Below are 69,827 nucleotides of genomic sequence, written 5' to 3'. Positions count from 1 at the left end.
ACAAGATCTGGAGCTGATCCTCTTGGGGGATATTGGAGAAGTGCAGTTTAGAGTGACTAAAACTTTATCTGTGAAGGTTGCTTTGGCGGTACCCAGGAAGCATTATGTGATTTCTTGGAAGTCTGACACACACGATGGAATATGGAAATGCAGAATGGCATTCCCCTGGAGAAAGTCACATATAATTTACAGAGGAAACATGACACATTCGTTAGAGAGTGGGAACTATAATTGCAGTACATTGATACTCAGATAGATTGATTTCCCCCCTTTCAATAGGGAAAAGGCAAAAATCATCCCAGTAAAGCCAAAGGTGTGAATACAGAAATGGGATTTGGTGCAGACGAGATGCCTTTTCTTTTCTTTTGGCTCCATTTTTTCTCTTTTGAGCTCCTTTTTTAAAGTTTTTTTTTGAATAGTGTAGCCCTTGTTATTTCTTTTCACTGCAGGTTCTGAGAGGGGTCATGTGCCCCACGATGATTAGGATTGAGGTGAGTTATTTGAATGTATTTGTTGAGGTGGATCGGGGGTTGGGTGGGGATCAATACTGACTCAGTGTATGTACATGAATGCTGGAGGAATGGCTTTGTTCACTGGATTTTGTAAGTCTGTGAAAAACAAAATAAAATATAAAAAAAGAAAAGGTGCTCGTGTTCACATGCTTTTTCTGTCATTGTCATTCTAGCTGGAAGAAGTCATGTGTTTGGAAGGCAATGTCTAAAGAGTCATGGTGAGTTTCTGCAGAGCAACGTGCTGATGGTTCAAAGTGCTGCATCCATGCCTAGAAGAGGGAATGTTGTGGAGGTATAAGGTGCGGAAAATGTTTTGATTGCTTTAGGCTCTGCCCTTGAAATTTCTTGTGATTATTACAGATGCTGAACAATAGGCTTTTCTGGATGACCTCAGTTTTAGTTGCAAAATGGGAAGATCAGATTGTCACTTGAGACTTGCCTTGCAAAACTGACACATCAAGTGAATCCAGATTTCAGATTTATTCAGTGCATGCATTACATCACATGCAACTCGATACTGATAGTCCTGGATAGAGCGGGGGAGGCTGGGACCAGAGGAAAAGCCTCAGAATATAAAAACATCCCTTTTGATGAAGAGGAATTTTTTTACCTAGAGGGTGGTGAATTTGAGGAATTCATTGCTGGAGAGAGCTCTGGAGGCCAAATCATTGGGGATATTTAAGTCAGAGATCAAAAAGATAATCATGGGTTATGGGGTGTAGGCAAGAGAATGGGTTGAAAAAGATAGTAAATTAGACATGATGGAATGGTGGGGTGAACGCAATGGACTGAATGGCCTAATTTCCCTCCAATGTCTTAAGGTCTTATCGTCACAAGGCTCCAATAGGTAGTAAATACTGCCAGGTCCACCACAGGCTCTGACCTCGCATCCATTGAATGTATCTATGGGAGGCACTCCCTCAAAAATATAGCCAACATCATAAAGGAACCCCATCAACCTGGTCACAATATCTTCTGACTGTTGCCTTTGGCAGAAGATACAGAGGAGAGAAGACCAGCCCTCTAGGTTCAAGAACAGTTCTCAGACTCTTGAACCTCTCCTTGTTACACTAATCAGGGACTGTTCTGACTGCAAAAGGACTTCTTCACTATTGCCAGTAACTGTTTCTGGACTAGGATAATTGTGAATATTTATCACCTATATTTTATTGGGCTTTATTGTCTCTTTTCAATTCAATTGCTGTTGTTTTTGTATTTTTTTCAGAAAGTACCTGTTCAGATGCAACAAATAAGAACTTCAGAGCATGCACGTATTGCATAATGTACATGGCAATAAAATTCAGGCACTCCAGCTTCCAGGGACTTGCAGAATAACTCTTGCTCCATTGTTCATGAAGCATCAGCCTAATGTCTTATAAAATTTTCAGTTGTACTTCACAACTTCAGAGGTCCAACACTACTCTTTTGAGTAGTAATCCTTAATTATTGTCAAACCATTTGTGATTGATAAGATAAGGATAAGACACAATGCTGGAAAAGCTAAGGAGGTCAAACAGTGTCCTTCAATATAAAAATACATAACCGATGTTTCGGGCTTAAGCCCTTCATCAAGGTATAGAAAAATGTTGGAAGGCGTCTGAACAAAAAGATAAAGGAGGTAGAGGTGGGGGGAGAAGCATGGTCCTAAAGGCAGGAGGTAATAGGTGGAGAAGGGAGGGAGGGTATAGCACCAAGTGGGGAGGAGGAATGAGTGGGTGAATAGAGAGGGTGGAGAGCTGAGGGAAAGAAGGCAGGGGCAAGATGAAGGAGAAAGGAGAGCAGGTCAGCAGAAACCAGAGAAGTCAATTAATGTCATCTGGCTGGAGAGAGCCCAGAACGAAAATCAGGTGTTGTTCCTCCAATTTAAGGGTGGGCTTGGTGGGATAGAACATGAGAGCATAGACGGATATGGGAGTGGGGCACAGAACTGAAATGGTTGGCCACTGAGAGGTCCCTGTCACTGGTCCAGACAGAGCAAAGGTGGTCAGCGAAGCGATCTCCCAGTCTGCACCCTGTCTCTCCAATGTAGAGAAGGTCACAAAAGGAGCACCAGATGCAGTAAATCAATCCTGCGGATGGAAAATGAAATGTTGCTTCACTTGAAGGGCCTGATTTGGGGCCCCAGACTGTAGTGAGGAAGGAGGTGTGGGCACAAGTGTGGCATCTCCTGTGGCCACAGTGGGAGGTGGGGGGAATTGGTATGGGGAGGGTTGAGTGCACGAGAGAATCATGGAGGGAGCACCTCTACGGAAGGCAGAGTGGGGGTATTTGGTCAAGTGCCCTCTACCGAAATCCCATGCACTTTCCTTAATGAGCGTGAGTAGACATCATCTAATGAATGGGCATTAGGAGGATGTTTCTCCAATCTCTCAATAGAAAAGATACAGCGCACTGAACTCATTCTGCGCAAGGGTGAAGGTTCAATCCTGAAATATTGGTTATATTGGTTATGTATCGATGCTATATAATGTGCACTGTTCAACCTGTTGAGTTTTTTACGTCAACTACGGCGTCTGCAGACTTTTGTGTTTTACTTCCATTCTCTACAAGATCTGCACAACCCCAACCTCGACAGACTTTCGCATTTAACTAACCTGAGACAAAATCTGAATAAATATTCCCTGATCCCACAAGCAAATCAAATAAACCTCTGGAACATTTATTTAAATTCATAGATAAATATCTTCAATGTATCTCCAGGCTGTTGACCTTTAAAGGCAAACCAGTAATCAAAAATAATAAGAGATCTCTTCCTTCTACATTTCATCTTAATTTCTTTGCTCATATTTGACAATTTTTTTAACCTTTGTGCCAATTAATTGATTACAAACTTAAAACTAACACAGTTGAAGAATTAATCAGCTTGCCACTCAGTCAGCAAGTTCTGCCAAAACAATTCGACATTTAGACTGTTCACAGAAGACTAATGGTCCTGTCCTGATAACAAAGCAAAAAAAATGAAACGTAGCTTAATCTTCAATTTAATAGCTTATCAATTCACATGTATCAGCTGAAAAATGCCATATTATTAAGCTGCATTTAGTTCAGGGTGATTTTAATATCTTACTCTTGTAAAAGTGCAGTTTTCTTCCTCCCTGAATGTTTCCGATGCTTAAGGATGCAAAAACAAACCTGGAACAAGACTATCAAATCTCACTACATAGAGAATAAGCGACTGAATGAACATGTTATTAACAAAAATGGTGTTAAAATTTGTGTTAGGCTTTTAAGGAAATTCAGCAAAATCAGGAATCTAAGAAGAAAATCTGAAAGGCAAATTTTGATCTATGCCATGAAGAATAAACATCCTTTAAGTCTGCCTCATCTGTCGCTATAGTATTCAAGGTCCATTTATAGCCACATAAAAATGTATTAAATATGATGCACCAACTTTTGTCTGCCATATCTGTGATTAAGAAATTCCTTGGTTCATGACCATGAAACTTTTGTCTGTCTTTCCAGTGGAATACTGGATTGTTGAAGATAGAGAATTTGGAATGAGATGTTAATATCAGGTATGATCTCTTCTGAAACATGAATATAAAAGATACCATGACACTATTTGAAAAGAAAAACAGTGCAGGAGATAACCCTTGTGTCCAGTCCAATGCATGTTCATCAACTCACATTAATTAAACCAACTCATTCTTTGTATGTAATTTTTTGTATGTGTTGCGCTCCTCTCTGTCCTTGGACTCCTGCATTACTCCTAATACAGTTGAAAGTAAATTTAGTGAAAAACACCATTTTCCAACTGGAAGTAGGGCCAATAATGAATTCCACAGTTTCTGGCCAACAACTCTTATGGGATGAGCATTTCAGCACAGGGATGCAGATAGAAGAGCCACAGTCAGAGACCTAGACACATTGCTGACCTTGGCCACAAGGAGAACATGCGAACTCCACACAGATGTCTCTGGCTTCCAGTGGACTGTTGCAGAATTCTAAATGTTGTTAAAGTAGGATGCTCACTACTCTGTAAAATTAATGTAAAATGCATGGAGTTTTTCTGTTCTTGGTGCGACATCGGTTTTGCACGAGTCCTGTGGTTTCCTCTCACATCCTAATAATGTCCAGGTTCATAGGTTAATTGCGTTATGGGTCCTGGGCAATTTTATTTCTGGACCAGGGACAGGACTGAAACTACGGTAGGAGAGAGAGGATCATCTGCTGCTGTGAAGGGCTGAAGCAGTGCTGTGAAAACTGACAGTTGCTGGGAAGCGCTGACGCAGCGCTGGGAGAAATGACAGCTGAGAGAAGTCCGATGGCCGTGAGCTGGAAGCTGGTGGGTTCGCAGAGAGCACGCCAGCTGTTATCAACCTCTCTCCACCAATCGGGAGAGCTGAAGGCACATGCTGAGGTGGGTGAAGAGCCCAGTGCACTGAGTTTTGAACAGGTTAGCCAGTTGGTTAGAGGGTAGTCAGCCAGATGATCGATCTGTGCCTGTATGCTCATCCGGCAGCTTCAGCAAACAAGAGGTTGAGTTGCTTAGTTCAAGGGTGCTAGCACTGTCGTCCGTAACTGTCAGTGTGCTCACCCAATAGTTTCAGTGGGAGAAAGAAGACTGAGCTGCTGTCCTGACAGCTGGGTATCAGAGCAGCACAAACTGTTGTCCTGACAGCAATTGTGCCACTCTAATATCCAGTGTGTGTGTGTCCAACCTGGGCTTCCCCAGTCCCCTTCCAAGAGGAGGATTTCATGTGATGAGTCATTTGACAACCCAAGACAAGGTGTTTAGGGGGTAAGATTTGTGTGTCAGAAGGTCACTTGTTAACCCTAAGGTGGGCTTCGGAGGTGTGAACCTTGTGTAATGATTAGGAGGTGGAAATTTCCGGGTGAAGGAATTAAAGGTAGCTGTTGCCATATTCGAAATTCAGGAACGTTGTAAGTCAACAGTGATCATGAGTCTCCAGTGATCATGGCCGTTTGTCTCCACGTCCAACTAAAAGACCAGTGTGCAACTAAACTAAGGTTCTCAAGCCTGGAGATCAGACTCTGCGAGCTGTTCTTTTTTGACTGATGGACTTGACGTGACTGGTTTAAGGTTTTATTTTGAAACTTTTCTTTTGGGATATTTTGGGCTTGGACTCTAATAGTCTGGGTTCTTTTTTCCACATACATGTTATAAATATCTGTTGTTAATATCTTCTTTGGCTTGGCTTCGCGGACGAAGATTTATGGAGGGGGTAAATGTCCACGTCAGCTGCAGGCTCGTTTGTGGCTGACAAGTCCGATGCGGGACAGGCAGACACGGTTGCTGCGGTTGCAGGGGAAAATTGGTGGGTTGGGGTTGGGTGTTGGGTTTTTCCTCCTTTGCCTTTTGTCAGTGAGGTGGGCTCTGCGGTCTTCTTCAAAGGAGGTTGCTGCCCGCCAAACTGTGAGGCGCCAAGATGCACGGTTTGAGGCGATTTCAGCCCACTGGCGGTGGTCAATGTGGCAGGCACCAAGAGATTTCTTTAGGCAGTCCTTGTACCTTTTCTTTGGTGCACCTCTGTCACGGTGGCCTGTGGAGAGCTCGCCATATAACACGATCTTGGGAAGGCGATGGTCCTCCATTCTGGAGACGTGACCCACCCAGCGCAGCTGGATCTTCAACAGCGTGGACTCGATGCTGTCGACCTCTGCCATCTCGAGTACTTCGACGTTAGGGATGAAAGCGCACCAATGAATGTTGAGGATGGAGCGGAGACAACGCTGGTGGAAGCGTTCTAGGAGCCGTAGGTGATGCCGGTAGAGGACCCATGATTCGGAGCCGAACAGGAGTGTGGGTATGACAATGGCTCTGTATACGCTTATCTTTGTGGGGTTTTTCAGTTGGTTGTTTTTCCAGACTCTTTTGTGTAGTCTTCCAAAGGCGCTATTTGCCTTGGCGAGTCTGTTGTCTATCTCGTTGTCGATCCTTGCATCTGATGAAATGGTGCAGCCGAGATAGGTAAACTGGTTGAACGTTTTGAGTTTTGTGTGCCCAATGGAGATGTGGGGGGACTGGTAGTCATGGTGGGGAGCTGGCTGATGGAGGACCTCAGTTTTCTTCAGGCTGACTTCCAGGCCAAACATTTTGGCAGTTTCCGCAAAACAGGACGTCAAGCGCTGAAGAGCTGGCTCTGAATGGGCAACTAAAGCGGCATCGTCTGCAAAGAGTAGTTCACGGACAAGTTTCTCTTGTGTCTTGGTGTGAGCTTGCAGGTGCCTCAGATTGAAGAGACTGCCATCCGTGCGGTACCGGATGTAAACAGCGTCTTCATTGTTGAGGTTTTTCATGGCTTGGTTCAGCATCATGCTGAAGAAGATTGAAAAGAGGGTTGGTGCGAGAGCACAGCCTTGCTTCATGCCATTGTTAATGGAGAAGGGTTCAGAGAGCTCATTGCTGTATCTGACCCGACCTTGTTGGTTTTCGTGCAGTTGGATAATCATGTTGAGGAACTTTGGGGGGCATCCGATGCGCTCTAGTATTTGCCAAAGCCCTTTCCTGCTCACGGTGTCGAAGGCTTTGGTGAGGTCAACAAAGGTGATGTAGAGTCCTTTGTTTTGTTCTCTGCACTTTTCTTGGAGCTGTCTGAGGGCAAAGACCATGTCAGTAGTTCCTCTGTTTGCGCGAAAGCCATAAAGGTTTATGTTTTGGTGTTTTGAGTTAATTCTATTATTGACAATTTGAAATAAATTTTGAGTTAATTTTAACCCATCGGTTTATGCGTCTCTCAATTGATGCTGGTGAGGTGTAACAATTGACTCCTATAAATTGTCTCTTGCATGTGAGTGAGTGGTAGAAACTGGTGGGGGTGGGATGGGGTGGGGAGGTGATGAGGGGAGTTGAGCATGTAGGAGAATATAAAAAGGGATTAATGCAGGTTTAGAGGATTAGTGCAAAAGGGTGTCTGATGGTCCACACAGACAATGGGCTGAAGGGTCCATTTCCAGCATTTTATTGTTTTTTAAAAATTTCAAGTAATTTAAACCCCCAATCTTCCCAGGCAAACCCACTCAGTACTATATTTTGTTATCCACCAATCACTTTACCATTCTATTTTATTTTGAGCTTTGCTATTTATTATATCCTTTCAAGCCTTCTCTTTTGTTTTCTTCTCCTCTGCATCTGAAAACCTGCTTCATCTTTGATGTTTCTTACTCTAACCCTAAATGTTAACTAATCCTCTCCCTACAAATGCTGCCCAATGTGCCGAGTCCCTTTAATGTGTGCAGTATGGCTGTCTATTACAGGAAGGATGTGGAGGCTTTCGAAAGGATGCACAAGAGTTTTGACATGATGTTTCCTGGATTAGAGGGTATGAAAATAAGGAGATTGGACAAACTTTAAGTTTATTACATTTAAATTTATGAGATTTAGATATACAGGTCCTTCCATCCCATGACCCTGTGGTGCCCAATTACACCTAATTGTTCTCCAATCCCCATTGGTTTTGAAGGGTGGGAGGAAACCGGAGCACCTGGAGGAAACCCAAGTAGATCAGGGAGAATGTAGAAATTCATTACAGACAGCATCAGGTTCAAACCTGGGTTGCTGTCTTCAGCTTTCTAAATAAAAAAGTATTTGGACAGAGTATTTCAGCCCATGAGCCTGTGTTGCTCAATTACACCCAATTGACCTACAACCCGGTATGTTTTGAAGGGTGGAAAGAAACCGGAGCTCCCGGAGGAAACCCACGCAGATATGAGGACCTCCTTACAGACAGCGCCAGATTCAAACCCCATTCGCTGGCACCATTACAGCGTTGTACTAATAGCTACGGTAACCGGGCCGCCATGGAGTGCTGGAGAGAACTACTGACCCTGAATGTAGAGCCTATTTCTACAGAGAAGGACGTTCAGGTAAGTACCTATGCCACTTTATTTCATTTTTAAATGATTTCTTAGTATTAATTTGTCATTCAATCAATTTTTTTCATTTCTGAAATGTTTGGAACATTATTCTTAATAAGTCAAAATACAATTGTTTTTAAATATTTCTGGTCATTAGACACAATTAAAAACTGTCCAGCTTTTCACAGACTTTGGCAGCAAATGAGTGGGTATTAGGGGCAGGTTATTTAACCATCTACATCAGGTAAAAATCACCTGGGGACAGAAGTTACTGTCTGGCAGTAGGCTGGTCCAGGATTCTCCCCCTCCCTCTGCCTCAAAACCACATTTCATCCAATCTTTGCCTTTACCAAAAACTTTCAATACTTCTCACTCTTGTATTGTGTCTTTAACATCTGTGCACTTCAGGCATTACCTTAAACAGGCAATCAGTCCTACTGTGATATCTTTACTTGAAATCCATCAGATGAATACTTCTAAAATGTCCTTTCTAGGAGTAGATAAAGAGCAACATGCAGTTGAAGACCACGACCCAAAGAAGTTAAGTCCACATGCACATCCTCACACTTCCACTTGAGAGTTCAATCCTTTCATTTCAGTTGCTGAAAATATAATTTATCTTGTAGTATTCAGACAGGGGCCAACCTGTATAACTGCACTGCATCACTCACACTGAGCCGTAGCTCAGAGACAGGCACCACACTTAGAGAGTAGCCCAGAAGAAAATGTGGTGAAGTCTGAAATGACCAACAGGTTACCCACCAGAGCCTGTGGCGTTAAATCTTGGTTCAAGTTGATTTCAGTCATTTAGCGCCATGAGTAGCTGAGCAAATTTATCATGAGTTGAGGCAGGTGCTGGAGCAGATCTATTTCATTAAACAAGCCCACAGTATGGAGTTTAATGTGATTATAAAGGAGAGCATCTAATTGTTTCAACCTGCACCCGATACACCTGGTGGATTCAACAAAGCAAGCAGTGTAAAGCCAACAGAGATTGGAATGTCCTTGGAATGTGCATGTAAAGGAACATAGGAACATAGGAAGTAGGAACAGGAGTAGGCCAAAAACGGCCCATCGAGCCTGCTCCACCATTCAATAAGATCATAGCTGATCTAATTTATGACCTAATTCCACCTACCTGCCTTCTCGCCATATCCCCTAATTCCTCTATCATGTAAAAATTTATCTAACCGAATTTTAAATATGTTTAATGAGGCAGCCTCAAGCACTTCCCTGGTTAGAGAATTCCAAACATTCACCAAGGAAGTGCATGGTGATGACATTTCTGGAGCCATTTTAGCTTTATGACATTGAATTAAATCCCGCTTGTTCTCATGTTACTTTTCATCAGGTATGAGTGCCAATTGCTCAGATACTAAAAGAATGAGCTAGATTTTTGGTTGTTGCTTTATTATCGGGCCAGCATCATCAGTATTCTGTGAATAATCTGAACGTTCAAATGTTTCATTTGCTGACTCCAAGCTGATTAATGATCTAAATTCACATTGGCATCAGATTCATAATTAATTGTTGGTTTGTAAAAAGATCATCCAAAACTGGCAAAGATATTAAAAATGCTATTTTTTTTTCTTGGTGATTACAATTAGCAGAGATAAAGAAATAGAAGCTCATTACATTTTCCTCTATGCATGTTCTGATCGAAGCAAGGACGCAGAATGCTGACTGCTGGGCCATATGAGAATGCACAAACAGTGGAGGAAATGAAAAACACCAGGAGCAGCAGATGATGCAGGTGGGAGCGTTCTCCACTCCCCAGGCAGGGGAGACAAACTTAAACATTAGCTGCTGAACCATGTGCATGTTAACACCAATAGCTCCTCACCATCTGTTCACTAAGTCGACCCGATGGACTCCACAGACGAAAGTGACGTCAATCCAAACATGACTAATCAATCTGTGGCTGACATACATTTAAGAAAGAAAACGTGGAACCTTCATGCCTTTAGAATCCATTGAATTCTCCTTAAAGCTTCAAGATTCACCTGAAAGACGAAATAGCAGTGCATTCGGAGAGCAGTAACAGGATCGGTCCGAGTCAGCATGGATTTACGAAGGGGAAATCATGCTTGACTGACTTTTTTGAATGTTTTTAGGATGTAACTATGAAAATTGGCAAGAGAGAGCCAATGTACCTGGACTTTCAGAAAGCCTTTGATAAGGTCCCACGTAGGAGATCAGTGGGCAAAATTAGAGCGTGGTATGGGAGAAGGGTTCTGACAGGGATAGAAAATTGGTTGACAGACAGGAAACAAAGAGTAGAGATTAAATGATCCCTTTCAGAATGGCAGGCAACGATTGGGGGGTACCGCAAGGCTCAGTACTGGGACTGCATCTATTTTCAAAATATATTAATGATTTAAATGAAGGGATTAAAAGTAACATTAGCAAATTTGCAGATGACATAAAGCTGGGTGGCAGTGTGAAAAGTGAGGAGGATGTTATGAGAATGCCGGGTGACTTGGACAAATTGGGTGAGTGGGCAGATGTATAGCAGATGCAGTTTAATGTGGATAAATGTGAGGTTATCCACTTTGGTGGCAAGAACAGGAAGGCAGATTACTATTTGAATGGTGTCAAGTTAGAAAAAGGGGAAGTATAATGAGATCCAGTGTCTTTGTTCATCAGTCACTGAAAGTAAACATGCAGGCACAACAGGCAGTGAAGAAAGCTAAGGGAATGTTGGCCTTCATAACAGGGGGAGTTGAGTTTTGAAGCAAAGAGGTCCTTCCGCACTTGTACAGGACCCTAGTGAGACCACACCCAGAGTATTGTGCGCAGTTTTGGTCTCCAAGTTTGAGGAAGGACATTCTTGCTATTGAGGGAGTGCAGCGTAGGTTCACGAGGTTAAATCCCGGGATGGTGTGATTATCATATATTGAAAGATTGGAGTGACTGGGCTTGTCTACGCTAGAATTTAGAGGGGATCTGATTGAAATGTGTAAGATTATTAAGGGATTGGACACGCTAGAGGCAAGAAACATATTCCCGGTGTTGGGGGAGTTCAGAACCAGGGGTCACTGTTTAAGAATAAGGGGTAGGCCATTTAGAACAGAGTTGAGGAAGAACTTTTTCCACCTAAAGAGTTGTGGATCTGTGGAATGCTCTGCCTCAGAAGGCAGTGGAGGTCAATTCTCTGGATGCTTTCACGAAAGGGATAGATAAAGATAGCGGAGTCAAGGTATGTGGGAGAAGGCAGGAATGGGGTACTGACTGTGGATGATCAGCCATGATCATAGTAAATGGCGGTGCTGGCCTGAAGGCCCAAATTGTCTACTCCTGCACCTATTGTCTCTTGTCTGAAGAGCAAATTGATCAGCAGTTATATCAAACAATTCCACAAAACCATGGAGAATAATTCACAAAGAAGAATTATGGTTATCATCCTTGGTTCCCATCCAAGTGCTGGATCTTAACAGTTGTCGAAAGTCTCTGAGTTTGCATTGATACATTTCTATCATACACCAAAATTATAGCTTGCAAAGGATGAAATACAATCTTCAAAAATCAAGCATACTCTCAGTGTTTTGTTAGCAATAAGAAAGCAAAAAGCAATTAGGCATAAGCCCATAATGCAAATGAACATATTGTGCAGCACCTGATGTTATAATGATCGCACATTTGTCGAATTACAGCCCAGTTTGTCCTTGAAGGGGAAGATGCCTATCTGAGATCATCTCGCTTGCTTGCATTTGATCCATATTCCTCTAAACCAGTCATTCTCAACTATTTTTTAGGCTCATAGCTCCCCCAGGACCCTTAAATTTAAATTTAGACATACAACACAGTAATAGGTCCTTCCGACCCACATGCCCGTGCTGCCCAATAACACTCAATTGACCTAAAACACCTGGTTCGTTTTGAGTGGTGAGAGGAAACCAGAGCACCCAGACAAAACCTACGCAGACATAGGGAGAATGACCAAATTCCTTACAAACAGTAGCGGATTCGAACCCAGGTCACTGGCGCTGTAACAGCGTTGCACTAACAATGCTGCCCGAGGTTTATGGGCCCCCTTCCCTGGGAAGCAGTCAAGTTTTGGTTTCTTTCATAATTCTCTCCTACTGACCACACAAAAAACCAAAAAAATTTGTTACACAAGGTGAAAAGAAAACCAAGCTTTTACTTAAATATACTGTGGCCCAAAGGTGCTCTAAACCAGGGCTTCCAAACCATTTTAGCTCATGGAACCCATTTGGGGAGCACTTGGAAATCATGGAACCCCAATCATCAGTTACAGATTAAAAGACCTGGTGTATAGACAAACATAGTAAGAAAGTAAATCAACTCACCATTCTCCACGCTGAAATAATTTGTTGCTTTGAATTTACATTTAATGAGTTGAATGAAATTGTTACTTATCCATCCACTCTCTGATGTCACAATGGGAGGAGTTCTCTGCTTGGTCGTTGGTCTGGGCAGCGACTGATAAGGCCATTCCACTGCTGACATCACCTCCTCCACCGTGCCAGAATCGCGGGCTGTTGACTGACAGGTGAGGTGGGTGAGAATCTGAACTCCCACCGATGTCATAATTGGGGGGGGGGGGGGTGTGGGGAGAACTTTCATCCAGATGAGATGAGAGGAGTGGGCCACTGATTGACAGGCGAGGATGGGCACAACCCCCTCGTGAACCTCGTGGACTTTGCCCTCTGATTGGCTGAATGGGGAGGCTGCAGGAATGTCACAATTCCACCCCTCCCCCCACCGTCCCAATCCCATCTCACCTGGGTAATTGGCCCGGGCAGCGATGGACAGGATGCTAGTGACATCACCCACCACCATCGGTTGGTGATTTGACAGGTGAGGTGAGCGGGTATACCCCTCCCCCACCCCCATCAAGCCTATCCGCCTGCCAATGTCACAATTGGGGCTGCAGCCCAGTTATTGGCTGCATGGACGGGGAGAAGAAACGTCACAATCTCCCCTCCTCCCTCCCCATCATTCCACTTGCTAATTGGTCCTGAACCCTGCCGCCAGTTCCTTTGACAGATAGGCCATGCCCAGATGCTGATTAGAGTGGGGTCCAGGTATTGTGCAAATGAGGGCTGAGGTGAACATCAGCGGAGGGTCATGCGCATCTCCTTCCTTCCCCCTTCACTGTGGCTCCATTTTGTCTTCCCCACCCTGGAAACAAATTGAATTAAAACAGAGGTAAAAAGTAATTTAAAGAAAAACAGGTAGGTCATTATTACTCTGTTATTTCTTCTGCAGATCCCCTATGCTTTTCCATGGAACCCTAGGGTTCTGTGGAGCCCAGTGTGGGAAATCCTGCTCTAATTACCTCCTCCTGGCAGAAGAAATTCCCAAGAATTTCTGTTCTAAGCAAACGCTCTTCAATCCTGAAGTTGTGCCCTCTTGTCTTAGATTTTCCCAACATGGGAAATAACCTTTCCACATTTAGTCTGTCCATGCCTTTTAATATTCAAAATGTTTAAATGAGATCCCCTGCCCCCACCATTCTCCTAAATCCCAATGTTTACAGGCCAAGAGCAGTCAAACGCTCCTCATATGATAACTATTTCATTCCTGGAATAATTCTTATGAACTTCCTTTCAACCCTTCCAACTTCAGCACATCCTTTCTTAAATGAGGAGCCCAAAACTGCTCACAATACTTCGTGAGACCTCACTAGTGCCTTATAAAGCCTCAATATCACATCCCTACTCCTCTTGAAATAAATACCAGCATTGCTTTGCCTTCTTCACCACCACCTCAACATGGAAATTAACCTTCAGGTTATCCTGCATGAGGACTCCATAGTTCCATTTGCATCTGGGAATTTTTGATTTTCTCCCCATTTATTGGTTTAAAGGAGAGAGATAAACTAAAATGAATGATACAATTTATTACCCAATGATTAAGGGTCTATTCTTAATAGTAATTTTTTTAAAATTTAGGCAGACAGCATGGTAATAAGCCCTTTTGGGCCATGCCTGTGCCGCCCAATTAGACCCAATTAACCTACAACCCCCAGAAGGCTTTGAAAGGTGGGAGGAAACCGGAGCCCCCAGGGATCACCCACACAAACAGCATGGGATTCAAACCCCTGTCCTGATCAGATTCAGATTTTAGATTTATTGTCAGAGTACATGACATCACATACAACCCTGAAATTCTTTTTTTCCTGTGGGTGAGGCAGAATTACCATTTATGTACATGTACACAGCATATGCATGTAAACTAATAAAGAACTGTAAGCAGATAATGAACATAAACAAACTGACTGTCCAAGACAGAGAGAATGAAAAAAAACAATAAAGTGTACAGGAGTCCTTAAATTGCCTCCTGACTGAGTTTGTTGTTGAGGAGTCTGATGGTGGAGGGGTAGCAGCTGTTCTTGATCCTGGTGGTGCGAGTCTTGTGGCACCTATACCTCCTCCTGATGGGAGCAGTAAGAACAGAACATGTGCCGGGTGGTGTGGATCTTTGATGATTGCTGCTGCTTTCCGATGGCAGCGTTCCCTGTAGATGTTCTCAATATTAGGGAATGTTTTGCCCGTGATATCCTGAGCTGTGTCTACTACCTTTTGGAGGGCTTTATGTTCAGGGGTACTGGTGTCCCCCATACCAGACTGAGATGCAGCCAGTCAGCACTCTCCACCACGCATCTGTAGAAATTTGCCAGGGTTTCTGGTGTCATACCAAACCTCTACAAACTCCTGAGGAAGAAGAGGTGCTGACATGTTATATACACAATGCCATCAGTGTGTTGATTCCAGAAAAGATCCTCCAAGATAGTGACTCCCAAGAACTTAAATTTGCTCACCCTCTCCACCTCTGATTCCCCAGTGATTACTGGATTGGATACCTTTGGTTTTCCCTTCCTGAAGTCAACAATCAGCTCCTTAGTTTTGGTGAGATTGAGTGCAAGGTTGTTGATGGGCAATTTCAGCCAAGTTTTCAATCTCCCTCCTGCATGTTGTTTATTATACAATCTTCTACCATGGTATCAGCAAATTTGTAGATGGTGCTATTGTCGTACCAAGCAACACAATTGTAGGTGTAATGTGAGTAGAGTAGAGGGCTAAGATCGCATCCCTGAGGAGATTGCAGAGATGTTCTTAACAATCCTCACTGATTAACAAAGTGGTTTGCAGCTACCAAACTTTAAGAGTTATTATAGAGCAGCACAATTAAGATATCTATCACATTTTTATCAAACAAGGGAAAAAACATATTGGGCCAGGATAGAGCTAGATAAAATATGGGAGAAGGTACCAGAACATATACTTTATAAGTGGGATGAAAAACTGGTGCAATATAGAAGTTCACCATCTGCTCAATATTTGGAAGAAGTTCACATAGAAAGGAAAAAAATACCAACTACTAAAATCAACTAATCCCTTTCACAATAGATAACCTTTCCTTTAGAGAATGGGAGAGAAAAGGGATTAAAAGAATAGAAAATTGTTTTTTGGGAAATAATTTATTATCATTTGAACAAATGATATACAAATATGGAATAACCCACAGTACAATGTTTGCATACCAACAACTGAAAACCTACTTGAAGGACAAACTGGGAAGCAAACTGAGATTACCAGAAGGAAGCAGCTTTGAATATGTGATTACAGACACAATGATAATTAAAAGATTTATAACAAACATGTACATCAAGCTGCAAGAGAAAGAAAAAGCTATAAACCCAAACAAAAGTGAGAACAAGAACTAAACATAAAGATAAAAAATGAAATATGGGAAAAGCTATGGTCCGGAACTATGAGAAATATAATAAATACGAGGTTACGCATGATACAATATAATTGGTTACACAGGCTATATATCACACCCCAAAAGTTAAATAAACGGGATCCAACATTATCAGATAGATGTTTTAGCTGTAAGAAGGAAACGGGGACAACAGTACATGCAATTTGGGCATGTGAGAAAGTGGAAAAATTTTGGGAAGATCTAAATCAGGTATTAAATAAAATCACAAAAAGCAACATACCAAAAAATCCAGAGATCTTTCTTCTAAGTAATACAAGAAGTAAAGAATTAGGCCTTAAACTGGAAGAAGCACAAAAAAGATTTATTATGATAGCCTTAGCAGTAGCAAAAAAAATATAATGTCAACTTGGAAATCAGAAGAGAGCCTGAGAGTACAGCAATGGTACATAGAAATGAATAAATGTATTCCATTGGAAAAAATAACATATAATTTAAAAAATAAAGTCACATTATTTGAACAAATTTGGGACTGTACATGGTACACAACAGAGAGGGCCTGCCGCGGACCTCCACCACCTAAAATGATAGAATGAGAAAACGACGAAATGAACTGACCCAGTGTGTAAAAGTAGATGACACAATTTTCTTGTTTATTTTCATTGTGTGATGACATTGTTCAGTGGGTTTATTGTATTGTATATGTTGAACGTTTAATGGATTTGGAGGGGTGGGAAGGAGGGAGGGAAGGGAGGGGGGGAAAAAGGGGAGAAAATGACTGTGTATATTCAAGAGGGAAGTGTTTGTGTCTATTTTGGTTAATATGGTTCATAGTGTGAAAAAATAAAAAACTTTAAAAAAAACAATCCTCACTGATTGTGGTCTGGAGATGAAGAAATCCATGATCCAATTACACAGAAGGGTGTTGAGTCCAAGGTTCTGGAGTTTTCTGATCAGTTTTGAGGGGATGATGGTTTTAAATGTCAAACTGTTGTCGATGAAGAGCATCCTGATGAAAGCATCCTGACTGCCTGGTGTTTTGCGGTAGCATCCTAGTGCAAACATTCATATTTTAATCATCTTACATTACAATAAAAATAATAGTGCATGAAAAGTAAGGCAGTGTCTTTCGTTGATTATTCAGGAATCTGATGGCAGTGGGGAAGAAACTGCCTCGTTGATAGTCATTAAGTCAGGTTGCTACACTCTTCTTGGACACTGGTATGATTGATGCCTGTTTGAAACAGGTGGGTACCAAACTCTGCTGGAGTGAAATACTGAAGATATCCGTGAATACACTGGTAAGTTGATCAGCACAGATTTTTAATTCTTGGCCAGGTACTCTATCTGGGCCAGATGCTTCTCTCAGATTCACTCTCCTGAAGACAGCATGCACGTCATCCCCAGATGCGGACAGGATGGGAACATCAAGGGACGTGGGGGTGCGGAAGGATGGTTTTCTTCGCTGTTGCGGGCGTCAAATCAGGAGTAGAAGGCATTGAGTTCCTCTGGGAGAAAAGCTTTGCCATCTGCTACTTCACCAAATTTGGTTTTGGAGCAGGTTATGGCATTTAGGCCCTGCCACAGCTGTCAGATGTCTTCTTGTCTCCATTTTCATCTGGAATCTCCAGTTTGCCCAGGAGATAGCTTTTTGCAGGTTATACCTGCTCCTTCTGTATTCGTCTGGATCTCCGTAATTAAATGCCTGTGATCTGGCTCTCAGCAGGTTCCAGATTTCATTGTTCATCCAGGGCTTCTGGCTAGGGAAAACCCTGAACGATTTGGTGGGGGCACACTCATCCATATCTGTTTTGATAACATTTGTAACAGCCCTGTTGTAATCATTCAGATCCTCATCTGAATCCTTGAACTCCACCCAATCCGCTGACTCGAGGAAGTCCTGAAACCATTCTTCAGCCTCATGTGAACACCTTCTAGTTGTCCTGAACTCTGGAGCTTTTCTTTCTATGCTCTGTCTGTATGAGACAGAAGGATCACAGCCAGGTGATCCGACTTGCCAAAATGTGGTCCCCAGGAAAGAATAGTAGGCCTTCCTTATCTTGATATAGCAGTGATCGAGGGTGCTGGGACCCGGTTAAAGTTTCTAAGATTTGTAGTGCGTTGGGTTGGGTCATCTCTGTTTACTGATCACATCATGTTGCTCCGCAAATGCCTGTTTGTAATTGGCATTGGAGGGATATAAATTCTGGTGAGAATCACTGATGCGAAGGGTCTGCAATTAATCGAGATTTGCTCTAAGGCAGTAGAGCAGGAGGTCGACATGACTCCAATATCGGTGAAGCTCCAAGTATTAAAGGAAAAGCACACACCACCCCTCTCCCTTTTCCAGAATCCAAGTTCCAATCCATTCTATGAATGTTGAAACCCCTGATCGCTGGCGGTGCAACATCGTTGTGTTAACCGCTACGGCAACCGTGCCACCCGTACATCAAGAATACTTTGAGAGGATGCAATAATTGCACTGCTGGTTGACTGTTCATTGTAGCGTCATAAAGGATTTCAAACAAATATGCAAACAACATTTTCCAAATTATTTGAAGACAAATTCAAGCTTGTTATGATGTGCTTCTTCAATAAAAAAAATGCTATTAGCATAGAATTGTCTGTTTCATTCACTCTCTCAGTTGCAGACCAGTGAAGCAGCCTTCTGTGAAAACAATTGCCTTGGCTCTTATTGAATGCACGCTATTTTTCAAACCACCCGATGTTGCCAGATTAATATGTGGACTAACATGAACTGACATAGTCTGCATTGTGCCTAACACCTGACTGTAAGCATTGTAATTGTGTCTAATTTTTAGAGCAAAGGTGCATGATTAGGAGATATAGTACATAAATTTAAATAACACGCAGTACAGTAATAATAATAAATGTCCCAAAGCTTATGAAACTGAATGGAGAAATCTGAAAACGGTTAAACTGCAACTGAAAAGAGGAATTTTCGGACTTGTTTTGAAATAATCCATGATTTTTATTTCCAAGGAACAGTACTTTTTTTCTACAAACAATATTTTTCCCAAGAGAAACTTAACAGGTAGTCAAAATGAACCCTGGTTTGTAAAATCAAGTCAAATATATAAAAATGGCAGATGCATGAAATCTGATCTGAACACCCAGAAAATGCTGCCACAATTAGCAAGAGGGATAACATCTGTGGAAAGTGGAACAGAGTTAATGTTTCTGATTTAAGACCCTTTGTGAGGATTCTCTTTAACTCAACACATGAGCTTGGTTTCACTTTCCACAGATGCTACCCCTCCTTGCAGCTTTTGGGCAGCGATTTCTGTTTCCATTTTGTAATATCAGGAGATAAATGAAAGAGAATCCTAGCAGGAAGAAGAAAAAGAAGTGAATAAATGAACGTCGCCTTTGTTAAGATGATGGTGGAAGACCAGAATCTGATGGAAATAAATCCTGCATCAAAAAGGTGAAAAGAAACAAACATTTCAGATCCTATTCTTAATTAGTACTCAGCTCACAGAAGGATCCTGGCCGAGATGGGAAGCTTTGTTTGAAAATGCTTATAAATTTTCTGTGCATTTCTAGCATTTTGTTGTATTATTTCAAGATACAATTGGTCTAGCGGTTAGCACAATGCTCTTACAGCGCCAGCCATCGGGACCGGGGTTAAAATCCCGTGCCGTCTGTAAGGAGTTTGTACATTCTCCCTGTGTCTGCGTGGGTTTCCTCAGAGTGTTCCAGTTTCCTCCCACCCTTCAAAAGGTACCGGGGGTTGTAGGTCAATTTGGTGTAATTGGGCAGAACAGGCTCATGGGCTGAAGGGCCTGTTACTCTGCTGTATGTCTAAATGTAAAAATTTAAAAACATTAAATTACTGTTGACATTCAAGACACAGTTATGCAGGAATAAGGAAAATGATGTGCATTTGCCTTGGCTCAAATGTCTGTTTTCTGGCATGTTTCGCCTCAATCCAGCAACAACAGAAGACGCAATTCCAAAAGGTTAAATTTATTAATGACTATTAACAATATAATGTCTTAACCCAATTAACCCCACTATAAGTACCTATAACAAATATATAGATATCATTTTGTTTTATAAACAATATGTTTAAAAAAAACACCCAGACCATTAGAGTCTGTGCACAAAATTCAAAAAGAGAAAAATCCCCCCAAATCCCCAGGTCAGACAGTCAAGTAAGTGAGTCCAAAAGGAAAGCCCACAGAATTCAATCTCAAAGCTCAATGTCCAAATTCAGTTTTTTAACTGAATAACAAAAGGACGTTGTATTGAACTTTGGAGAGAGAAATGACTGATGTTGCGTTGCCGTAAGCTTATAAATCCTTTTTCAACACTTCCTTAGATGACTTCCCTCCATTTTCAAATTTTGGTTTTTAACCCTTCATCAACTTATGAGGCATGTTCCTTTCACACAGCTCTCCAGTTGGTCTTCACCACGCCAATTGCAGTTCCAACTGTCGTTCTGAACATCCCGTTCTCTGTCTGCACAGCTCAACCCAGCTGCATCACTTGAGCTCCGAGCAGAATTCTGTCCTTTATAATGACAGCCCACAGTCCAAAAGGTCAGTCCATGGTCCATAACGAGCATTATTCCGAGAAGGTAAAATTTACATTTAATTTAGTGGTTGTGCCATTTAAAAAAAAAAGAAAGTTGTGCTGGGGGTAGGGTTGAAATTCTGCTTTTGTGAAGATGCCAAACAGAGTGCAGCAAACCAAAAGCCATTGTAATTCCTGAGCCTTACATCATCAGGGAAAGGTTACATAGGAACATAGGAAGTAGGAACAGGAGTAGGCCAAAAATGGCCCATCGAGCCTGCTCCGCCATTCAATACGATCTGGCTGCCCATGAGCTGGTTTGTATTCCCAAAGATGAATCTTAGAAAAGGGAGAATTTTCAAGCTGGTTATTAAACAATTATTGAATTTATTTGGTAATCTACATATGGTCAGGAAATCTATTAAAAATCTATTTCAAATATAGTGCACAATATATATTGCAGTACTAGTAACCTCTCTCATGAGAAGTTTAAATTTAAGGACAGTAAATATCCAAGTAACAGATTTAGAGCAAATGGTACTGCTTGTAAGCAAGAACATTTCTTTTCTGGAGGTCCTGGCAACATAAATAGTAACAACTTTCAATCTCTTCAGCAGTTTGAGTTTGCTGAGTTGTACTATATAGTGCTGAAGGATGCAATGGGGATGTACAAATTGAGCTGTCAGTCAGAGTTCACTTCCAAGTCCACAACATCATAAATCCATGCCAGGCATTGCTTCAGATTCTCGTGGAGTGTAAAAATAAACAGCAGCTGCAATAGTGGAACAACGGAGTCAGGCAGCTTTGAGCTGCCAAATCACCAGAGCAGAGATCCTGCTCGAAAGCATTGGCTGCCTCTCTTTTTTACTTTATTTACTCAACAATATTGAAGTGGTTCATGTCTTTTCTTTCATGCTGAGACACGGAATGTCTGGAAAACAAACAGAGGTCAGAAAATTAAGTAAAAGAAATTGAAGCATCTGACATTGTGAGAGATAAGTAAAACTGATATAAAAATATGAAAGATGAGGAAACTGGTATGGATATATGTGTAATGAATAAAGCCAGTATGAATAAGATAAGGATAGATATTAGAATGTAGGAAGTAGAGTTAGTCTGAATAAGATAAGGATCTTCTAGCCTTTTAGACAAAATTAGCAAGTTCTGCACACAAAACTCAAAACGGTCAACCAGTTTGCCTATCTCGGCTGCACCATTTCATCGGATGCAAGGATCGACAACGAGATAGACAACAGACTCGCCAAGGCAAATAGCGCCTTTGGAAGACTACACAAAAGAGTCTGGAAAAACAACCAACTGAAAAACCTCACAAAGATTAGCGTATACAGAGCCGTTGTCATACCCACACTCCTGTCCGGCTCCGAATGATGGGTCCTCTACCCGCATCACCTACGGCTCCTAGAACGCTTCCACCAGCGTTGTGTCCGCTCCATCCTCAACATTCATTGGCGCGACTTCATCCCTAACATCGAAGTACTCGAGATGGCAGAGGCCGACAGCATTGAATCAACGCTGCTGAAGATCAAACTGCGCTGGGTAGGTCACGTCTCCAGAATGGAGGACCATCGCCTTCCCAAGATCGTGTTATATGGCGAGCTCTCCACTGGCCACCGTGACAGAGGTGCACCAAAGAAGAGGTACAAGGACTACCTAAAGAAATCTCTTGGTGCCTGCCACATTGACCACTGCCAGTGGGCTGATATCGCCTCAAACCGTGCATCTTGGCGCCTCACAGTTCGGCGGGCAGCAACCTCCTTTGAAGAAGAGCGCAGAGCCCACCTCACTGACAAAAGATAAAGGAGGAAAAACCCAACACCCAACCCCAACTCACCAATTTTCCCCTGCAACCGCAGCAACCATGTCTGCCTGTCCCGCATCGGACTTGTCAGCCATAAACGAGCCTGCAGCTGACGTGGACATTTACCCCCTCCATAAATCTTCGTCTGCGAAGCCAAGCCAAAGAGAAAACAAAGCATATAAGAAGGTTGTAGCCCTGAGAGTCGGGAAGGTGTGAATTAGAACAAAGGCAGGTGTGTTAATAAGGACAATAAGGACAATGACATGATGGGACACTGACAGGATACCCCCTGGTCCTCCAAGTTCACAAGAAACAGCACGTAGGCAGACAGGATTGCCTAATGCCAAACTCATCCAGGAGGCAGAAGAATGTAAGGGGGAGGGTATTTCTATACTGAAATCAACTGTATAAAAGTTGGGTGAGCCCCAGTGTAGGTGTGTATTCCCAGGGTAAGGGGAAAGCACCCAACTTTGCATTGTTGTACAATAAATGTTATTTGTTCTCAATTTTTGTCTCAAGCAATTTCTGTGAAGGTACTTCTGTTTCTCACAACATGGAGGAGTGAATTATATCCCCAAACTGAGTGGGTCAGGTGAGAAACAAAAATCTCTGAAATCTCAAACCTGCCTAATGTAGGGTTTAATTGAGAGAGGACTTCATCTCAGGGAGCAAGCTAACAATTTCAGTCCTGTATTGAGCTTGAGAACCTCGGATTCAATGTAGTTGGCCAGTTTTACCCCAACCAATCAGTTCCTGGTCCTCAGGAAACCCAGTGGTTAAAGGAAAGCTAGGACAGATTTAGAGAAGATGGATATCATTATAGTTCTCCTGGGCTGGAAGGAAAAGGTAGCCTTCCCCCCGTCGCACAGCTTACCTCCCGATCCCCCTTTTGGAGCAGGCATCACACTTTGAGCCCTTTTCAAGGATTGAACATTAGCGATTTCAGAATTACATTCTCCCATCCTGCACAACTCTCTAGTTGGGCTACCACATGTCATGAACACCCACCTGGCTGATCTCCAGGAAATGCTACAAGCTGTAATGTCAAATCTCCATCCTGTCTAAATTAAGTCAGACTATCATGTCAATATTAGATCTCACATTTTGGAAGCCAATTCTAGTAATTAAATTTTTCTAGTTAGAGTTGGACAGGATTCCTGAGTTGAAATTTCTTGGTGACAAATTATTATTAAGGTGTCTACAAGTATTGCTGAGTGTCTGGAGCTCCCTTTTGAACAACGGTTCTCAACCTTTTCCACCCACACACCACCGTAAGTAATCCTTTACTAACCATATAGTACTTATGGATAAGTTATTGAGAGATTAATTAAGGTGGTTTGTGAGTGAGGGAAAAAGGTGGAGAACCACTACTTGAGGAGATTATCCATGAGGCTTCTCTTCACATGCAGACCAAGAAGTGAATATACGAAGCTACAAGAGGTTAATATTAAGTTGAATGTGGAAATATGACAAAGGGGGTAGCAAACCTCTCCCTGGATTACAGGTTGGGATCAAAGTGCGTGGGTGAGAGAGCTTGAGCTAGGACTAGGACTTGCTGACATTTTGACTAAAGTGGACGGGAAGTTGGTTAAAAGCATATGCCTACTCATTAAGGTCAAGCATCAGAGACTAGTGCTAGGTATTAGAGGAAACAGCTGCTGTAATGCAGCTTCATAAGCAAGAGAGTCGCAGTGGGGAGGGACAATGCAAAATCTTCAAGCTTTCCTTGTGGGGCCTGAAGGAACTCTCCTCTTCCTGCCTCACAAGGAGGAGTGCTTCTCTGTTTATTCAGGTCAGTCTGTTCTTTAGAATCTCAGGCAGTTGAGGATAAATTGACTTCCCCGATATACTTAAGACAGCTAAATAACCAAAGATTATAAACTACATTTGAAATTGTAAAGACACAATTTACCAGCTTCGGTCAGAAAATTTAGCAATTAACCATGCACATCTTCTGGATTTCAGAAGTGGAGTACTGTATTATCATTATAAGGGCCCTTAAGTTATTAAATGCCAGCCTCAACTCTGCTAGGAGCTTAATACACATTTACAATGAAAATGAAAAAAGTGTCTTGGCAGACAAGGAAAGATTAGGGGAAATTTACAGGCTGCATCAAGTGGAGTGCAGAAAATTGTCTCAGAATTTGTAATGGCTGATAATTGATCACCACCGGGTTTCTCTCAAATCACCAAGTGCATGGTTATTTGTACAGTAATAATAGGAATCTGCATTACATTTTCCTAGTTAGTTCTTGGGCAACATAATTTGCCTTTTATGAGAAGGTTTAACAGGCAGAAATATGACAAGCTTTGTGATATAGAGCTCTTGTCCTGTAACCTCGTATAGATCTGTTGGTTAATTCTACGTGAAGGCTAAAATATCATTATGGAGAAGTGGAAAATAAAGAGATAAGAATATCGTTCTTCAATAAATGGACACCAGGCAAGTATTAAATTGGTGACTCAATTGGCATAGCAGTTAGCACAACGCCTTTACAGTACCAGCGATCAGGTTCGAAACCCACTGTCTGTATGGAGTGTGTACTTTCTCCCTATGCCTGCATGGGTTTTCCCAAGGGCTCCGGTTTCCTCCCACCGTTTGAAAGGTACCGGGGATGTAGGTTAATTGGGTGCCATGGACTCGTGGGCCAAAATGGCCTGTTACTTTGCTGTTTGTCTAAATTAAAAACTAGCAAAATAATAAAATGGAACAATGTAAACGTTGCGGCCACCATGTTATCAAACACATCACATTTTGCTTCACACAAATTTAGGGCCTGGTTTGTAAGTAATCTCCTGTGAATACACACAACTGAGATTCAATCCTGGAGTTACCCTTTGTCACTAAATTGGTACCTCTCTCAGCTGGAAGCTATTTCATATGAATTGGTAATGTGGCCACTACTGTGCAAGAGGGAATATTGTTTGTTCCCAATAATCAACATCACCCTGGCAGCAAATTATAGAAGCAGGCCAATAAGTGTTCCTACATATGTTAGCAGTACTTGACTTGCCAATTAGTGTAGAATGATGTACTCTATCTATGCAGCTGGCTTGCATCATATTAGAAGTGACTTGCAATCGTGTAAAGTTATGAAGGAGCAAAATTGATGCTATTGAAGAGAAGGAAACAATCTGCAGAGTTGGCAGGCAGGATAAAGGAAAATTCCAAGAAATTCTCCTGGTTTATTAAAAGTAAAAGGGAGGCAATGGGAACAAACTAGTCCCATTAAAGATCAATAAGGCCATCATTATACAGAGCCACAGAGAGGGTGAGATTTTAAATAAATATTTCCCGTCAGTCTTTACTGTGGAGAAGATCGTGGAAGCCAAGAAAAGAAAAGAATGAGTTGCAATGTTCTGGACCATGTCAGAAATACCAGAGAGGTTGTCTTGGGAGCCTTGAGCACGTTAATGAGGAGAAATCCTCAGATCTTGATCAAGTGCATCTTTGGACCTGGTGGGAATCTAAGGCTCCAAGAAATTTTGGAGACCCTTGCTGAAATATTTAATCATTTTCAGCCCCAGGTAAAGTGCCAGAAAACTAGAGGGTGGCAAACATTGCACAGTTATTAAAAAGGGGCAGCAAGGACAAGCCAGGGGACTATAGGTGAGTGAGTTTGACATCAGTGGTCAGAAAATTGCAAGAGGAAATTCTGAGGGACAGAATCGACCTACATCTGGCTAAGTAGGAACTAATTGGAGATAGTTAACATGGCTTCATGCGCAGGAGACAGTGTTTTTTGTTGAGACGACAAAGTGGATTGATGAGGGCAAGATGGTGGCTGTGGACTACATAGACTTTATTAAGGCCTTGCAGTTTAGTCCAGAATGCTAAATCACATGGGGTCCAAGGTGAGCTGGCAAATTGAATTCAAAATTTGTTCAGTGTAAAGAATCAGAGGCTATTACAGATGCTTTTCTGATCATGTGTCTGTGGCCGGTGGTGATCAGTGCTGAGTTCACTGTTGTTTCTTATCTATATTAACAATTTGGATGACAATGCAGCTAACATGATCGACAAATTTGCAGATGATATCAAAATTGGTGTTGTGGTAGACAGTGATTAAGGATATCTAAGTTACAAAGACATTTCTATTGCTTTTTTCATTCCATACATTTTTTTAAATTTTGCTTAAAATCGAACAAAAACAGCAGTTGCTTTGATATTCAAAAACAGAGTCACAGCAGGAACAATTTTACAACACATAAATCATTCGCATGGATGAATGAAAGGCAATAATTTTGGTTGCATTTCAACAAATAGAATGAAAGCAGTTTATAGATTTATTGAGCACAGAGGTGCAAAAGGGAAGTCCGCCTGCATATATGAATTCATGAATTCATTTTATAAAAGAAACTTCTCTGGATTACTAAAGATAATTTAAAAAAAATCCAAACCTGCCCTGAAGAATCGAGCCCAGTCCAAGCGACCCTGTCCCAATAAGTTAAGTCAGGTTAGGATCACATCAAATATCAAAAACGCCATAAATTGTTGAGCTCAATGTATGGATTGTCCATGGTCATCTCTGCTGAAGAATATTTCCTTTTTTGCAGTCAAGTTCTTGAAATGATTCCAAATTGATTGGACCAATTTCCCTGGGTGTCATAGAGCTACAGAGAGATGCAACACTGCATCTGTTTGGCCCAAGTCAATGGAAGCCATCAAGCATTCATTTTTATACCGATTAAACCCTCAGCCATTTTTATTGTCCTCGCATTGCAACTGATTCCCCTTAGATTCTACTAATATACCACCCCCCCTGGACAATTTATGGTGCTCAAATAATCTTGAGGATGTAGGTGGAAAACTGAGCACCAGGAGAAACCCACCTGGTAACTGGAAGAATGCCCAAGGTTGTCAGAAACAGCATGTGAAGATGGGATTGAACCCAAGTTGCTGGCACTGTAAAGGCATTGCACCAGCTGCTTTGCTAACCTTGCCACCCTTTATTTTGTAATGTTTAATATGTCTGAAAATTTTGTCAGTAAATTAATTTTTTTTGAAGTAAAAAGATTCTCAGAAGTTTTTTTGGTGGTGAGAGGTTAATAAATTGCTCATAAGTTTAATGAATTCTGATTTTGCAAACATGCTTCATGATGTTTTGATTACTCGATTCTTCCTTGTTTATGCATAACATAATGGGAACTTGATGGCCTCATCCTTATTCATTAATAATAATGATACCATCTAACTACACGAGGAAAATGTCACCTTATAATCAAAAAATCATCAATCAAAATAAATCTGAAGCAATAATGATCCATATTAATGAGTTGAGTGGATAATTATAGTAAAGATGCAAATGCAGATGTTTCTTTTATAGAATCAAGGCTCAAAATTGTGTTTCATTAAATGACAATTACATTATAATTTTTCTTATGAAATCTATTTCAACACACATATTTCATTTGGAATCTATTTAATTAATTCTGGGCAGATATAATCTGGTAATGCAGAGATACTGATGAAGTGACAATATTTTGCTTCCCACTGTACATATAAAGAGTATACTTTATTCTTGCCTGGTTGATTACTAGCTTTTTATATTAATCTAATTACACTTTACAAAACTCTACTTAACTTTGTGTCATAAGTATATCTTTAAATATAATCTTTTCTCTCGGTTAAGATAATCTAATTGTGATACAACCTATTAATACTCGTCTTGTAGCAGAAAATGTTTCTCCAATATAATCACAGGCTACACCTTCTCAATTGTTGCTCCTCAGTCTGTGTGGATATTCATTTTACCATGACTTCTGTCTGAATCGCAATGACTTTGATCTTGTATCAATCTACGAATAAAAGTTTAAAGTCCATATTTATTATCGGAGTACATACATGACATCACACAATCCTGAGATTGTTTTTTTCCTGTGGGCCAGGCAGAATTTCTACTTATCGGTAACTGTAAACTGTACTCAAGAAGATAGATATGTACATCAAAGAAGGAAATGTAAACAAACAGAAATTATAGACAAACTGATTGTGCAAATACAAGAAAATAAATATTCAACAATACTCTTACTGAGTTGTTAAATGAGTCTCTGAATGAGTGTTGTTTAGGAGTCTGATAGTTGAGGGGGAGCAGATATTCCTGAACCTAGAGCTATGAGTTTTGTGGCACCTGTACTTTTTTCCTGATGGTAGCAACAAGAACAGAGTGTGTGCTGGGTGTGTGGATCTTTGATGAACGCTGCTGCTCTCCAACAGCATATAGGTGTTCTCAGTGGTGTGGAGAGTTTTGCCTGTGATATACTAGGCTGTGTTAACTACCTTTTGCAGGGCTTTCTGCTCACAGATAATTGTGTGCCCATACCCGGCCATTATGCCAGCATGCTTTCCACTGCACATCTGCAGAAATTTGCCAAGGCTTCTGATGTCATAACGAAGATCCACACACTCCTGAGGAAGAAGAGGGACTGATGTTCTTTCTTCAGCATTAGTACGATGGGTCCAGGAAAAGTCCTCCAAGAGAGTGACTCCCAGCAATTTAAATTTGCTCATCCTCTCCACCTCTGATCCCCCCCAGTGATCAGTGGATTGTACACCTCTACCTTTCCTAAAGTCTGCAATCAGCTCCTTGATTTTAGTAACGTTGAGTGTGAGGTTGTGGCACACCATTCAGCCAAGTTTTCAATCTCCCTCCTGCATGCTGACTCAGCGCCCCTTTTATGCAATGAATTTATGAAATAGCTTACACATTCCTTTTGTTTCCCACAAGATTTCCAGCAAACTTCTAACTTCAGCATTTTATCTAATCTGGGTTCAATCCACTTTTGTAATATTATTACCATAAAACCAGGAAAGAAGTGACTTGGAAATGTGTGGAAAGCATTTAGACAGGGCTGTATCTTCAACAGCCACACAAAGGAAGGAGCTGACCTTGTTTGGAGAACAGGGTAAAAACTGGGTGCACTTTGTAGAAGTCCAAATCCATTAACCACTCTTCTTCATCCAGTTTCCAGGCATATTTTTGAAGCCTGTTTTCGCAGTTCAATCGCATTGCTGCATGTGTGGTTTATAAAATGACATGGCAGCCGGGTGTTCACAAAACTTGCCACACTGACAATCCATTTTGTGATTGATTTTTCAGCTTCAAAGTTTGGGTAGACTGTTAAAATACCTGCTTGTATTGACAGGCTACCGTAACGCTCAATCTTTGTCAGCACCATCTTACAGCCAATAAGGTCAACTGCTGGTCAAGGGGACCTGAACCCATAGCATTCCAGGTAAGAAACCTGAATCCTATCCTTTGATCCACAGCTGATATTATACTGGATCTGGAATTATCCTCCAAGATAATAACCTGAAAATGTCCATATGCCAGAGATGAGTGAGCAACAGCGCTCCAGAAATAAGAAACTCAGCTGTGCGCGGAAATATTTATTGAAGGGGTGATTAGGGTAGAATTAGGCCAGGAGACATTGGAGCAGAAATATGGTATTCGGCCCATTGAACCTACCCTGCCATTTAATCATTAGCTGATCCATTTTTACACTCATCTCCGCCTGAAAATTATCCAGTAGCCTGGCCTCCACAACTGTCTATGGCAACAGATTTACCACCTTCTGGCTAAAGAAATTCCTGCACATTTTTGTTCTTAGCAGACGCCTTTCAATCCTGAAGGTGTGCCCTCTTGACTATACTCTGCCACCATGGGAAACAACCTTTCTACATCTACTCTGTCCGTGCCTTTCAATATTCGAAACGTTTCAATTAGATCCTTCCGCATTCTCTGAAATTCTAATGAATGCAGGCTGTCATATGATAACCCTTACATTCCTTGAACCATCCTTGTCACCTTCCTCTGAGCCCTCTTCAATGTCAGTATATCCTTCCTTAAATGAGAAGCCAAAAGCTACTCAAAATATTCCAAGTGAAGTCTCACCAGGGCCTTATAAAGCTTAAACATCAGGTAGTGCGCATCGAAAGAACCAAAGACTTGTTGATCCAAACCAAGGCTTTTATTAACTAAAAGACTGGAGCATATCACAAGTAGGTCGACCAGTCCAGAATGACCTGGTCTGGCTAGGAGCAATCCTTTAAGACCTGACAGTAGGTGTGGCTACACTCTCAGCCAATCACAGTCATCCTACACTACCATCTGTACATATGTATATATACACATTGGTGATAGAATCTGTACTATCACACATCACTTCCTTGCTTTATATTCTATTCCTCTTGAAATGAATGCCAGCATTGCATTTGGCTTCTTCATCACCAACTCAACATGCAAGTTTGACTTCAGGGTATCCTGTACTAGGGCTCTCAGTTCCCTTTACATCTGGTCATTTTCAATTTTCTTCCCATTTAAAAAGTAGTCTGCTCATTTATATTTTTCTTCCAAAGTGCATGGCTGTACACTTTCTGACATTATATTTCATTCCATACTTCTCTGTCCATTCAGGAGTGGCATGGAGGTCATAGAGGTTAGTGCAATGCCTTTACAGTGCCAGCAATTGGGACCGGGGTTCGAATCCCATGTTGTCTGTAAGGAGTTTGGACCTTCTCCCCGTGTCTGCGTGGGTTTTCCGTGGGTGCTCTGGTTTCCTCCCACCGTTCGAAACATACCAGGGGTGTAGGCTAATTGGGTGTAAATTTGGTGGCACGGACTCGTGGGCTGAAATGGCCTGCTACTGTGCTGTGTGTCTAAAATTAAATTTAAATTTAACCTCCATGTCGGTCTTTCTTCTGCAGCTTCCCGGTTTCCTCAAAACTACCTGCTCCTCTACCTACCTTCACTTTATCTGAAAACTTGGCCACAAAGCCATCCATTTCATAATCCAAATCATTAATGTACAACATAAAAAAGAAGCAGCCCCAACACTGACCCCTGTGGAACTTCACTAGCAACTGGTAGCCAATCAGAAAATGATTCCTGCATTGCAACTCTTTGCTTCCTGCCAATAAGCCGATTCACTATCCATGCTAGTATATTTCCTGTTATACCATAGACTCTTTTAGTAGCCTCATGTGTGGCATCTTATTAAATGCCTTCTGAAAATCCAAATACACAACATCCACAACACTGCATCTTCCTTATCTAGCCTGTTTGTTACTTGTTCAAAGAGTTCCAATTGGTTTGTCAAGCAAAATTTTCCCTTAAGGAAATCATACCTATCTTGTCATGTGCCTCCATGTACTCTGTAACCTTATCCTCAACAATCCAATCCAACCAGCCTATAATTTCCTTTCTGCTGCCTCCCTCCCTTAAATAGTGGGATGACATTTGTGATTTTCCAGTCCTCCGGAACCATACCAAAATCTATTGATTCCTGAAAGATCACGAATAATGCCTCCACAATCTCTACCATTATTTCTTTCAGAACCCAATCTGTCTGGGAGACTTATCTACCCTTCTCCCTTGAAATAATAACTGCACTCACTTCCCTTCCCTGATACCTTTCAACATCTGGCACACTACTAATGCCTTCCATTTCATTCCTCTGCCCATTATTATTGTCTCCATTGTAATTTTCCAATGGTCCTGTATCTACTCTCAGTTCTTTACGCTTTATATACTTGAAGAAGCATTTGATCAAATGGGTTCCAGTCTTTCAACTTCAAGTGGAAGTATGACAGTGAGACCTTAAATATGAATTAATCTTATGTAGAAAGTGCTTTATTTAAGAATGTATGGTTATTAATCAAAACTGTAAGAGATTGGAAAAATATTTCATACCCTGCATCTTGGCCAACATTTATCATTCAGCCCAAACTATCTAAAGTAGATGAACTCTCCATTCATCTCATTACTGTTTGCAAGATTTTGCTCTGCATAAATTAGTTATGGCAATTCCCTGGAAAAACAAGTTACTAAATTTTAAAGTTGATTTATCAGTTGTTAAACAGTTGGAGACATCCTGAAAATGTGAAAGATGTTATACTAAAGAATGTTTTACATCTTTTCTAGTCTTCATAATACATTATGAATAGAATTTCATTGATTAGCAAAATGTAAAAGTTCCTTCATATTATTTCTGTTGAGGTGTTGCCTGAGTCTTTTCAGCAAAATTAGCCAAATCAATGTGGTGAACAATTAAGGTGCTTCAAAGCATTAAGTTACAAAATCGAATTTCCAGAGCAATATGTTTTGAGGAAGTCACTGTGATAAACTCAAAACTTAATGATTTTTTTCATTTTTAGGCTGATTTCCTGCTCATGGATTAAGTTTAGATTAGATGAAAATATTTAATACACTTCCTCTACCATATTTAGGAAATATTTATTTTAATGATTAAATATTACCAGATCCCACTATCGTGTCATCTTTTTCATTCCTTCTTTTCTTTGGTTACTGCCTTTCACACAACATTTAATTCCTGCACAACTATCTCAACGCTTGCCTACATCCTCTTGCCAAATTATACTCAGGAATTGCTACCTTTTTTCATTTATTTGGAGCATAACAAACCTATTAATATTTATACCAATTGAACTCCATTAAGGCCAAATGAAAATGCTTTGTGAACTGAAGCAGAAGTTGGGCTGAGACCCTGCATTAAAAATGAATGCAAAGTCTCAACCTAAAGTGTTAACATGAATATTTTTCCTCCACAGATGCTCCTTGACCTGCTGAGATCATCCAGCATTCTGTTCTTTTGTTCCATGCTTCAGCATCTGCAGTTGATTTTGTCTCCAAATTGAAGTAGAGCTACAAGTTCCTGCTAGGACCTACCTCACCTTTCATCTTAACAAATGATTTGAACAATTCCTAATTTTTCAGCCATATTTTCCATTTTAGCTTTAACTTGATCTGCTCATTTCATCAACACTAGGCGGTGAACCCCACTGACATGCCATTTGCTAGACCTGTCCCACTCATTCTCTGCTTGGCGACACTACACAACATTCATAACGCACGTAAGATAACTCTCAGTTAAGCAGACTGCTTTAGGGTGCTGGTTTATAATTCTCACCCGGCATTCACTGGTGTTATTCATAAGAAGGCGAAAAAATGACCGCAAAGATACTTAAGAAAACAACATCATCTATCATCATCATTATGCATCATCTATGATAAGCAAAGTTCAAAGACTCAGAACAGGTGCACTGACATATAGGCAAATTGGGACCTACAGGTCACCGTGTGCAATAAAGTCAGAACACCAGTGGCAGCAAAAGTTGATCAATAGAAAAAACCAGTACTGCATGTAGATAGTACCACCCATGTATTTCCAAGCCAAAAAACCTACAATCAATAACAACAGTCCAAATGCATCTATGGACATCATGGAAGATATAATGATTGTTGACATGAATACACATGGAAAAATAAAGCAAGATAACAATACTTGACATATCAATCAATATTTCAGTATTGAACCTTTTAATTTAGTTTCAGTGAACTTCAATCTTTCGTACTCTGTACATTAGGGGACAGAAATAATTAACTCTATTTTAGTTTATTCATTTAAAAAAAATCAAGTTATTAAATTTCTTGTTGAATCAAGACATAAGTCTCTAAAGCCTATCAGATCATTATACATCATCTGATTATTATTGTTTCTGCAAGTATAATGCAACAATATCACCAATACCTGTCTACTTGTGGTTTGGCAGTGAAATAAGATAGCTCAGTTAAGATTGCTTCTGAATATTTTGAAAATGATACTGAAATTTACCTGATAGTTTCCCACTTCAACTTTTGAAAGAATCCTTAATGAGGTTTGGTTAATACCCTTATTTAGCAAACATAATAGAAGCCATCTATTGCACTGAATGTTGGATTAACGGTGTAGTTTTTTTTTGTTTTTTGTTCCCACTATTAAAATCGAAACTAGGACACTATGATGGTGACTAGAAAAAATTGCATTAAAAAAAACACAACTGGTTTGCAACTTTTTTCTATGACTCTTTTATAAACTCACACAATTCTCAATTGTTCCCCCACTGCTTGCTAAAAAGGCAGTAAAAATTATGGCAAAGCCACTTCAGCCCTTTGTTATTTTTGGGTAACTGACACAATTTCAACTGTAATTTTTCTCTAAGTTGCAGTTCACACTGTGATATCCCATTGTTAGCTTTGCAAAAAAAAAAGCACCTTAAGCTTTCATTTCTCTTTTTAAAAAGGAATTTGCCCAGTAAACTTAAAAAGTTAAGTCTCATCAAACCAAGCATAATGCAAAACCAAGAAACATCAAAGAAAGATGCACGTGAATAAACTTTCCAATTGTGCACCTGAATTGTTTCCTGAAGTTCAGAGGTTCTGTGGTGCAACCACTCTATGTATGTATTGTGTGAGCTGGCCCGCCCCTTGAACTTGTGACTCCTTCCTTCCGGAAATCCCTATAAAGACTGTTACGCCCAAACTCCTCCCTCTGTACCTGCCTTGGAACTGGGCTAGCAACATGTGAGATGCCTTAAGGTGATTAAAACCTATTAATCACAACTCTCTGTCTGATGTGGTTGATCAACGGCGCTACAGGTTAAACAATATATTCAACAATAAACTTAGGAGCAAAATTTGCAAATAGTGCTTTACGTCTCCTTGGCTTGATCATACCCTTGTAAAATATCTCCTATTTGTGTTCCAAAAGGCAAAATGTTAAAAACTCTGGCTGTGTTTCAGGAAGTGTGGGGAAAATGTGTTTTTTATTTTCTTTTACAGATAAGAACCATATTAGGCAGATAATGACTTGGCTGACACACCTGAAAGTTGGTTTAATATTCTTCTCCATAGTAATGTAAAAATATTTCAAAGATAATAATATAAATTATCCACTGGAAGCTGGAACTGCCTCTACCAGTGGCATCATCAATAACTATTACAAACATGAAGATAAATTGAGTTATCTCAAACATAATAAAAAGGTCCTTCTCCATAAACTTTGGAGTATTTTGTGATGCCACACAACATATATTTCCTCAAAAACTTTTACTTAAAAATGGAATTAAAAAATGTAATGTCAAAGGTACAAATAATTTAATGTCCAGGTCATTGACCTTTCATCGGACCGAAGTATTCAATTTCTTTCTCTTGCGCTTTCTAGATGCCATCTGTCCTAGAGTATTTCCTGCGCTATTTATATATTTATTTATACGTTTCCAATTACTGCAGTAATTTGCTTTTCTTGAAAGCAAATTGTAACATTACAGGTTCGGTTACTTTAAATTCCTTCACAGAAAAATAAATTAGCAACTTTAAATCAATTCAACCATACCAAAAACATTTTTACAACAACGATGTAGCTTTATATTTTTCTAATGTACCTGCAAATATCTCAAAATCTCGGCAAGTATTTAACATGCTCCCAGTTTTTATGTTGTGGTCTGAAGTGTGTGGCTTTCAGAAATGGATTTCTCTTCCACTCTCTGGCACCTGATATTTAACATGTGGATAGAACAAGCTTGATGCTATCTTCACCAAGGACTACCACAATCTGAAGCCATTGGAGGAGTTTCTTGCATTCACATTCTCAATTGTTCCCCCCACTGCTTGCTAAAAAGGCAGTAAAAATTATGGCAAAGCCACTTCAGCCCTCTGTTATTTCTGGGTAACTGGCACAACTTCAACTGGGAGCTAGTCAAATGTAATTTTTCTCTAAGTTGCTGTTCACACTGTGATTTCCCATTGTTAGCTCTGCAAAAAAAAAACCTTCAACTTTCATTTCTCTTTTTAAAAAGGAATTTGCCCAGTAAGCTTAAAAAGTTAAGTCTCATCAAACCAAGAATAATTACATAACAAACATGGCAATGACAAGGGTGGCCGGATTGCCTAGCGGTTAGCGTTATGCTGTTGCAGCACCAGCGATCGGAAATGGGGTTCGAATCTTCACTGTCTGTAAGGAGTTTGTATGCTGTGACTGTGTCTGCATGGGTTTCCTCTGGGTGCTCCAATTTCCTCTCACCGTTCAAAACATACCTAGGGTTTTTGGTCAATTGGGTGTAATTGGCCAGCATGGGCTCGTGGGCTGAAAGGTCCTGCTACCATGCTGTTTATCTACATTAAAAAAAATTATAACTGATAATTCCAGCCAATTCAGTTCTCTGGCCCTGTACATTAACCTTGAGAAATACAAGGACTCATCCTCCAGTTTTCAAATTCTTTCAGCAGACTTCAAAGACACAAAATCTGATTTGTAATTGCCAATCAAAATCACTTCTAATTTTATTTCCTTCACACATACATCTAAAATATTCTTAAATGCTTCAACATTTCATAGAAAACTCCAGACTGTACAAGTGATTTCTCAATTACTTTGAGAATTACTAAAATCAGCTACTTCCCTAAATGTATTTGAGTCAGTGAAAGTGATATACAGGATAAATTTAGGGGTTCCCCTGAAAGAACCCCTTCATAGTTGAAAGAATGGTATATAGTCACCAGCTTCACAAAAATGAGACCGACCCGATTCAGTCTTCCGGAATCATGTGCCTCATGGTTCACTATCATTTTTTCTGTTTTTCCCTCTTCTCCTGATCCAAGGAATCCAGACTCATACAAAGTATTCACAAGCATGATGAGCAGGAGGCCATTTGACCTCTGGTGCCTGGACTCCATTCATCACAATGTCTTGGTATCCCTTGATTCTCTTAATATTGATTAATCTCTCTCTTGAACTGAGCCTCCACTTCCTCTAGGGAGAGAATACCTAAGGTTTCTGGTTTGATGAGGTTGTTTCTGGTCAAACAAATTTATTTCTGCCTTTGTCGTGAACAGCCAATTATTTATTTTGAGCCTGTGATCTACCCGAACCATGTGTAACATCACTTCCACATGTACCCTGTCAAGCCACACAAGAATTTGGGAAGTGGGAATGCAGAGGATCTGAGCACATGTGTTTTGAAAGAGCTCTCCATAAAAAGTATTAAAAAGACAGTTTGAAAGCTCAAACATCAGAATTTCATCATTGAAAATGTATAAAACTAGTATTAAATGACCAAGGCAACCAAAAACAAAAACTGAAGAAGCAACAGCTCAGCCAGGAACATCAAGTGAAAGCCCAATGAGGAGTGGCACAGGAGGGGCCTTGGGATTGGCTAAATCCAGCAGAACTGGTGGGGGGTAGGTGGGGAGGAGGTCAGCCCAAGAAATAGCCAACATCCTGAATAAGATGGAAACTTGGTGTACTCATTTTACGAACATTGAATCAGCAATTAGAGACATATTGGAAATGATATCGGAAATTAAATAAATCATGGAAGAATTAATGGAATGAATGTCTCAAGTGGAGGCAGAGCTGAACAAACCAAAAGACAGGTAAAAGGCTCCAGAAGAAAAAGCAAAAACATGGGACACAGACAGGAAAGGATTGATGGACAAGATTGACCATATGGAAAATTTTAGCAGACACAACAATGTAAGAATCATGGGATGAGAGAAGGAATCGAGGGGAAAGATCTGGTGAGCTTCTTTGAAACATGGATCCCACAAATGCTGGGTCAAAAGAAGTTAAATCCAAAGCTGCAAATTGAAAGGGTCCTCGGACACAGAAGAACCAGTGAACAGCGACCACGACCAGTCCTGGTAAGATTTTTAAGTTACCGGGAGCAGGATGTGATCTTGGGAGCAGCGTATGAATATTCAAAAAATAACAATGACCCATTAGCGGTGGACAACAAAAAAGTAATATTTTTCAGGACTCTAGACCTGCCTTGGTGAAACAAAGAAAAGAATTTGATGAGGTTGTGATAGTACAGACCTATCACCCATGTATATAGTTACAGTATCTAGAGTGTAATGACTGTGCTTATTGCGATTGGCTGAGAGCTTAGCCACACCTACTGTATGGGTCTTAAAGGGTTGTGTCCCTAGCCAGGTCGGATCATTCCAGACTGGTCGGCCACCTGTGAAGAGCTCCTGTCTTTTGCTAATAAAAGCGTTGGTTTGGATCCACAAGTCTTTGGTTCTTTCGACGAGCTCTACAGAGGTAAAGGGACAACTGTGATCCAAAAACTTGAATTATTCACTGATTTACCCAGTGACGCTGAGGGTTGATGACCCAGAATTTTCAAGAATAAAGAAGACATGGAAGAGTTTTTACAAAAGTTGTGAAGAGATTTGAGCTGCCAGATCAGAAGATTGAAAAGACCATTTTGGAACGGGACTAACTGAAGGATGTAACTTTTTTTCTTTTTTGTAGTACTGAGCCGTCTTGTTTTTGCCACTAAAATAAAAATCATTGTAAATATAAGACAAAGAGTTCTGGAAAGAAAGGAAGGTGGTGAGTAGAATGGCAGGGTGGGAAAATGGTGCTGGGAGACGAGCAGTTTTAAAAGATGGTGCTACAGGGAGCAATTTTTCTTCTTTGGAAGATGCCAAGTTCACCTGCTAAGTCTGGAGTTCATTGGTTCAAGTCGCACTTTAGAGTTGCAGAAAACTGAGGGTGGCTCATCAGTTGAAGGGACTGTTACCTAGTGAAAGTTGCCCATGTTTAGATGAGTTATTGATCTGAAGCTCCCGATGTTATCTCACATAGACTTAACAGATCCAACAACGTTATTTTAAAAACAGCAGTTAAAATGTAGCATCTTTGCCAATATTTATACTAAAAAACAAATAATGATTACCTAGCTGCATATTTGCCTAGTTTTTACATAAACATTTGAAAATTTCTCAACCCTTCAAAAGTGGTCACTGCATTTTTATTTCTAATAGGTTTGAATCAAACGTAAACAGGGAAACAAATATTTTCCCGGATTTTAACTTTAACTACAGGCAATGAGAAGATTTTGATTGAGCCAATCTCCCTTTTCTTCACAAATTCTATCGATTGTTGCAGCCATAAAATTGGGACCATTGCTTGGAAACAGCTACGCTCTCCTTGAGCGATTGATAAACTAAATTTTATTAAAAGAAAACGTTGCCATGGTGTAGAATCTTTAATACATTCACACTATACATGTCAAGGCTATTCTGCACCTGTGTCCTTCAAGTAAAAAATATAACAGGAATGCATGAAATACAAGGAAGGAATTAACAAAATAATTTATCAGACAAAGTAAGTAGAAATATAAGGAAAACAATAATTCAGCATTTGTCCAAACATGGAAGGCAAGTAACCAAAGTGTAGAATCTTTAAGAAAAGCAGTTTCAGATATATCACAAATAGTCTTGCCAACTCATTCTACATTTTAAAATTTTCCATTAAAAATCAAATATCTTTGCCTCGTTTGACTCCAGTTTCTATTTTTACACGTGCTAAAAACTATTTATCTGCAGCTGGGAGCTCCCCAACATTAAAGTTGGTCACAACTTAGGAAGGCCATTTGATCCATCTTGTTCATCCTTTCATTTAAAATCTTTTGCCTCATTCCCAATCACAGTATTCCATTATGGCCTCAATTATTAAGTAACTTCCGTCTCCACTCCCAATATCCAGTAGACTATTCCAGGTATTGGTGTAAAGAGTTGTGACCTGATTACTGTGCTGAGCATGACATAAATTTCAAAGATATCATATCATTATTTAATATATCTATTCGTCTCTAGGTAAATTGTGAATGGTGCAATGAGATCAAATGACACCAGATTAAAAGTCTCTGAAAGTCAGACTCCAATAGATTTTTGCTTCAGGACAACACAAAAGCAGGCAGTGAAATTCTTTTGATGTGTAATCACTGGTATGACATAGGAAACAGACAGCCCGCTTGCATATAGCAAACTCTTTAAGTAGTAATACAATGATGGCAGTAATCTAACAATTTGCTAGATAATTGAGTGATAAATTTTAATGATAGCGACTTACCTACTTGTCTTCAAAATGGTGCTGCCCACCTTTCCACCTGAGAGAGCAGATTGGGTCTTGGTTCAACAAGCTACCCAAAACACATCAGTGTAAGAACCCTTTTAACTCGCTGCAATATGAGGTAGATTTTTGTGTACAAGTTTCTGGAGACTGGCTTAAACCCACAAACAACCGATTCAGAGAAGAGAGTGCTACTAATTGATGCCATTAAAATGGCCTTTTAAAAATGAAATTGAAAATTAATAGTTTGTGAAAACATTCATTAAAAGATTCAATACTGTTCTTATTGAAGCTGTCATTTAAAAGATTTTATCCTTACTGAGGGGGCGGAACATACTGTGAGGTCTTAGAATCCCTTCAAATCCATATTATTTTCTGTACAACATCATTAACTGCTTGGCAATAACGTCAAAGTAATTGGTTGACATGTAATACTACATTGAACACTTGATCATCAATTTAATCGCATTATAAAACTTGCAACACAACTGATGCATCTGAAACAAACTACTTGACCCAAATCATCTGTATCAGGATTTATGTTCCACCTGCACCTCCTCCCATACTTATTATTCAAACCTTCTAGTCATTATTTCCTCATGTATCCACTGAGCTAATTGTTCTATTGCCACTCTCTCAGTGACTCCAAATGGTAGCAAGCTCTAAATTCTGACTATTGTCTCACATAAGCCCCCAGTTGCTTTGTGCTCCCTGAAGCGAGATCATCTTCTCAGCATCAAGCCTTCCAGATACTGACAGTACGCAAAAGTACTGGAGGAACTCAACAGGTCATGCAGCATCCATGGAAAGCAATAGGCCATCTGCAGAACCTTTTGTGCACTGTACTGGTTCCTGAGCATCTGCAATCTTCTTACTTATCTTAAAGCCCTTTTACAGGTCATCGCTCAGCCGTCAATTTTCTAGAAGAGAATCCCAGACTCTGCGATTTTCCTTTGTCGTTATATACTCTCGGTTTTTAGAACAACTCCACCAAGTGATATTTGCACATCTTCAACATATCTGAATGCAAATCCATTATACAGTATGCAAAACATGATAGTCCAAGTATATATCAAATAAAATTCCATACAATTTGAACATTTCTTGGGTCCAATCCTATCCTTCCAGGAATGAACCTTAATATTTTGTTTGCTTTTATTTATGACCCAATTAACCTGCTTTCAGTTAATGATTTAATTATACTTAACATAATCACGAGCTGGCTTTAATTTGTAAGCCACCTCCTTTGCAGACTTGATATCAGGTTCTCGAAATGTTTCAAATTCTGAACAGATTACCAAATAGAAAGAAAAAAAGAAAGGCAAAAAGAAGGTGCGGACCCAGGTGAGTGGGAAGCAGAGACACAACGCTGCTCTGCAATGTCCTATCACCTGGTCTTAATGCCAACCACTCCATGCAGGCTTTAAACAGCTTATTAAAGGATCCAACTATTTTTGATCTGTGACCAAGATGGTGGCATCTGTGCTGGGCAGCATACTATGAGGGATTGCAGACTCCAAGTGAGCAGTAGACTAGTTCAGGGCACCAGAAATGTGGAGATCATCCCCTCTCCCCCCCACCCATTGTGAAGGAGAAGCAGAGGAGATGAAATGACATGATGGTGCCCAAGGCAGTGGACCAGTGAGGGGCTAAGCAGCTGAAGGACCCACACAGGCTGTGGGCTGTTTGCAACTTTCAGTCAAAGGACCCAAACGGACTATAGACTCCTGGAGATCATCTCTTGAAAACCAGGTATTTGAGAGGGTTTTGAGGGCGAGAAGGTCTTCTGAAAGGCCATGGGCAATGAAGGTTTCCTGATCATAATCGAAGGTTTGGATCTGGAGCTTGGGTTGGTGATGGTTTGAACTGGAGTCTGTGTGGCTGCGGGTACATTGGAGGCGAATCCATGGACATTCAGTGTCTCTGAAGAGATTCTATTTTGCTTCTCTTTCTGTTATTGTTAGGGCACTGGGCAATGCTTATAGCGACTCTTTGTTTGCCTGACAGCAGACAAAAGTTGAAGGATATCATGTATATTATATTTTTAATGAATTATTATGTGAAAATAAAAGGAACATTTGAACCTTTGGTTCATCTATGTACTCACTGTCTCCTTGAAAAAAAAGGCAACATGTCCACCAACTAGTTTCAATCTCTGGCCCATGACAACTAAAAGTGGAAAAGCTGCATTTGAAAACCTTCAGTACATGGAAGCTCAACACAAAGGCTGGAGAAGCATGTTCACCATAGTCTACCCACCTACCTGCTCTGCCACCGACAGAGCCACATTTGCCTCTTCATCCACGTCCAAACTTACAGAACTGGAGTGAAGGCAGTTCATTCTCCATCCAATGGTCTGCCAACAATTTTTTTTTTCCATTACATGAAATGGAGCAGTTATAATAAAAAAAGAGTGTACACTGGGTTACAGAGTACCCTGCATAATGTTTGGGGCAAAGGCATTTTTATTTCCTTTATTTGCCCCTGTGCTTCACACTTTTAAATTTGTTGTAATCAAACAATTCACGTGGTTAAAGGGCTTGTTCCAGATTTTATTTAAGGTTAATTTTATATATTTTGGTTTGACCATGTAGAAATTACAGCATTTTTTATACATAGTCCTCTCATTTCAGGCCAGTATAATATTTTAGTCATAGCAATGGCATCTATATTAAAATAGTCATGTTGAGTGTTGCATATCCCCTTGCCTGCAATGACTGGTTGAAGTTGGTGATTCATAGACATCACCAGATGCTGGGTATCTTCTCTGGTGATGCTCTGCCAGGACTCTACTGCAGCCATCTTCAGCTTGTTTCAGAGTTCATTCTTGGCATTTAACACGATCATTCTCCAGAGACTGGTGGAAAAGCAGTCCTCGCTGGGATGGAACACTTCTCTCTGTAACTGGATTCTGGACAGTCCATCCAGGTCGGTAGCAGAAGAAAGAGCACCATCAGGCTGAGCGCTGGCATACCTCGGGACCGTGCTCGGCCTGTTCCTGCTCATGCTACTGACGCATGAATGCCTCGACACATCCAGCTCCAACAGTGCCATCAAGCTTACAGGCAACACCACAGTCGTCGGCCTCAGCAGCAACAACGATGAGTCGCTCTACAGAGAAGAGGTGGAAAATCTCTTGAAATAGTGCGTGAGTAACAACCTGAGACTCAACGTTGTCAAGACGAAGGAGATGATTATGGACTTGAGAAGGACCAGGAATGACTCTCCGTTACATATCATTAACTCTGTTGTGAAGAGCACGGTTGCTTGAAGTATCATGGGCACTCAACATCTTTTCAGTTGTCAGGAAGGCTTAACAGTGACTGCACTTCCTGAGAAGACTGAAATGGGCAAGGCTACCTGCCACCATTACGTCAGCCTTCTACAGGAGCCCTATAGAGAACATCCTGGCTGGCTACATCACTGTGTGGTATGGTTGCTGCAGAGAAATAGTTCAGAGGTCAATCCACAGGACCATTAGAGTGGCAGAAAGAATCACTGGAGTCTCTCTCCCCTCCCAACCCCCCTCCCCCACAATGAACGTGATCTACCAGAATCTACCTGAAAATCATCGAGGACCCCCTTCCACCCCGCACACACCATGTTTCAGTTGCTCCTAACGGTGAAGAGATACCAGGAGGATCAGGGCCTACCACCACCAGGCTGAGGAATTGCTTATTCCCACGGGCAGTGAGAATGCTGAACGACCAAAGGAAATGTGTACATTGACCATCCAAGACTCTCATATTCGAAAAATAATATTTATTTATTTGTATAAATGAATACTTGTCCTGTATGTGTGTTAAGCCTAGCTGTGTGTCTGCGTGTTTTGCACCGAGGACTAGAGAATGCTGATTTGTCGGTTTGTACGTGCATAATCAGATGACAATAAACTTGACTGGTCTTTTCAGCATAGGGAAGGCGTACTCTATTGGATATGACCATTCAAAAATTTTCCAGTTTTTAGCTTTGAAAATCTCCTTTGTTGCTTGACCAGTACGTCAACTTGCTGTTGACGTGCAGGGATTGGAGGGATTTGCTCGAATTTGAGCAGATAAGGCATTTCTATATACCTCAGAATTCATTTTGCTACTGCCCTCAGCAGTTACATCATCAATGAAGGTAAGTGCTCCACTTCCCTGTGGCAGGCAAACATGCCCAGGCCATAGCACCCCTACCACCATGTTTCACAGATGAGGTGGTATGCTTTGGATATTGGGAAGTTCTTTTATGCCTCTAAACTTTGCTCTTTCCATGACTCTACAGGTTAATCTTGGCTTCATTTGTCCAGAAGACCTTTTTCCAGAATTCTACAGGCTGTTTTAAATACTTCTTGCCACACTGTTAATCTGGCCATCCTGTTTCTCTGGCTATCACTGACACATTTGCACCTTCCTTCTGAAGAGTGTTTCCAATCTGTCAGACAGGCATTTGGGGATTTTTCTTCATTATGATGAGAATTCTTCAGTCATCAGCAGGGGAGGTCTTCCTTGGAAGACCAGTCCCTTTGCGATTACTGAGCTCACCAATAAGCTCTTTCTTCTTAATGATATTCCAAACCTTTGATTTGGATAATCCGAAGGGTTGGGCGATGTCTCTTACTGCTTTATTCTGGTCTTACGGCCTCATAATGATTTCTTTGACTTTCATTGGTTCAACTCTGGGCAACTACAGACTCCAAAGGTGATCAAAGCTTAGAAGCAAGCCTAGCTCTCTTATACCTGCACCACTGATGCAATTAAAGGTACTTGAGTGGTCACAAACACTGGTGAAGCCAAATATTCCAAACCTGAAATCGCGGAACTGCAGAGTATATAAAAATTGGTGTATTTTCTACACAGTCAGACCAATATATACAAATAACCTTGTATAAGATTTGGGATGTGCACTTGAATCACATGTGAATTGTTTGATTACAAATTTCAAAATGGGGAGGACAGGGGCAAATGAAGGGAAAAAAGCACCTTTGTCCCCAAATTTATGGAGGGCACTATATATTTCAGATGATAATTTGTCCACAATAATCATATCAGATTACTCACCGTTACAAATTCTAACCCACAGCTTCTAATTCTGTATCCTCAAGCCAGTCAAATTATCGTCATTTCACAGAAACTAAACAAATTCTGGAAAGCAGCAAAGAATTATGAATTATCAACATTGGAGTCTCAATGTACTCTGACAAATTTAGTTATGCAGAACTTAATAATAACCAATAGAAAATTTGCAAAGTTTCTCATATTTATGTATTTGCGTTCTAACATCATATCTAAACACTTATTTCAAGCTCTGTAAAAATCCCTTATATAATGGCCTGAGGAAACAGTATGATTACAATCTATTTATCTGAATCAACTTTATGAAAATAACTCACAGATTTTCATACCCAGGATTATCAAGTGCCCTTCATTTTACTGCAATATTATGCAAGAGTTCAAGGCCATGGAATTCAATTTTGTAGCCCACACTTTTTTAAGCCATTCCATTTAACAGAACCACAAACTTGATCACAAGTTCTCATAGCGAACAACGTTATGGTTGCGAAGGCACTGCTTGAGTATTTGTGTGCAATTCTGGTCACCACACCAGATGAACAATGTGAATGCACTGTATAGAGTGCAGTGAGTGCTTGAAGAAAATGGAGCCTCAATAATCGTTTTGGCTAAGAATATTCTGGAAATAGTGATAACATCATCATTTAATTTCATGAAAAACTTGAAATAGTGAGAAATAAAGATAAAATCAAATTATGGAGAGAGTTTCTGCTAGTTTGGAGGTGATGAGCAAGCGCAAATTTAACATCATTATTAACAGAACAAAAGACATGATTTTTTTTACATTCATAGAGTTGTTTGGAAAGGATACTCCAATCTCACATACTGTTGCTAAAGCAGCAGTAAAGGATGATCATTTTAAACAGGAAAGTGGATAATTATTTAAGGAGGAAATAATCTAATGGGAAATTAGATAACTCATTGGAAAAGATGTGTGGCTGAATGACCCTGGTCTCTGCTGTAAAACCTGAGAGGGTGATTTATTTTTAACTCTTGCCTGAACTAGGTGAGCAATGGGAGGGTGTGATTGATTAGTCTGCACATTTAATGATAGGAGCTTAATATGGGGAAATGAAGTGACACTCAGAGGCAGTCCACTGGTTCAGGGAAACCTGGAATTCCCACAGCAAAAAATAAGGTTAAGAGTACAATTAGTCTGGAACAAGATTTGGCCGTAACGTGTCTACTTCCTCTCAACCTCCAACATACATTTCCATTAAAATGACTTGGTGATGAATTGGAAATGATATGCATCCAATGGGGAAAAATCAAATACAACATTCAAAATAAAAAGAATTCCCGAATAAACATTATCAAAAATACTAAAATATTTTCCTGGAGAAACTCAAATCAATATTAATATCATGCCTCAAAACAAGATGAAGTGTTTACAGTGGTTTTCAAATGTTTTCTTTCCACTCACATACCATCTCAAGTAATCCCTATGCCAGGGGTGTCAAACTCAAATTCACAGAGGGCCAAAATTAAAAACTTGGACTAAGTCGAGGGCCGAACTAAATATTTATTGAAAATTTTCAACAACATCTGCATGTTTTCTCTTCTTTCAACATATGTAATGTTAAACTTTAGGATATAACTTTAGGAGGATAATGTTACAGGACAAGAGTAGGTAGCTCAAGTTCACCCTTTGCTTGACCTGAGGGAAACATATTTGGTCCCTGTGGAGATGTAGTCAGCATTCACAGGCTGTGTCCATTTTGGCCTGCATCAGGACTCAGCATTTCCTGCTCACTCCTCAGGCTCTAGGCCTCTATTCACCCTCGACCCACCATCCCTCTACCTGACCAGTCCTTTACCCAACCTCTACTCACCCCTCACTCCACTCGCTCTGCCTCTACCCACCCCATCCTATACGCGCCCCTCTACTGCCTCTCCCCTCAACCTGTTCCTCCCTCTACCCGTCTCTCACCCTCTAATCACCCCTCCCCTACTCGCCCTGCCCCTCCCCTTTTACCTCTTCCCTATCCACCCCTCCTTCTACTCATCCCTCCCTCTAACTGCCCCTCGCACCACCATAACTTCCCCTGCCCATTACTCCTCACCTACACCCTCTGCCCACTCCTGCTTACCCACCCACTTAGGCCCAGCGCGCTGCCGATCAGCCTTTGCGGACAGCCACGTGCAGGGCCGAACAAGCCGTCCCTGGGGTCCGCGCGGGTGCAAGCGCTGAAGGCCGTGGCGACCGGGAGAAGTGTGCTGTGGAAGGGCCGTCCGGTGCCAGTCGCGCGGGGCTCGCGCTGCCCGGGGGCCGTGCGCAGCCTGCCATGGCCGTCGAGCCAACAGGAAATTACAGGCGCTCGCCAATCCACCGCACCGCTCGACAGGTGGGAGAAGTGACTGGTTGTGCGGGGAGCCTTCCAACCGGCTTGCCGGCTGATGACATCGACAGACTTCTCATGTTACAATTTCTCGTGTTACAATGGGGAAGGATGTGCAATGAAGGGGGAGGATGGTGGGGGTGACATTACCAAAAAACAGCATCGGCTCTCGCTGCAGGGCGGGCCACCTCTAATACATTTTTGAAATGATCTTGCGGGCCAAATATAATTATATCGGGCCAGAGTTTGACATGTGTGCCCTATGCCATAACTGTGATTAGTAAGGGATTGGTTAAGGTGGTATGTGAATGGAAAGCAAAAGTGTGAAAACCAGTTTTAATCGTATCTAATTGACTCGTTATGTGCACAGTTTCATAACTCCAAAAGAAATGGGCCATTGACAATTTTTCTCAAGCAAAATATTTCAGTAACAATTAGGTCCAGAGCAGCGGTTCTCAACCATTTTTTTTCCCCACTCACAGAGCACCTATGTCAGAGGGATTATTTAATGTGGTATATGAGTGGAAAGAAAAAGTTTGAAAACCAGTGGTTTAGCAGCTCAAGACTGAAGTAACACAGAGTATGTGTAAGCTTATAAAGCAGTTGTTTGCAATAAGTCATTTTATTTACTGTAACTAGAAAACAGGAAGACTCTTGCCATACTGCACCAATTCAACTCTGGTGGTAAGGATCTGGCTGCTTTTGGCACTACAAATTAATTAACCCAATGAAAACAGGAAACACACCTTCACCAGTCTTTCAGCAGATAGACATTTCCTGATTGCATTTGTATAACCAATAAAGATTCAGCCAAAATTCATAAAACTTCTCAACATAAAGGAGTGTTTCCAATCAAGTGTGAATTGAGATATAAATGAAATCAGCAATGTTTTATAAGTTTCAAGATGGATGACATATAAAGACAAGATATACTTGATTCAATCTATCAATGACTCCAAAGACTAGAGGGAGACGATAGGCTTTAATACATTTTAGACTGTAGATGGCATGATTACATGTGCTCGAATGAAATGGATAGGGGGAGGGAGGTCAACCTTTACGGCCAGGTCATGAGGGGAGGAGCTACTGGGGGAGCGATTCATCAGTGGGCGGGCCAGCCACTCATACACGGCAGTATATACGTATCACCACAGTACTGCAGTGGTTCAAATAATGAGGTTTCATTTCCTACTTTTGTCATGCAGAAAGCCAGTTAGTGAAGGTCACAGCATGTAACAGATGGTGAAACATCAGACACTGAGGAAACCATTCTAATTAAGAAAGTTAGAATTTTTTTCAAGAGCAAGTTTAGAAATAAGCATCAAAGGACTTGGAAATGAAGCCGAATTAGTGAGATATATATTACTTAAAATTTCATTTATTTTCTTGCACATTACCTCATAGTCACGTAATTAATAATGATGAGTTTATTTTCATTAGGCATTAAGTGCAATGCACAAATTAACGGAAATTCTTATTTGCTGCAGTCATACAGGTACAAAAGGTATTCACAGTTACAGTTAGTACCAAAAAACAAGTGATGGTTCAATCATGCAGTCAATTCTTTGATGGTCCCAGAGTAGTTTATGGTAAAGGTGGTACTGCGAGGTTCAAGAGTCTGTTAGCTGTCTGAAACTCAAAGGTGCTTACCCTCTCCACTGCCATGATAGGTGCATGGTTCTTCAGCCTCCTGTTCTTAAAGTCCACAAAGAAGCTCCTTCGTCTTGCTGACATTGAGAACAAGATTGTCATTCTGGCACCACGCAACCAGAGGCTCAAACTCCATCCTGTATTCTGACTTATAATTACCTGTTATGTGACCAAAATTGTGGTGTCATCAGCAAATTTATAGCTTACATTGGCGCCTACTTAGAGAAGCAATTGTGAGCAGAGAGGGGACGGACAAGAGGATGACGGACACGGAAAGCCCCTTGTGTGGATGGTCAGCTGGGAGCATGCGATGTTGCCAGCCCACAATGTTGGGGGAATGGTGATGAGGAAATCAAGCATCCATTTGCAAAAGAATGAACAGAGACCTAGACCCCCGGAGCTCAATTATGTTTTATTGGTATGAAAGTAGTTAAATGCTGAGTTGAAGTCAATGAATGGAGTGAGGAAGGTGATCTTGTGGTCCAGGTGAGTGGATGGCTAGCAATGTGGAGTGGAGGGCCAGCAAGATGGAATCTGATGTTGACCTGCTGTAACAATAGGCAAATTGAAGTGGGCCCAGGTCCTTCCCGAGACTGGAGTGGATTTGCTCTATAATCGTCCTCTCAAAGTAGTTTATCACAGTGGGCATAAGCACCACTGGCCAAAGGTGGTTCAGACAGATCACTTTGCTCTTCTTGGCCATCATTATGACGAATGTCCTTTTGTCGTAGGAGGGGACCTCAGACCATCACAGTGAAAGGTTGTAAATGTCTGTTTAAAATCTCCAGTCAGTTGATACATTCAGGTCTTAAGTTCAGAGCAAGGCATACTATCTGGCCCAATGCTTTCCTGAATGGCCTAGATTTTGTAGAAGGCCCTCACTATTCACCATTGCTAAAGGTTTGATTGGGAAGCATTTGCACAGTTACATGCAGAAATGTGGAAGTCGCCTTCAAAATTGTTCCACTTCTCCACAAAGCTGTATTAGGTTGTTATCTCATTGTGTCAAAGGGCTTGTGTCGAAACACAACAGGCATGAAGTTGCATTGTTTATTCATGAGATAACGACTCTACGTGACAATAAAATTCAGAACTTGCACATTGAAATGGAAGTATTGGTTTAGAATTGCTGTCTAAAGATCAGAGTTTATTTTGGAGCATTTTAGTTGACACGGCTATTTAGATTAATCAAGCGCAATCCACCAATCTGCCTGAATGCAGAAGACTGGTTACTATTCACCAAATAAAGTGGCCCTTGTTGGATCTAAATTTGTATTCACAGTTTATGCACAGATTTATGCCAAAAGCATATCCATATGGGTCAATGCAAATGAACAAGGCCAACCATCTGCAGCAACCAGAGCAGGTATCAATTGGAGCACACCACCATCATCAAAGAGAATTACGCTTTCTCTCTGGACCATCCAGTTGAACACAGAACGATGCAACATAAAGGACCAACCAATGGAGCTAGTTGAAGGAGTCAGCAACAAATCGCAATGCTATTTCTTCTATCTGCAGCTGCAGTTCTGCCAATTTCAAAAGAATAGTTGCTGTGGAACAAGTGCATTAACATTTTGCTTCCTGGCTTGGGCACCCCAGGTGGACTCACCTTAAGATGGAGTTTAAATCTGCTTGCAAGTTTGCACCAGCCCTATTCAGTGCTTGAACATGATTCTTAATTTCCAAGTATTCATTTTCTTGAAGGCACAAGATGAGCCTTTTTCTCTTTTTTCTTTTTCTTCCGTGGTTGGTTATAGAAAAGGCAGGACTCAAACCACACTGGTTCCTCAAACTCATTAATGGCCGCTCTGGATTCTATTGTCTTTTCCTGTCATTCCCGATCCAATATTGAAACTTCTAATTCAGTCTCATTTTCTGATGATTTATCTTGAAGTCTTTTTATTAGATCCTCTCTCTGCATTTAATCCTTTCAATAGGAATTTTCTCATGATCTTCTGAGAGGTGAGTAACTTGACTTGGAGTAAAAAGATTATTTGATGCATTGGACCCTCAGCTTTCAGCCCTTCTGTAGTATACTTGAGATGTTTTGCCTTGCTTCTTTCATTGCTGAAATTTAATATTTCTTTCTTTCTACATGATTATTAACTGGGTCTTCAAGGTACAATTCTTGGTTGTTTTCCATAGTCAGCTGTTCTACGTCATTAAACAATGATTTGTTCTCTTTCCAAAAATGAATCGCCTCTTTCAACTGCAGGCATCTTGATAAGGCTAAATCCCTTTCTTCAATAACTGCATTCTTTTCTTTTCTTTAGCAGTTATTTATTTTCTTCCGCCTGGTTTTATGAATTCTATTTACAATTAATTCTCTATTCTCTGATCTTCTCTTTTGATTACTTTCAAAACCAAAGAATCATCAGATTCATTCCCATTTTCTGAAAATCAGTTTTGCTTCCAAGTACATTTTGGTCATTATTTTCTGGAATACCCAATATTTCCAAGTCCTTTTTCAACATTTTGTACTCTTAAGGCAATTGCATCATACTGTCAATGAAATGCTCCTTTATGCCATCAGCACAATTTTCTGTGTTCACCTGTTTTAAAAATGCAAGACTTCTTCATTGATCTTGCTTGCTGGTGCATCTGGGCTACCAACGCTACTTTCAGATTTGTTCCCAGACATTTGTTTCATTCCTGCCGAAGATTTAGCTTTGCAGGAATAATCATGAGCAGCGTTTGCAGTATCTTCTAATGCTTCATTTTCATCCATTTTTGATGAAAATTACTTCTTTTTTTACTGGTTTAGATACACTTGATTTATCTTTGTCAGCTAGATTAAAAAAAAAACTGTTCATATTATTTTGAAGGTTTTTGGTTGTTATCGAGGCATTCAGGAAAGTCTGTCTTGAACAGTTTCAAGACATTTGTGGTTGACTGCTTCTGAGCAATATCATCCTTTCTTTCTAATGGTCCATTGATTGTCCATCCAAGATAGTTTTGATAGCATACATCCATCTCTCAAGCTTAGGCTCCAGAGCCTTTGGTGCATCTAAACCAATTAACATCTCTATCTCAGAGCTATCTTCCAGTACATAAACCTTCCTCAGCTACGACCACCAATCTATATCATTTTGATGTGGGATGTTTCCTTTAATCTTCTGTGTATATATGCCTGGAAGATCACAAAAATCATTGCTGTGCATTCCAGCAACCTCTAACCCTGAAACCATGTTAGTTTCAATGATATGTTCCAGTCCCATGGTTTTCAATAAAATACTTAACTTTTTTTTCCCTTATGATTAAACTTTTTCATAAATTTCACTGTGGAAAATGACACGCCTGGGTCAAGAAATCCATGTATGCACTAAAATGAGGCCTTTCTGGGAAGATTTGGGTAATCTCTTGGGAAAAAAAATTATTGGAATTCGATACCCTCAGGCACCTGAATTATTTTTTATTGGGGAATTAAGAAGACGAAGACCTAAAATGAGGCTGTCAAAATATCAATTAAAATTCATTAAGATTATTTTAGCAGGGCCAGGAAATACATAGCAGTTACTTGGAAATCTAATTCCCAACTAGGTTTAGCCCACTGGAAGATGGAAATGCATAATTGTGTTCCCCTGGAGAAGATCACCTAGAACTTCAGAAACAGGAAGATGTATTTTAAAGAATATAGTATTCATACCTAAGGTACATCAGGGTAAATCTTTAAGGATTTCCCCCTCCTGTCTCTTCCCCCTGGTGCTCGCAGCACCGAGGACCCTAGATAAGTCAGGTTATTTGTCCCTTGATGGGAATGAGGTTTATCCGAGGTGAGGCCAATCTTTTTCTTTTCTTACTTTTTTTCTTGATACTTTTGGGTGGGGGGAGGAGGAGGGTTCCTCTTATTTTGTTCTTCTTTCTCCTTATTATCTTTTTCTCCCTTTAGCTCAACATGGATATTGAATTTGCATTTTTGTAGTATTATTGTAATTTTTCTTCCTTTCTAATCGACTCTTTTTTTCTCTTTCTCTTAATATCGACCTGCGGATCGATATTTGTATTAGTTTGATACTATTATTGATGTTTTCTTTTTGATTATTGATTGCCTGTTAATTGAAAATTATCAAAATAAAATATTAAAAAAGGGAAATGCATGTGTATGTACCATTGCATTCCCGTTCTTGACCTTAATTTGTACAGTTTGAGAGTTTGCAGTTAGCTGCACCGGCCCCAGTAAGACCACATCAATATCGAGGCATCAGCACCGTTTTCACTTGGCTCTTTCTTTGTCATTTGTTTATTTTCTGTATTCTTCTTTTCCTTAAGGATATGTAGTACGTTAGGATGCTTTTGACTACATATGTTGCAGCTGAGTTGCTCTTTGTAGTTTTTGCTGATATGTCCTTTACATAGACAGCCAAAACACACTCCATTTTCATTCAAAAAAGCAATTTTCTCACTGTGTGTTTTCTTTTCCATCTGCTCATGCTTATCATTACAGAACAAATATTTCATCTTAATGGGCAAACTTTCTTTCTCCTTAAATTCTTTATCCGCCACTGTCAGAGAGTGGCTAATGTACTTTCCTTCAATTTTGGAGGAAGATACAATTTGGACTTCTCAACTTCTTTACTCACTGCTTGAGTACTTTTAATTCCATACACAGGATCTGTGACAACATCCACATGCCCTTCTATGAACTCCATCAAATCTTTAAAAGTTGCTGTCACATAGTTTCTTCTTTGGAATGGTTGGGTAATTTATTTACAATGATTACCATATTATGAGGTATTTCAGGCTGTCAAAGATGGCCAATCTCCGTCATGACATCACAACATCCTCTTAGAAAGAGGGTGCAAGCTTGTATACCCTTCGTGTCCTTTAGTCTTATTAATGACCATTAAAGAGCCTTCTTTAAATAAGCTCTAGAAATTCTATAATTGTCTCAAAAATGCTTTTCTGGTAACCACTTACTTGTTTGAATCCTACATTAGGATTCATATGTTGCCATCTCTTTACAAGATCCTGTGGTGGTCCTCTCATGAACTGCTGCAGATACTGTAAACAATCCTCCTGGCTTTGACACTTAATTTCAATACTACGGTCAAAGTTTTTTTATAAACATTTGGAATTCGGTGCGGGGTGGGGGTCAACATCAAAAAATTGAAACTCTCTCTTGGGCAGAGCAGAGATAGTCTGTAACTGCATTAATGATGCAGTTATCTCATTTTGTCTTGTCGTGCCTAGGCGAACATTATTTTGTTCACCCAGATTTCTAATACTTGCTGGGAACACCTGGCATGACTTTCCATAAGATGGGATTCGGCTTCTATCTCTGTCCAATGCATATCTGACTCTTTGCATCAACCTGAATAATTTGGTATCTTGCACAGCTCGCATTGCGCCACTGGCTCAGCCCCATGGCTTAACCTGCCTGGTTCTTGACCATCACATCCTGTGGTTCTATCATTGGTTTAATCCTGCCTAGACCTGTTTATTTCAGGACCAAGCACATATTGTGATTGTAGCACTGGCTCAGCACTTAGTCTTAATCTGCCCAGTCCACAACCAAGCACGTCTTGTAGTTCTATCACAGGCTCAGCCTTGGTATTCAATATTTACTTTTTCTGAAGTCCTTCCACAAAGCATTAATGCTTTTGATAATTTAGTTTGAGCACCACTTACCACCGAGCTTTCTAGTGCCTGCGATCTGGCCTCATTAACAGCAATATTTTTGTCCTGTTCCAGTTGCTTCTTTTGCCTTTTTAGCTGCTCTTCCTGCACCTCCTCTTCTCTTCATTGCTGCTCTTCCTGCACCTCCTCTTCCTGCTCCTCCTCCTCTCTTCATCACTGCTCTTCCTGCACCTCTTCTTCTCTTCATTGCTGCTTCCCCTGCACCTCCTCTTCATCGCTGCTCTTCCTGTACCTCCTCTTCTCTTCATCGCTGCTCCCCTGCACCTCCTCTTCTCTTCATCGCTGTTCCTCCTGCACCTCCTCTCTTCATCATTTCTCTTCCTGCTCCTCCTCCTCTCTTCATCGCTGCTCTTCCTGCACCTCCTCTTCTCTTCATCGCTGCTCTTCCTGCTCCTCCTCTTCTCTTTATCACTGCTCTTTCTGCTCCTCCTCCTCTCTTCATCGCTGCTCCTCCTGCACCTCCTCTTCTCTTCATCGCTACCCTTCCTGCTCCTCCTCCTCTTCATCACTGCTCCTCCTCTTCTCTTCATCACTGCTCTTCCTGCACCTCCTCCTCTCTTCATCGCTGCACTTCCTGCACCTCCTCTTCATCGCTGCTCCTCCTGCACCTCCTCTTCATCATTGCTCCCTCTGCACCTCCTCCTCTTCATCGCTGCTCTTCCTGCACCTCCTCTTCATCGCTGCTCCTCCTGCACCTCCTTTTCATCGATGTTCCCCCTGCACCTCCTCTTCATCGCTGCTCCTCCTGCACCTCCTCATTGTCACTGCACCCATTATTTATATCTGCTCATCCTGATCTTCTGTGCAATTTAAACTGAAGCATTACTTTTTCCACTTGAAGAGCTGCGACGTCTGTTTGAATCTTTAAATGTACAGATTTAGTATTTGAAACTCTGGAGCTTGTTCAAGAGTACCTCTTGATTCTCCTGCTGGAAGTAGTTGACACACTACTATTAGGTCCTATTAGGTCCTGTACATCAGATGTTACCTTAATATCCATTTTAGATAGCTCATCCTCCACACCACCATCTTGTGGTGTAGTTTCAGCCACTACCTTGTGGTTGATCTCAATTTCTGCTAATGGCTTTTGCAGTAATTCTGTGGGATTTGTGTCCCTCACAACTGTAACCTTCTTCTTGTCTATATCCTTCCTCAGTCTTGCTTGAAGAGCCATTTTGTTTCCATTGGTCTCTAATTGCTGACTTTGCAATTCTTCTATGAGTTCCAATACCTTCATCTTCTCAACACATAATTCCTTAGAAGCTACAGCTGCCATCATCTCCACTTCTTTATCCATCCAGTCGATCATCGCACTCAAGACATCAAACATGCCCCACAATCTCTCCAAAACTAAAACAGTCCTCATAGGACAAGTGGCAATTTCACCAAATTGGGTTCTAATTTAATAAAAACACAGAAGGAAGTTCCATTAAGGCTTACACTTCTTCGATGGTATCGGCACTGTTGATGATTGCGCCTCCTTTATCGATCTCCTCTAAACTTTCTATGTCTTTAATTCCGTCTTCTATTGACTAATGAGTCATTAGTCCATAATTCCTTTGGCTAAATATATGACTATCTTCCTTCATAACCACTCGGACAGAATGGAGACGCTGTTGTTTTGACTTCATTAAATGAAAAATCTGTTCGAAAGTAGCATGAGTTTTTTCACTATTTATTAGAACTTTATGCATTAATAATTTTGATAAAACAATTGAACTATACTTAAAACAGACAATACAATGTTAATACCTACAAAAGAATGGTCAAAGGAATTACTTGAACCATCCTCATTTTTCCTGGCTCTAAACAGTAAAGCTCTAAACTAAATTGTTTATTTTAAACATACAAGCTAGCTAAACTTGGAATTAGCTGTTATTAGAAGACATTCTCTTGGAATTCAAAAACAAAATTTGTCAGCCGGCTTCCTGTAAAAATATGTTTTCCAAGTCATTTTAACCCTTACAACTACCATTGTAAGTATTTGCTTCAACCTCTGCTCCTGGAACCCCAATACAAGCTTCTACCAATCTCTATATAAAATGCTCACCCCGCACCTCTGCTTTAAGCTCTCCACTTCATCCCTCTCATCTTAAGTACATGTCCTCTCTAGACATTTTCACCCTGGGAAATAGATTTGAGTATGGCTTTCCATTGATAATTATGGACCACTCTCCCCCTCCCAATTGAATAATGTAAGGCATTCATTACACAGTGAGTTGTTGTTAGAATGGTAACAATGAACAGGCAACTATAGTTTGGCTTACTGCCTGCATTCCACCAAATAGTCATAGATTATCTGTTATCTCTGTGGAGATTTCCCAATTTAATTCCCAGTATTTTTTTGTGCACCTGGGCTCCAACTTTGTCCCCTCCTGCCCCATTGCGTTATCGTTAAGCAAAGGCTGAACCACTCACATTGCTAAACTCATGCTCAGTGAAGGAAAGGTCTTCTGTAATTGCTTCCCTCTCATTCAATTCAAAATAACCATGGCTAAAGCTGAAGTAAAATGGTTCCTTTGCCAGTCACCTCAACAGCTAGAGTATTTCCATCGTCAGAGCTTGTTAGCCAGATAAATTGACATGATTTTACCCTATCCACTGCTCAGTGTATTTGGATAGTTTATCATCTTTATTTACTGCAGATATTTCACTAAAATAAGTGAACACAAAAATGTTGGATCTGCTGTCATTCGATTTATGCATGTGGCAATTACACAAATTAGAAACCAGTGAAATCTCTCTCTCCAATGAGCACAATTTTTTTCACCTTTTAATATATTAAATGCACTGTAGAATATGTACAATGAAATATATTTATATTTCAATGTAATATTTTCATAATTTACTTTGAATTTACAAGAATTACATTGGCCAATATAACACTGAAATATTCACATTTTGTAAAAGCAAAAGCCTCAGTGAATATTGGAAAAAGCTACTGTCTGGAAGATTACTTATTTCGCATTAGGAGTAAGAAATGATTTATGCCAGCTCCCAAAACTGGCACAAATTAGCTCATGCATGGCTTCTGCCTTCCACTGGAGCTGGTTATTTTTTTTCCTAATGGTAAATAAATAACTGTAAATGCCAATAATGTTACAAAAATGCACAGATTCATCAGACATAAATAGTTGGTAGAATAAAATTGTGCATCTTAAGTGTGTAGAATCCATTTAATATGTTGGGGGAATGGCACTAGATTATGTACAAATTTTAAAAAAAAATATTTTCTGGATGTGATGGTTAAAGAAGTAATGACTTAATGCAAAATGGCCAAAGGCTTTGGGTTGTTAAAATAAACACAACAATAAATAAATATAAAAAGAAACTACAGCTGATTTGGAGTCTATTCCAGGAAGTGCAAAATAGACTTTCAAAGTTGCATGAGAAGTGAAAACAATTAATATTATATGAACTAGAATAACTTGAAAAATAATAGCCCCACCATTTAAGAAAGGAGGGAAGGAGTAAACAAAAGATAAATTAGCCTGATATCAGCAGTAAGGAGAAAAAAAATGAATCTGTCACAAGATAACAGTGACTGGGGTGTTACATGATGCTGTAGGACTAGGATGTAGGAACCTGACCCTCCTAAAAAAGAACCAAATAATCAATGTTTAAAACTAATTAATATCTTTTAAGTACATTTAAATACTGAAATAACGTTTGAAAAATGCTTCCGAAGAAAAAAAACTGCTGCAACCTTACCAAGAGCCCAAGGTGAAGAGAAGACCAGAAGAGATCTAAGGCCTACCACAAGGTTGAAGCTGGGTAGCTAGCATTCGAACTGTTCCCGGGGTGAGTGACCCTGTGGAGGGAACGTCTGGCGATGTTGCTCTCCTGCAGCGCCAGAGAGTTGGCATCGGGGATGAACCCAGAAGTGAACTGTTCATTCGCAAAAGGCCAGTGCCTTCAGCATCACTGTCAAAGGAAGAAGAGTTAGGTTCACAAGGGATCAGCAGCGAAGAGGAAGAAGAAGAGGATGAAGGGCAGCAACAAGGAAACACTGAAAGAAGCTAAGACTATAAGAAGTAAAAGCAAACATAAAGTAGAAGATATAACCAACATGATAAGAGAATTCCATGGAAGGAATAGGGAAGTGAAAGGGAAAATAAATAAAGTTTTGGAGGCAGTTAATAAAATGAAGAGAAAATTAGTTAAATTAGACAGGATAATAAAGAAAAAGCAGCATGTTGATGATAGAGTGACAAGAGTAGTAGACACTACTATGGAAAAATCAAAAAGTCCAGCAGAAGGTAGATATATTGGAGAATTTTAGTAGAAGAAATAATATTAAAATGGTGGGTATTAAAAAAGGAGCAGAGGAGCAAGATCCAATTGGCTTTTTTCAGAATTGGATTCCTGAAGTGATGGGAGATGAGCATTTTGACCACCCTATTGAGATTGAAAGAGCACGCAGAACCCTTAGAGGAAAACCACTTACAAATCTGAAGCTGCGTTCTGTGCTAATTAAATTTCTTTGATATCAAGATAGAGGAAGATTCTGATTTTGGTGGCAGAAGGGGCAAGAGTCTGCTTGAGTATGAAGTGGGTAAAGTTCTATTTTAGCCTGATATAAGTGCAGATTTACTAAAAAGAAGATAATTTAATCCTGTTAAGAAGACTCTTTGGGGGAAAAAATATTTATTTATATTGCCCCACCCTGCAACTTTGAAGATTTTTCTGCCTGGATGTGATAATAAGTTATTTTTGAGTTTTGTATGAGCAGAAGAATTTGTTCAAGATCTTCTAAGAGGTCTGGTGCATTGAAGAATTAGATAAGCAACTGCTGCTATTATGTCTTAGATGGACTAAATATAGCTGACAATTTTTGTATGACTGAATAATTCTGAATAATATCTACTTAATTTGTCTGTGGTTTTCAAAAAATATTTTTATGGATGAATTAAATAATTAAAGATTAAAATGGTAAATGTACTGGGAAGGGGAGTTGAGCTTTTGAATCCTTCTGGATCACGTAGGCATTTGTGACCTTGGTCGCAACCCATAAAATAGAGGGAGGTGGTGTCGTGTATTATTTAAACAACACTTTTTTTGTGGGGGGGGGGTTCATTCTGTTAGTTTTAAGTTTTTTATAAACTTATTTCCTTTTTTTTCTATTAGGATTGCCGGAAGAAGTGCGCGCCGATATATCGGATATTGAGTGATGGAGTTGAGAGAGGAGGGTTCGCAGGCAGAGGTGAAGGATGTAATGGTTTATTAAGATGAGTAATACAGTGAGATTCATGAATTTTAATATTAATAGGTTAAACGGAATGGTGAAGAGGAAGATAGTATTGATACTTATGAAGAAAATGGGGAGCTGATTTAGCTTTCCTTTTGCAAGAAACTCACCTTATTGAAAGAGAACACTTGAAATTAAAATGAGATTGAGTTGGGTATGTGTCAGCCTCTTCGTTTAATTCCAAGGCGAGATGTGTGGTCATTCTGGTGAAAAAAATCTCCCATTTAAAATCAAAATGTTGTAACAGATCCAGCAGGGAGATATGTGATAGTACAATGTTTATTTATGTCTAATAAATGTATATTTAGAATTATGGACCGTTTTGAATGTGTATGCATCAAATGTGGATGATGAGAAATTTATACAAGAAATATTTCTTAATGTAGCAGAGGCACATGAGAATATTTTAATAGGAGGAGATTTCAATTTTTGTTTAGATCCATTTTTAGATAGATCTGCTAGATGAAATACAAGAGCTAAAGCTGAAAAGACTACATTGGTATTAATGAGAGACCGGAACTTAATAGATGCATGGTGGAGAATTTATCCTAGAGAAAGGGATTATTCTTTTTATTCAAATAGGCATGATTCTTATTCTAGAATTGATTTATTTTTAATTTCAGCACAAATGCAAGGAAGGAATTTAGAAGCAGAATATAAAGCGAGAATATTGTCTGACCATTTGCCTTTCTTACTGATGATTGTAATGCCTGATAAAGAGAAATTGATTGATAAACCCTAACTAGTTAAGGTTCAGATAAGGTTCTTTTGTAGTTTTTTTCCTTTCTTTTTCTTTGTGCTTATCAACGTGTATTTAATCAATTACTCCGTATCAATGTGATATATGGTTATTTTATTTGTTATATATGTGTTGATTTTAAATAAAATATTCAAGAAATTGGTTTATAGATGGAGATTGAATTCATTGTTACTAAAAAGAACAGATTTTTGTAATTTTATTGGGAACTTATTCTGTGATACAAATTGAACTCTGTGAATGATAAATTTGTAATTATGGGATGCTTTAAAAGCATATTTGAGAAGCCAAATTATAAGTTTTACTTTGAAAATTAAGAAATATATGAAAGAAATAGACCAATTAGAACAAGAAATAATGACTTTGGAAAGAGATCTTCAAAGAATTTCTGAAGATAAACGTAGATAACTAATTAATAAAAAAGCTTCAATATAATACATTACAAACCGAACAGAAAAAAAATGATTACAAGAACTAAACAGAGGTATTATGAGTTAGGTGAACAATCACATAAAGAACTTACATGGCAATTAAAAGCAGAACAGGTTTCAAGAATGATTAATTTAAAATGATTTGAATGCTATTAGTTATAAACCTCAAAAAAATAAATGATTCTTTTTCAGAGTTTTTATTCTAAATTATATTGATCAGAGCCTTTAAAAGATAAAAATATAAAATAGATAGATATTTACCTCAGGTAAATTTACCTCGATTGTGTTTTGAAGAACAAAAAGAACTGCAATGTCGCCAACATTTGTTTGATGACAACCATACACATTTTCAGGACATTCCCCCAATCGTTCACAACTCTGCAAACCATCCCACTCCAGCAAGGTGATAGGCTACAGCATGCGTTTAAAAGGAAGAGAAACTTCCAATCTTTCAGAAACCTCAGAACATCTTGCCGACAATGAAGCAGATTGAATTATGTAGCTCACTGCTGTAATAATGGAAACCAGCCAAACAATATACACACTGCAAGCTAATAAAAACATCTAGTGATAACAAGGAGACAGTCGATTTCAGTTACATTGATTTGAATGATGAATACTGACCAAAACAGAGATTGCTGCAATTCTTTGAAATAAATGGCAGGGTTTCACAGAGAGCAAAGGAAGCCTTTGTTTAACATTTGAAAGAGGAACAGCTTTGTGAGTATAATTGCCCTCACTACCACACCAAGGGTCAGTACAGTGTTCCCTCACTATCACATTGAGAGGGAGTACAGTGTCCTTCACTACCACTCTGAGGGTCAGTACAGTGTTCTCTCACTTCCACACCGAGGGTCAGTACAGCATTCCCTCACTACCACATTGAGAGGCAGTACAGTGTCCCTCACTACCACACCAAGGGTTAGTACAGTTTTCCCTCACTACCACATCGAGGGTCAGTACAGTGTCCCTCACTACTACACCAAGGGTCAGTACAGTGTCCCTCACTACCACACCAAGGTTCAGTGCAGTGTTCCCTCACTACCACATTGAGAGGCAGTACAGTGTCCCTCACTACTACACCAAGGGTCAGTACAGCATTCCCTCATTACGACACCGAAGGTCAGTACAGTGTCCCTCACTACCACACCAAGGTTCAGTACAGTGTTCCCTCACTACCACACCGAAGGTCAGTATGGTGCTCCCTCACTACCATACTGAGGGTGAGCAAATTTAAGTTCTTGGGAGTCACTACCTCGGAGGATATTTTCTGGACCCAACACACCAATTGCATCATGAAGAAAGCACGTGAGTTCCTCTACTTCCTCAGGAGTTTGCAGAGGTTTGGTATGACACAGAAACACTGGCAAATTTTTACAGATGGGTGGTGAAAAGTGTGATGACCAGCTACATCACGATCTGCCCTGCAAAAGGTAGTGGGCACAGCCTTGGACATCACAGGCAAAACCCTCCACACTACCGAGAACACTATCGCTAATGTCAGAGAGCAGAAGCAATCATCAAAGACCCACACCATCCAGCACATGCTCTGTTCTTTCTATAGCCATTGGGAAAAAGCTAGAGGTGCCATAAGACTCAGACCACCAGGTTCAGGAACAGCTGCTACCCCTCCACCATCAGAGTCCTCAACAACAAACTCAATCAGTGACTCGTACTTGTGCACTTTATTGATTTTGTGTTTGTTTTCTTCGTATTGCAGTCAATTTATATTCATTATCTGTTTACCATTCTTTATATGTTTACATGTATCCACTGTGTACAGTTTTTTTTGCACTACCAATAAGTGGTAATTCTGCCTCACCCACAGGAAAAAAGAATCTCATGGTTATATATGATGTCATGTAGGTTCTCTGAAATAAATTTGAAATCAGAATCAGGATTTATTGTCATGAACAAATCATGAAATTCGGTGTTTTGCGGCAGCGTCGTAGAGCAAACATTATAACCATCTTATGATATTAATATAAAAAATAATATAATAAGAACAATAGAAGAGCACAAAAAGTCAGGCAGTGTCTTTGATTCATTGATTATTCAAGAATCTGATGGCAGTGGGGAAGAAGCTGTCCTTGTGCCACTGAGTGTTCATCTTTAGGCTCCTGTACCTTTTCTCCGATGATAGTAGAGTGAAGAGGGAATGGCCTGGGTGGTGGGGGTCTTTGAGGATAGAGGCTGCTTTTTTAAGACATCTCCTCTTGCACATATCCTCAATGAAGCCTGGTCCTGTGATGTTGCAGGCTGAGTTAACAACCCTCTGGAGCTTATTCTTACCCTGAGAGTTGGTGCCTCCATACTAGACAGTGATGCAACCAGCCAGAATGTTCTCAATGGTACACCTGTATAAGTTTGCGAGAGACTTTAATGACATACCGAACTGTCTCAGACACCTCACAAAGTATAGCCACTGGCGAGCCTTCTTTGTGATTGCATCAACGTGGAGCCTCCAGGACAGATCCTTGGAGATGTTGACACTCAGGAATTTGAAGTTCTTGACCCTCTCCACTACTGGCATTGAAATTGTGTCTGGCCACATAGTCGTGGGTGTATAACAAGTAGAGCAGTGGGTTAAGCACACATCCTTGGGTACGCCTGTGTTGATGATCAGTGAGGAGGAGACGTTGTTTCCGATTCATACTGACAGTAGTCTTCCGATGAGAAAGTCAAGGATCGAGTTGTGGGGTTGGGGGTGGGGGGAGGTGCAGAAGCCAAGAGTTTATAGCTTCTTCATCAGCTCTGAGGGAATAATGGTATTGAAGGCCGAGCTGTAGTTGATGAAGAGCAGCTGTATGTATGAATTGCTGTTTTCGAGGTGATCTAGAGCTGAGTTGAGAGCAGCGTTATTGCATCTGCTGTGAAGCAATTGTAATGATAGACGAATTGCAATGGGTCCAGATCTTTAATTAGGTACATGTTAATTCTGGCCATGACCAGCCTCTCAAAGGTTTTCATCACAGTTGAAGTTAGTGCTACTGGGTGGTAGTTGTTGAGGCAGCCCACACTACTCTTCTTGGCCAATGGAATGATTGATGCCCTTTTGAAGCAGATGGGAACCTCTGACTGCCGCAGTGAGAGGTTGGAAATATCTGTGAACACTCCAGCTGGTTGGTTGGTGCAGATTTTCAGAACCTAGCCAGGTACACAGTCAGGGCCTGACACTTTGTGAGGTCTCATCCTCTTGAATGATGTTCTGAGAGACAGATATCACAGGGTCCTCAGCCTTTTCAGGGATTCTAGTTGGCATTGTTTGGCTCTTCTTCTCAAAGCAGGCATAAAAGATGTTCAGCTCATCAGGTAATGAAGCATCACACCCATCTATAGTGTTCACCTTAGCGCTGTAATGGCCTGAACTCCCTGCCATAGCTGGTGTGCATCTGCCTCTGCTTCTAGTTTCAACCAGCATTGCCTCTTTGCTTTGGAGCTGGCCTTCCGCAAGGCGCATCTGGACTTCTGGTAAAGATCCAGATCCTCAGCCTTATAAATACTCTCGTTCTCACCCTCAGCAGGTTGTGGATTCATCCAGAGCTTCTGGAGAGCCTGATTCATTCAGGAAATCTGAATATGATTACTGCAGATGGCATATATCATAAATATTACTGTGGATCAAAGATTAAACCTATAGGAAATGCCTTTAAAGGTATATAAATAAAATATTTGGTCTCCAAATTTAAAGACTAAGATCGAGAGGTTGAGAAATAATTACAAGAATGTGAATATAGTGTTTAAACTTCAATCACATGGTGCCAAACACATACTGTAAAACAGGTTAAACAATTCCTAATTACAAAGTAATTGCATGGTTGATAAGGATCATTGAAATGAAGCCTTTCTTCAGTAGGTTCAGAAAACAAAGAAATTAATATAACAAAGCCGCCATATCAATCATTGCTATTGTAAATTCCAATTTACTTTACAATCATTTTCAAGTCATTAACTTCAAAGCATTTTGCTTCCAGTGATGCCTTTTAAGAAATACACTGGAGAGGGGTGGCAAACACAAGCGACTTTAGAAATAATTTTGCTTTGAGACTTATCCCTGGAAGAGACACAAGGTGACACAATTCAAAACTGCTCAGCAATTTAAGAAGATTTGGTTGTGACTTCAGCTTTCTATTCTTTTCTATAAAAATTGTCTTTTTAAGAACCTCCCATGCATGCAAGAACATCATCAGCGCGCCACTAATGGGACCGGGCATTGGAGCTCACCCGTTCACACTGGAGCCAAGTCAAAACAGATCGGCAATGATACCACATCCCGAAGCAGTTAATTCCCACGTCAATTTGGACCTCCCCCCCAACCCAGGTTGGGAGCATTTACATTGATAGGTGACCCAGTAAATTACCAGTTAATTACTGGGTTCAAGTGCCAGTGTGAAAGGGGTACAACTCTGTGATTCTTTTGTCCAGAAAATGTAATTATTGGCAATGCAAACATCAACTAAATTTACATGAAAATTACACACAAAGTACATTAAATTTCTGAGATTTAAAAACACTGAGATTGGAGCAATGATAGTTTTGCTTAATTTTACAAATTTATACATTGATAATTTGGAAGGGGGAGCAAGTATAGTGTATCTCATGGAAAGAGCAAAAGAGTGAGGTCACAGCAGAGCATATGGAAAGTGCAGAATGAGAACAACATAGGAACTTGTCGGAAGATCTACAAACATCCACATGCTGTTCATCAACTTTAACATTTGTGGTATGGAGATAAAAATCCTCAATTACTTCTAGTAGTTCTGATGCCTGGGTGGCAAGATACCATTTTTATGCCTGGGTTTTATTGCCAGTGTGGCTTTCCCTCGCTCGCTAGAAATTGTGCACGTATGTTTCATTGTAGGCGCGACTTTCCCATGCTTGTATGTGTTTTGTTCCCGCTACCACTTTTCCATGTGCACTATGAATTGTGCATGTGTTTTACTTCTGCTACCATTTTCTCACACTCACTATAAACTGTGTGTTATCCTCAGTACCATTTTCCCATGCCTGTCTTTTGTAAATAAAATCATCTGCTACAAAACTGCAATCAGAGTCCTTGCTTTTGAGAGGCATCAAATCTATTTTCTCCCTCATAACACCCACACACACACCCCCACACCCCACCCTGCAACCCGCCTCCCCCTCACCCAGAGAGTGAGGGGCTGAAGTGAGGTGTGGGTAATAAAACAAAGCATTCATTGCCTGCGAGTATGTAATACATCATTCAGGACGCCACCACTGGATGTTGGGCTTGCGTTGGCTCCGCAATACTGGGTTGGTAATGTGAAAGGGCACATAGAACTGCCTTTTTCTTGGTCCAATGTAAATGTCCCTACCGGTATTCAAAACGGGTCGTTAACACACCAATTTAGCTGGTCGCCAAGGTGAAAAGACCTAAAGAAATCACATTTAGCGTATTGTGTTCATTTCTTTTCATCTCATTATAGAACGATTTAGAGAAGCTGCGAATGAGACTTACTGCAATGTTGCCTGGATTGGAGAATGTGCCTTATGAAGGCAGGTGGCGAGACCTAGGGAATTTCTCTTTAGAGTGTCGGATGATGCAAGGCAACTTAATAGAGGTGTAAAAGATTATGGAGGCATAGATAGGGTGGATAACCTGCAGCAAAGGCCAATACCAGAGGACATCCTCCATCTGAACAATGGAGGAAAGTTTAGGGGAGGCATCAGAGGTAGATGTTTTTTTTCTTGCCCAAAGAGCAGTGAGTGTCTGGAATACATTGCTGGAAGTGGTGGTAGAGGCTGATACAAATAGGACATTTAAAAGACTCTGAGATAGGCACATGAATGTAAGAAAAATGGAGGGTTATGAGCTATGAGTGGTGGGGGAGGGGGGTTAGGTTGATGTGGACTTGGTTTATATGGGCCAGCATAATCTCATCTGTACTGTTCTATGTAGAAGCAGGCCCTTTGGCCCACCATATCATTCCTGATCTATTTGACCTTCTAAAGTAATCCATTTGTCTGCATGAAGATCATATCTTCTGAGCCTGACCTATTTAAGTGTCTAAATGCTTATTAAGCATTATAAATAAATTTAATTCCACCACATTCCAGATATCAGCCACTCTGTGTGATATTTCTTCCATTGTGATAAAGAAACTCGGGGTTTTTTTTGTATTACAGGTAGCCTTCTCCTGCCCTGTGCTTGGCACCTCCATGTTCATGTTCAAGTGGTGAAGCTCAGTAACTCAATAGAGCTAGAAAAGATCTGAGCAACTGTCTTGTGCTTTGTTGAGCAGCTATTTAACTATGTGAACTCCTTTCTCTGCTTTACTGTTTGACCGGGGATGCAGAAGTCACATGTTGAAAAATCATACTCTTCTGCAAAGTTCTGGAATTCTGTACAACTGTAGCATGGTCCATCGTCACTGTAGACAATTTGAGGAATTCCATGTCTTGTAAAGATTGACTTCATGTATCTGATCATGCACACAGCCGACATGTTGGGAAGCAATGCCATCTCAGGATAGTCAATAACCAGCAGGTAAAGCTTTCCATCCAGGTAGAACAGATCAGTCCCAACTTTCTGTCATGGCTCCTCTGGTAATTTGGTTATTGTCATGGGTTCCATTGTCTGCTTTGCCTGATGTTTCAGACCAGTCTCACAGCCTGAAACCATCCTGTCAATGTCAGCATTTATCCCTGGCCAATAAACTGTTCTGGGCCTCCTCTTGCATTTTTCCATTCCAAGGGACTTCCATCCTCAAGTAGCTGCAATACGTTGAGACTGCTTAATGTTTATAAAGGTAAGTTTTCGATGATAAGATTTTCGGAGATCCAAGTTAATCACCATGAGTCAGAAAGCAGGATGGAGATCAAGAATCTGGTTGTGTGGTGCCAGGACAACAATCTTGCTTTCAATTTCAATAAGATTCCACCTGCATTGAATTCGCCCATCGTTATTGAATGAAGATCTACCGGGACCAATGCCTGAAGAGGACGCACAAAATCAGTGAACTGCTGCAGACTCGAAAGGCCAACATGGCCTGTTTCCACTCCGTAAATGGTTATATGGTTAAGGTGCCCCTCATGCAGCCTTTTTGGCATATATAGTGCAGCGATTGAGGAACAATAATTCTGCTCTGAGTAGAAGCCCATTGACAACACTCAGCTCTGCTCTGTTATTGTAGTATGGTTGACATTCATCTCCAGGCCAACCTTCTTTCAGATTCTTGATAACCCTCTGTAGAACCTTGTCCTTTTCTGTTTCAGCTGCAATCTGCTTGGATTTTATGTTAGATATGGAAAGATATTCCGTGATCAGGTTCACATGGAGATTCACATCTGTCTCTGTGGAACTCTTATTGTGTGCTTCACTCTGCGTCATTGCCCAGGACAATGTTTCAGTGGTGTGTACACCAATTCAAAGTTATAACGTTGGAGCTTCACCATTAGTGTTTGGATTCACGATGACATCTCACTAAGGTTTTTCTTGATTATGGCTATTAATGGCTTGTGATCTGGCTCTGCCATGAATGTTGGTAGACCATACACATAACTGTGGAACTTCTCGAGTTCATAGTCCAGACCTAGACACTTTTTTTCTATCTGCGCATATCAACCCTCAGATGTGGTCATTGTCCAGTTATGCAACTGGTTTCCAATCTTCTCCCACAGTCTGAAGTCGATTGGCACCTATTCCATTTCTGAAGCATTTGTAGATATTTTCATCCTTCTGATGGGTCAAAGAACATCAAAAACTTTGGTTCTGTAGTTAGAATGGTCTGCAGTCACACCCATTCTTCCTCGTGGTTGGCTGACCGCTTGAATTCACATTGATCATGTAACAACTCACTCAGGAACATTGTTTTGGAAGACAGGTTTGGTATGAATTTACCAATGAAATTGATTATTCCCAGCACTCTCAATATACCTTTTTTGTCTGTGGGTCTGGGCATCTCTAAAATTGCTTTCACCTTCCTCTTGTCTGACTCCATACCTGCCTCCAACAGCTTATCTCCCAGAAAGGTGATTTTGCTCTTTTTAGCTTTAATACATACTTCTGGATGTATTGTAACACCTTGATGAGCCTCTTTTTGTGTTGCTCCAGTGTGGATCCCCATAGGATTATATCATCCATGTACAGGTGCATCCCATTTATGCCTTCTATAATGGGCTCCATTGTCCTGTGGAACACTTCCGAAGCTGAGGAAATTTCAAAAGGTATCCTTAAACAGGAGTTTCAGCCAAATGGTGCATTGAATGTATAGTATTTTGTGCTATCTTCATGCAGTTTTAATTCCCAGAACCCCTGAGATTCATCCAATTTGGTGAAAAACTGAACTGACCATTTTACTTGTAATTTCATCCCTGGTTGGAATCTCATAATATTCCCTCTTTATATGGGCATTCAAGTCTTTTGGGTCCATGCGCATGTTCTTCTTTGTGACACACTTCATTGAATTCACCCATTCTGTGGGCTCCTCCACTTCCTTTATGATCCCTAGTGGCATTAATCAGCCGAGTTCCTGCTTGAGCGTGTCTTTTAGACGCGCTGGAATCCACCTTGGGGTATGCACTACTGGCTGTGCATCCTCCTTTAACTATATCTTATAGGTGAATGCTAGAACTCCAAACCCCTTGAAGATGTCTGGAAATTGATCCAAT

At 40.4% G+C, this 69,827-nt stretch overlaps 1 long non-coding RNA gene across 1 annotated transcript; it reads left to right on the top strand.

Moving 5' to 3' along the window:
* Positions 1-13,263: 13,263 nt before the first annotated feature.
* Positions 13,264-33,759, top strand: LOC138743993 (uncharacterized). Its single transcript, XR_011345172.1, has 3 exons — positions 13,264-13,528; positions 29,524-29,613; positions 32,948-33,759. It is a non-coding gene; the product is annotated as an uncharacterized lncRNA (long non-coding RNA).
* The last annotated feature ends 36,068 nt before the right edge of the window (positions 33,760-69,827 follow it).

The sequence above is a fragment of the Narcine bancroftii genome, chromosome 10, assembly GCF_036971445.1.
Source record: "Narcine bancroftii isolate sNarBan1 chromosome 10, sNarBan1.hap1, whole genome shotgun sequence".
In the NCBI taxonomy this organism is placed as follows: domain Eukaryota; kingdom Metazoa; phylum Chordata; class Chondrichthyes; order Torpediniformes; family Narcinidae; genus Narcine; species Narcine bancroftii.
Note: the sequence above shows the minus strand (reverse complement) of the source record. Positions and strands in the feature narration are given on the sequence as shown.